Source organism: Cannabis sativa, chromosome 3, assembly GCF_029168945.1.
Source record: "Cannabis sativa cultivar Pink pepper isolate KNU-18-1 chromosome 3, ASM2916894v1, whole genome shotgun sequence".
Taxonomy (NCBI): Eukaryota; Viridiplantae; Streptophyta; class Magnoliopsida; order Rosales; family Cannabaceae; genus Cannabis; species Cannabis sativa.
This window is the reverse complement of record NC_083603.1, coordinates 13,208,813-13,280,901: the sequence shown is the minus strand read 5'-3', so window position 1 is coordinate 13,280,901 and position 72,089 is coordinate 13,208,813. Positions and strand designations below refer to the sequence as shown.

Below are 72,089 nucleotides of genomic sequence, written 5' to 3'. Positions count from 1 at the left end.
TGAACCTGGATCTCTTTCTCTGAATCTTTGATGCTGAAACTCCTTTTGCTGAATGTCTTTCTTCACGATCTTCCTCACTATGATTGAGGTATTGCTTGATGTGTGTGGGCACTACTCTAATCACTAAGGATTTCGAAATTCTAAGGAAGAAGAGAGAGAGTGGTCAGCTAAAGATAGGGAGAGAGAAGGCTCAGTTTTTTCTGATTCAGAAAGTCTGAAGAAAAGTGTTATTTTCCTGAAGCCTTCACTATCTATTTATAGCATTCCACTAGGGTTAGATTTGAATTATATGGCATTAAAATAATGAAAAAATCAACTTAAAATAGCTACATAGGTGGTCGGCCATAGCATTAGTGGATTGGGCCTTGGGCTTTGCAATTTTGCAATTTTAACACCTTTTGTATCTGATTTTCTCAAAAATGTCAATTTCCTAATTCAAACATTTAAATGCCAATTCTAACTATTTAATAACTATAAATAATTATTAAATAATATTGTCATTTATCATATTTATTAATTGAACCATACAAAGTATCATAATTAACAAATATGCTCCTATAAACTCTTTCTTTACAATTTCGCCCTTACTTAGTGAAAAATTCACAAATAGACGTAGTCTAATTTGAGAATTATAATTGATTAATCAAAACCAATTACATGAGTCTTACAAGCAATATTATCTCAACTAGTGGGGGGACCATGGGTCTATATAACCGAGCTTCCAATAAGTAGATCAAGAATTTAGCACTAAAATTCACTAACTTATTAATTCTTCGTTGAATCCACGCATAGAACTTAGAATTGCACTCTCAGTATATAGAATGCTCTATATGTTCCACCATATAGACACATCATTAGTTATCCATTGTTATAATCCTAATGTAATCAATGATCCTCTATATGAATGATCTACACAGTAAAGGGATTAAATTACTGTTACACCCTACAATGTATTTATTCCTTAAAACACTTGACCCCGTATAAATGATATTTCAGCTTATGTGAAATGAGTAATCCACCATTTATGTTCGTTTGGTCAAGCTCGAAGGAGATCATCCTTTGCTTACTATTCGCCAGATAGAAGCTATAGATTCCATGTTTATGATAGCGCTCCCACTCAATTGCACTACCGTGTTCCCAAAATGTACGTATCACCCTGACCTAAAAGTAGGCTTAACTAACAAATCAAAGAACACGAATAGCCTTTCAAGATTGAGCCTAATCATAACAGGATTAAGAACATTTGATCTAGGATCAACTAGGCGATATTGACTTGAATAGATATTACGGTAAGTTTAATAAATCTAAGTCAAAGTTCAATATCGGTCCCTTCCGATGCATACTCCATGCATCCAACCTGAGCTTTACTTTAACCAATGTTCTGGAAAGAACATAGCACTTCTCCAAATGCAAGTAAACTCTGTTGTAGATTATCATATCAGTAAAACCCTATGTCTGATAAATCTAGGAAAACTTTATTCACATAGTCATGTTTACTTTCCAATGTGATGACGGCACAATAAACAGCATCAAGTATGTGAAAAGGGTTTCAGATGAATTTATACATTATGTACATATAATCATGAAATAAATCATGTGAACCATGCAACATTAAATGTTATTTCTGATCTATATTAATAAGTAAATCTGATTATATTGAAATGAGTTTTATTTAGGGCATAAAACCCAACAGTATGCATGTTTGTCGGAAATTCTAAAGAGACTAGGGGTGGACTATTTTATAGTCACAAGGATAATAAAGTGTTTGTTTCTACAAATGCTACTTTCCTTGAAGAGAACTATATTAAAGACTACAAACCGAAAAGTAAAGTTGTTCTAGAGGAATTGCTATCAGATATAAGTCCTTCCAATGTTTCGTCCTCTTCCACTCGTGAAGAAGACGATCCCACTCCCTCAGTTGAACAAACTGAGAAATCTACTACTAAAGTTTCTGTTCAGAAGACAACCGTACCTCGTCGTAGTGGGAGGGTTTCAACAAAACCTGATCGTTATGGCTTGGATGGTGAAATCAATATGGTCGTAGGTGACGGTATTGATGACGATCCATTAACCTATAAACAGGCAATGGCTAGTCCGCAACGGAAACGATGGTCAGCCGGCATGGATTCAGAAATGGATTCCATGAAAAAGAACAAAGTCTGGGAATATGTAGACGCACCTGACGACTATCATCCGATAGGATGCAAGTGGGTTTACAAGAAGAAAAGAGGAGCTGGAGGCAAAGTTGAAACTTTTAAAGCTAGACTTGTAGCCAAGGGTTATACCCAAAGAGAAGGCGTGGACTATGAGGAAACTTTTAGTCCTGTTTCCATGCTCAAATCCATCCGAATCTTCTCTCCATAGCTGCTGCTTTCGATTATGAAATCTGGCAAATGGATGTCAAGACTGCCTTCCTTAATGGGGTACTTGAAGAAACCATCTATATGGAGCAACCAGAAGGTTATGTTCTTCCTGGGCAGGAAAAGAAAGTTTGCAAGTTAAACAGGTCTATCTATGGACTTAAGCAAGCTTCTCGCTCATGGAACAAGAGGTTTGATGAAATCATCAAGACCTACGGCTTTCTTCAGAATGAAGATGAACCTTGTGTTTACCAACTCAAGGAAGACCAAATAGTAGTATTCCTGGTCCTTTATGTTGATGACATTTTGATCATTGGAAACAATATCAAGAAAATGACTCACATTAAGGAATGGCTCAACACTCAATTCGATATGAAAGATTTGGGTGAAGCAGCCTATGTTCTTGGTATTCAGATTGTCAGAAACCGGAAGAATAGATCTCTTGCTCTCTCTCAAACAACCTACATAGACAAAGTCTTAGAGAGATTCTCCATGAACAACACCAATGGGGCAAACATGCCTTCTAGATATGGTATTCGTCTATCTAAGGAACGATCACGGCGATCCTCAAGAGATAGAGGACATGGCGAAAATTCCCTATGCCTCTCGGTTGGAAGTCTAATGTATGCAATGTTATGCACTAGACACGACATCCGTTATGCCGTTGGAATCGTGAGCGTGTATCGATCTAATCCAGGACAAGAACATTGGAATGCAGTTAAGTATATTCTGAAATACTTAAAGAGTACAAGGAATCTTGTGTTAGTCTACAAGGGTGGTGCTTTAAATCCCATAGGCTACACTGATTCAGATTTCCAGGCAAGTCTTGAAGACAGGAAATCTACATCTGGGATGGTGTTTACTCTTGGGGGTGGAGCAGTGGTTTGGAGAAGTGCTAAACAAACCGCGATATCGGACTCACCTATGGAAGCCGAATACATAGCGCAGCGAAGCCGCTAAAGAACTTGTCCGGCTAAGAAAGTTCTTCACCGGCATAGGTGTTGTTCCTGGAATGGAAAAGCCTCTGGTACTACTCTGTGATAACAATGGAGCAATAGCAAACAGTAAAGAACCTCGAAGCCACAAGAGAAGCAAACACATTGAAAGGAAGTATCACATTATCAGAGAATGTGTGGCAAGAGGGGATGTACTAGTTGAGAAAGTTGACACAGAGGACAACCTGGCTGATCCATTTACCAAAGTCTTGGCCGTGACAGCCTTTGAAAAGCACCGTCAGAATTTAGGATTAATTGATATGTACTAATTAGTTTTATATTAGTGCAAGTGGGAGTTTGTTAGGTTTTATGCCCTAAATAAAACTCTATTTCAATGTAATCTATTTTATTCAACATCAATAAAGAAACAGAAGTATTTTTCATTCATTTGTGTATGTTTTGGCTCACTTTATCAATTGCTTGTCTAATTGATTTATAAATTCATCTTAAACCCTTTTCACATACTTGATCATGTTTATTGTGTTGTCATCACATTGGAAAGTAAACATGACTATGTGAATAAAGTTTCCTAGATTTATCAGACACAGGGTTTTACTGATATGATAATCTACAACAAGAGTTTACTTGTATTTGGAGAAATACTATGTTCTTTCCAGAACATTGGTTAAAGTAAAGCTCAGGTTGGATGCATGGAGTATGCATCGGAAGGGACCGATATTGAACTTTGATTTAGATTTAATTAAACTTACCGTAAAATCTATTCAAGTCAATATCGCCAAGTTGATCCTAGATCAAATGATCTTAATCCTGTTATGATTAGGCTCAATCTTGAAAGGCTATTCGTGTTCTTTGATTTGTTAGTTAAGCCTACTTTTAGGTCAGGGTGATACGTACATTTTGGGAACACGGTAGTGCAATTGAGTGGGAGCGCTAGCATAAACATGGAATCTATAGCTTCTACCTGGCGAATAGTAAGCAAAGGATGATTTCCTTCGAGCTTGACCAAACGAAAATAAATGGTGGAGATCTCATTTCACATAAGCTGAAATATCATTTATACGGGGTCAAGTGTTTTAAGGATAAAATACATAGTAGGGTGTCACGGTAATTTAATCCCTTTACTGTGTAGATCATTCATATAGAGGATCATTGATCACATTAGGATTATAACAATGGATAACTAATGATGTGTCTATATGGTGGAACATATAGAGCATTCTATATACTGAGAGTGCAATTCTAAGTTCTATGCGTGGATTCAACGAAGAATTAATAAGTTAGTGAATTTTAGTGCTAAATTCTTGATCTACTTATTGGAAGCTCGGTTATATAGACCCATGGTCCCCCCACTAGTTGAGATAATATTGTTTGTAAGACTCATGTAATTGGTTTTGATTAATCAATTATAATTCACGAATTAGACTATGTCTATTTGTGAAATTTTCACTAAGTAAGGGTGAAATTGTAAAGAAAGAGTTAATAGGGGCATATTTGTTAATTATGATACTTTGTATGGTTCAATTAATAAATATGATAAATGACAATATTATTTAATAATTATTTATAGTTATTAAATAGTTAGAATTGGCATTTAAATGATTGAATTAGGAAATTGGCATTTTTGAGAAAATCAGATACAAAAGGTGTTAAAATTGCAAAATTGCAAAAAGCAAGGCCCAGTCCACTAAAGCCATGGCCGGCCACCTTTATAGGTATTTTAAGTTGATTTTTTCATTATTTTAATGCCATATAATTCAAATCTAACCCTAGTGGAATGCTATAAATAGATAGTGAAGGCTTCAGGAAAATTACACTTTCTGAATCAGAAAAATTTAAGCCTCCACTCTCTCTTCTCTAGCCGCCACTCTCTCTCTTGCTTCTTCCTTTGAATTTCGAAATTACTTTAGTGATTAGAGTAGTGCCCACACACATCAAGCAATACCTCAATCATAGTGAGGAAGATCGTGAAGAAAGATCATCAGCAAAGGAGATTCAGCATCAAGGATTCAGAGAAAGAGATCCAGGTTCAGATCTTGATAATACTCTGCTACAGAAAGGATTCAAGGGTTAGAGATCTGAACGGAAGGAGTCATTTAATTCCGCTGCACCCAATGTAAGGTTTCTTAAACTTTATATGTGTTTAATTTATCGTTTTAGAAAGTTCTTATTTAGGATGTTAATAAACATACTTGTGAGTAGATGTAAGATCCTGGTAAAATAATTTCCAACATCTAGATCCTGGTAAAATATTTCCAATAACTGGTATCAATGCCATGGTAATGATTTACTTTTATGAAATATGAATTAAAACGATGATATGTGTTGATTTGGATGGTTTCATGTTGATATGTGTGTTATATGATGATTGATTGATGCTTGTGAAATTTTATGAAAAATAATTGAATCTTCGTTTCTGAAATTATTTTTATTGGATAGTTTGGAAAAAATTAAGCAATTCTCTTTTTTACAGAACTCAATTTTGATTTTATGTGAATTAGTTATGAATTTTTGAAAATCAAAAAATATCAGGGGTGCATCACACACCCGGACGCGCGCGGAACCTTCTTTTTCCTCGGACGCGTGCGATTTCAGACAGGTTTTGTCCAAGTTTTCTTGGTCTGAGGCGGGTTGTCTGAAGATCACCAAGATGCGCGCGCGGAGAGGATGCATGCAGCCTCCTGCGTCGTGTCTTCTCGGTCAAGCACCCTCATGAGCGCACGCAGACAGTATGCAATGCATACTGTCCGTACCACTTGCAAATTCTTTTCGTTTTCATCAATTTTTCATGCTATTTCATGGAATTAACTTCCGATTTTTTGTGTAGTTTTGTATTTAGATATTTACTATTCCTATTTCAATTCTAATTATCAGAATTAAATTAATTCGATTTTTTAAAATTAATTTATGATATTAGTGTAATTTGAACTTGAAAATAGGTAAATATCTATCTTTTTCAACTTTAATCTATTTTTCAAATAAATTCAAAATTTCTGCATTTAAGAAATACAATTTCGAAATTGTGGGAAAAAGATTAATAAAATAAAATAAAATATATTTTGAAAATTATTCAAATTTAAGTTATTCTGAAATAAGATTTTAAACTTAAAATAATTTTCAATTTTAATTAAATAACATGAAAATAATAATATTTAAGTATCATTATGAAAATCAACTTAGATATTTTAATTTTCAATTTAATTAATGTATTAAGTTCAAGAAATAAATAATTAAGTATAAAGGAGACTTAATTATTAATTCTAGTTTAATACTAGGAAAAATATACTTAACTTAGATTGTACTAAAATTAATTATTAAACAATTAATTTCACAATCTATGATATTTTTCTAATTAAATATTAGAAATATAATTAGTACTAGAAATAACTATCTAGAATATATATCATTAACTAAGTGTTTTTCTAAAATTAACTTTGAAATATTAAATGAAAAATAAATTTCATATATTTTAAAAGTTAATTATGTTGTTAATTCAATTTTAATTAGGTTAGACTAATATAATTAACCTAATACAATTATTTAAATAAGGCAAATGAGCCTTCACAATTGGGGTAGTTCATGTGAAGGGGAGTTGGGTTCCAAATGTCGTACCCACTTCTATTGACCCCCAACTCTCACACAAGGCCCAAAAGAGAGGAATTTAACCTTTCAATAAACAATTGTTATTCATTGAATAAGCCCAAATCTAATTGGGCCTAAATAAATTTACTTATGTCAAAATTTATTTTAGCAACCTAGTCCATTTACTTATTAAAACTTAAATGAGCTTCCTATATGCATCTAAGCCCAATAGCAAACATATAGGCTCACACAGGTCAAAGGATTTGGATGGGGCCTATCATGTTACTAGGTTTATACAGATGAAAGAAATAACAAAAATTACCTGTTACAAATTATTTATAAGATCTACTGACAATTGGACTATGATTAAAATCAGATCATTGGATCTGTCAGAAAGTTAATCATAGCAATTTAGATCAAATAAATAATAAGTTTGTAAAAAAAATTTGTATATTAATATATAAACAAACAATACAAACAAATAACTGATCTGGAATATCTGGAAAGTAAGCTAAAATATCTCAATTTTAAAATTTAAAATAAAATTAAATTTTAAAATAAATATCTTAACTAGAATTCAAATTTAGATTGTTAGAGAATATTTGAAAAAATTCGAAATTCAACAAACTCCTAAATTTCCTAAATTCTAACAAAAAATCAAAAATATCTAACCAATTTTTCAAATATCAAGTTTATTCAAAATTTAAATTTATTTAAAATTTCTAATAAGATAATATAATAAAATATCTTGAATTTTAAATTTAGATATTTCATTATTATATTCTAAGTCTTATAATTTAATAAATTTAAATATTACATAAATAAACTAATTGAAAAAATAAGATATTTTATATGGTTAGAATATTTTTTAAAAAAAATAATAATAAGTTTGAAAAAATTTATGGTTTGAAACCGTAAAATATCTAATCAAACTAAACTAACGAATTTTTCAAATCTTCATGTTATTTTTGCCAAAATATAATTTTAATAAAAAAAAATGTCTAATAAGATAAAATGTTAAACCTAATATATTCCTAATCTTATAATTTTAATTAATAAAATATATTTCAAAAAATAACAAATTTGAAAAAAATAAATATGGTTAGCAAACTTTAAAATTTGAACAAGATTATTTTAAAAGATAATATTTTGACATCAAAGAAAGATCATTCAAAATTAATAAAAAATAATATCTGATCTTATAATTAAAATAAATAAAATAATCTAAAATTTCAAAATTAACTATTAGGCTCCTTTGTGAGAAATTAAATTTTCAAAATTCAAACCCTACTAATATCATAAACTAATTTTAATTAATTAAAAAAATTAATAAAATTAATTTTATTCTGACAATTAGATTTTTGATTGAAAATTCAGATTCTACACAAAATTCTACCAAAAATTGGCTTTTGTTTCAATGAAAAACGATTTTTGAATCAAAAGTTATGACGAAAACAAGTTTGAGGCACAGGGGTATGCATTGCATACCCCTGCGCGCGCAGATTGGGGTGTCTGACCGAGCATCAAGGCTGCATGCAGCCTATCTGACCGAGGGACACAGGCGGGACAAGGGTATGCTTCAGACAAGGCTTTGTTTGAAGGGATTTTGTCCCATGCGCGCGCGCGAGTGTGCTTTCAAATCCTGATATTTTCGTTCAACTTCAAAAAATCATAACTAATTCATAAAAATCCAAATTAGGTTCTGTAAAAGCCTAAATTTATTATTTTTTTTGTCTACTTTCCAGAAAAAATAATTCCAGATCGAAATAAAAAATATTTCAGTAACATATATTGCGATTTCTAAACTATCATCAAATAAGCACATAAACCACATGAAACCATCCAAATCAACACAAATCATCGTTTTAATTCATATTTCATGAAAGTAAATCATTACCGTGGCTCTGGTGCCAATTGTTGGAAATATTTTACCAGGATCTGGATTTACTAACAAGTATGTTTCATTAACATCCTAATATGAATTCTAAAACAATGAAATAAACACATATAAAGTTTAGTAAACCTTACATTGGGTGCAGCGGAATATAATGACTCCTTCCGTTCAGATCTCTAGCCCTTGATTCCTTTCTGTAGCAGAACATAATCAAGATCTGAACCTGGATCTCTTTCTCTCCTTCCTTTGATGCTGATTCTCCTTCTTGCTGTTTGGAATCTCCTACAGTCTTACACACTATGATTGAGATACCACTTGATGTGTGTGGGCACTACTCTATCACTCAAGGATTTCGAAATGAAGAAGAAAAGAAGAGAGAAGGTGGCGGCTAGAAGATTTTCTCTGAAGGAATGAGATGCATCGTCTTTTCCTGAAGCCATCACTACCTATTTATAGGTAACCACCTAGGTTTAGCTTAGATTTATTTGGCATTAAAATAATAGAAAAATCAATGGTAAATGCTTTGTGTGGCCGGCCATAGGATGTTGGATTGGGCCCACTTTGCAATTTTGCCATTTTGTCATTTTTTCCATCCCAATTTCTCAAAAACGCCAATTTTCTAATTTAACCACTTAAATGCCAATTCCTATTATTTAATAACTAAAAATTAATTATTAAATAATATTGTCATTTAATATAATTATTAATTAGACATATAAAGTCTCTTAATTAATAAATAAACCTAGAATCTCTTTTCTTTACAATTTCGCCCTTACTTAGTGAAAATTCACAAAGTAGACATAGTCTGACTTTAGAATTATAATTGATTAATTAAAATCAATTAACTGAGTCTTACAAGCCGTATGGTCTCAACTAGTATGGGGACATTGGGCCTATATAAACCGAGCTTCCAATAAGTCGAACCAAATTTACCAAGTAAATTCCCTAACTTATTAATTCCTTATTGAATCCACACTTAGAACTTGGAATTGCACTCTCAGTCATATAGAACGCTCTATATGTTCCACGATATAGATACGTTATTAATTATCCATTGTTATAATCCTAATTTGATCAATGACCCTCTAATAGATGATCTACATTGAATAGGCACTAAATTACCGTTACACCTTCAATGTATTTTATCCTTAAAACACTTAGCTCCGTATAAATGATATTTCAGTGAAGTGAAATGAGATCTCCACTATTTATCTCTGTTTAGCCAAGCTCGAAGGATATCATCGTTTCAGTTCTAAATTCCTATAGAAGTTATAGACTCCATATTTATGTTAGCGCTCCCACTCAATTATACTATCATGTTCCCAAAATGTACGTATCACCCTGACCCAAAAGTAGGCTTAACTAACAAATCAAAGAACATGTATAATACTCTTGAGATCGAACCTAAACATATCAGGATTAAGATCATTTGATCTAGGATCAACGGGTGATATTGAATTGAATAGATATTACGGTAAATTTTAATATATTTAATCAAAGTTCAATATTGGTCCCTTCCGATGTATACTCCATACATCCGATACTGGTAAACTTTGCCAATGCCCTGGAAAGGACATAACACTTATCCAAGGTGTAAGAATACCTATCGCTGATTATCATGTCAATCTAAATCCAGTGTTTTCTGACAAATCAGGGAATAAACTTTCGAACATATAATTAAGATTATATTTCACTTTGCTGACAACACTATAATCATTAACAAATTCATATGTTCTGGACTTAAATAGAATTCATACATTATATATATATAATCATGAAACAAATCATGTGAACCATGCAACATAAAATGTTATTTCTGATCTTTATTAATAAGTAAATTTGATTATATTGAAATGAGTTTTATTTAGGGCATAAAACCCAACATTTGTACTATGGGAATTTTGATGTTCTTCCCAAGAAACTAAGTCGTCTCTCTAGGTTGAGTATCTTCGTTTTTAGGGGTGTCGCCAGTCATGGATAGAAAGTTTGAATATTTTTCTGGGAATGTATTTTTTTCTGAGTTTTTTTATAAGGTTCTCAATGAAAGCACTAAACTGTTAACATAAATTTTCGTTAACCAATAAATGAGCCTTAATGTAATAAATAAACTCTAGAATAATAAGAAATCATAATAATATACATGAATAACAAGAAGATTTTTAATGTGGTTTTAAAGTTAACTCTTCATACTCCATGAGCCCGTCTTATTTTTGAAATTTCACGTGTTTATAAAATACATATTACAAGATATAACTTTTTGAATTACATTCTCTATTTCTGAAATTGGTCGTCCTCTTCTTTGGAAGATCCTCCCCTATTTATAGGTATTTTAAGGTAACAATTATTCTCTTGAGATCTTATCCATGTAACCGTTCATGAAACGTGAACAATTCTCATGTTTCATATTTACGTCATATGAGATAAAAACAAATAATTGCTATAACTGCTTTTGTCTTTATCTATACGCAGTTACACTGACTACTTCTCTTCTCTTTACGACATAAATGATCATCTTAAGAAGCTGAAGATAACTTTGTGTCTAAGTATAATCTTGGAAAATACTTCTCATGTCCTTCTGTAATATTGAGAGAAGTAAACGCGAGACACTATCATAATGTGATAATTATGAGATGAATTATATTGTGTATATCCTTTAGTCTTTCAACATACTCACGAGTATGTGGATCAATAATTTGCAAGCTCTTAAAGAACTCATTATCTACCCTTTTTCAACTCACTGTTGTTCTGTAGTATACTCTGTGTATCCCGAGATGAACCTTCTACGTTGATTACTTGCCTCGTTGGTGTTATAAAAAGGTAGTTGTTATTCATGGCTTGTCCTTATCTTTAAAATGATGAGTTTGAATATTTCTACCAATTGTATTTTTCGAGACAAGTTTATTGAACGTATTTATTTCTTCATAATTCGAGCTGGTTTGTTTTCCAGCTTCTTATCACAGGTCATAACCATATTGCTTGCTCGAAATATAGGTGTAACATATATATGTATATAAAATATAAATATAATAAGTATGGCCTTTTACATCATTTTTTAACACTTTTTTATTATCGCACAAAATTTTATTTTATTCTTTTTTTTCTTAAAAAATTTACAAGCAATTATTCTATATATTTTTTCCTCTTTTACATTTTCTTACTACTAAAACTCAAACTACTTCATACTATTTTTCTTTAATCAATCACATTTTTTTTTTAAAAAAAAATCTTAATTAATTTCTTTTAATATTTTCTAATTAAGATTCTTTTACTTACACACTTTTTCTCATAATTTTTTTAATACACTTTTTCTCTCTTACAAAAAAAAAATTAGGAACACTCCTCTTATCTTTTTTTTTTCTTACATGATTAATAAAAATAGTATTTTTTTTTTATGTTTGTAGTTTATTCAGAGTTCATTTATAAATGATTTGCTTACTGCAACGAGATTGATGTCTTGTTATTATTTTGTTATTTTTGTAATTGTCTTTTTGTTGTTATATAATTATTTTCATGTTGTTGTTTACGTGTTTTATAATTATTTTATAGTTGTTTTTCTACTGTTTTTATGTATTTTTTATTGTATAGTTATTTTTTAATTTCTGTGTATTTGTTATGGTGTATATTTTTAGTTTTTTCTAGACAATTTTTTTTGTTGTATATATGTGCATTTGTTTTGTTATTTTTATGTTGTGTTTTAGTAGTTTTCAGAATATTTTTTTGTTCTACAGTTATTTTTTAGTTGTTTTTTTATTCATGTGCATTTTTTATGGTGTATATTTTTAGTTTATTCTTAATTTTTTTGTTGTATGTGTTTTGCTTTGTAGATGTAGATACATATATTTAGTTTATTTTTTTGACACATTTTTTTAAAATACAATGTAAGTTTTTTTATTTTTTTAATTGACATAATGTGCACTATTAGATATTGACATATTAAAATTATATTGTTATCTAGTTAATTTTCTTATTATTTTAATTATATATTAAACATTATATTATATACCACATTTTAAAATCATAAGATTTTATTATTTCTATCATTAATGTAATTGTTATTTAACTTCTAAAAAATAAATTGTCATTTTAACTTTCACTAACTCAAAAAGAAAGAGAAAAAAAAGAGTTGAAATTATGAAGTTGTAACAATAAATTTTATCCAAAAAAGTAATGTAGTAGTACAAAAAGATAAATCAAGTGGTTAAAACTAAGTAAAAAAAAAGAATACCGTAATACAAAAACATGCTGAGGAGTTGATATTGTTTTACAAATTACAACGAAATTGATGTCTTGTTACTATTCTATTACTTCATAATTGTCTTTTTGTTGTTTTATAATTATTTTCATGTTGTTGTTAAGATATAATATAGTTATTTTTTTTTTGATGAATCAAATGAGGTTCATTGCACAAAACTTTTATTTACAACCTATAAGCACCATCAATGGCCTTAATAATTTCTATACAATTATTTACAAACTTTCAAACCATTCTCTATCTTTGAGTTTTACTTTTTTTTTGGCATTACAAGCATCACTCTAATTTTAACATTTCTTTTCAGCTGCTGGAATAGTTTGGTTGGCTGCTGAGTTTTCTCATTCCAGATTAAGTCATTCCTTGTTCTCCATATCAGATACACTAGGGCTGCAACACTAGCCGCTTTTACACACTTCTTGAACTTGAACTGCTTGGCTTTCCTTATGCTTTTTAAAATGTTACTCAAACTATCAGCTCGTGTGTACCATTTAAGCCAATCTTTCAGCTTTAGAAAACATTGCTGAGAAAAAACACACTTGAAGAACAGATGGTCTATGGTTTCTTCTGCACTATTGCAGAAGGGGCAAGTAGATGAATCGATCACCTTGTATTTGCATAGCCTATCTTTGGTCTTCAACCTATTTAACATAGCCAACCATGTTAGAAAGTTGTGCTTCGGTATATTTAGTCTAGACCAAACTTCATTGCACCATTCCACTCTCTCATGATCTTGTGCAAGGCTTCTATAACCTGCTGCCACTTTGAATTCACTCTTTGAGAACTCTTCTGGCTGAAACTTCTACTTCACTATGTCTCTAATGGCCACCATTTTTTTTCCAGTACCAACTACTACTGCTTTGGGGAGCTTTATACTCCCACCAGTTGTGATGCTTAATGTATACACAATGAACCTATTTCATCCATAGATTGTCCTTCTTAGGGGTGTTCATCAAACCGCCCAAACCGCTCAAACCGCTCGCACCGCACCACACCGCAAAAAAAATGCGGTTTGAAATTCTTTGCGGTGCGGTCGCGGTTTGAATTTTTCCTAAACCGCGCGGTGCGGTGCGGTTTGCAGTTTTGAATTGTTAATATGCAATTCAAACCGCACCGCACCGCACATTATAAAAATACCAATTTTTATATTTATTTAGGTCCAATATGTGAATGTTCAACTCAATGTCCACTAATTATTATATTGTTGACATTTAATTTTTTTTTCATATTTATATTCAAGCCTTATGGTATTTTGATAAGTTTTGCTCAAAGTTTGTTGTATTTGTAATAGTTTAATTAATTAGTGATAGTCCAAACTGCATAAACCACAAAAACCGCACCGCACCGCACTATTTTTTGCGGTGCGATTTTTGCGGGTTTTTAGTTTCGCGGTGCGGGTGCGGTTTGGGAAATTGGAAAAACCGCATGTGCAGGTTGGTTTGAAAAAATGGTCAAAAACCGCACCACCCGCACCGCGAACACCCCTAGTCCTTCTTGTTTGCCACTGCCCAAACATGCTTAAACATTGTTGCAACATTCCATTTAGCAACATTCAACAAACCTAGTCCTCCTTCTTTTCTCGGGTTGCATAAACTTTCCCAAGCAACTGATCCAACCCCTACCATTACACTCTTCCCTGTCCAAAGAAAGCATCTGCAATCTGCATACTATAGTTATTTTTTAGTTGTCTTAGTTGATTTGAGTTGATTTTTTTGTTTTATTGAAACATAATATTTTGTAATTTTGAAACTTTAAGACAGTATTTTTGAAAATTTAACACAGTAAAGATATAAAAAAAAAAATATAACAGTCAAAATGTAAAAAATAACAAATAAGAAAAAAAAAAAGAATATTTTGTGAAAACTTCGTTAAAACGGGCCATGGAAATAGATTACTTTGGACCGGAAAGGGACAGGAAAGCCCAATTGACGATTGGGGCTCGAATTATGGGGCCGTAAAGCGAGGCCACAACTACTCTACAGCCCTACCCAAAGTGCTGGTATTTTCGTAGTTTCCGAAACTCAGGAGGTCGATTCTATACTTTCTTGTGCTTTATATTTGGGCTTCTAGGGTTTCCGCACCAGAGGCAGAGGACGAGGAGGAGGAGGCAGCGCCATCACTATCATCATCAGCAGCCATGGTTCTCAAGTAAGTCTCTATTTCTCTGTGGCTATTTGGATCTGATATCAGATTATTCAGCTTATATTCTCCGAAATGTCCTAAATTTAAGTTGATGCTTTGCATTTCATAATTTTATCAAGTATTGCTTCTATCGATTTTGCATGGTATTGTGGTGGAGAAATGAAGCTTGGAAGTGAATTAAAATATGGTTAAACATTTGGGATTTTAGGGTTCTGATGGTAGTTTAAATTGTGATGTAGAGTATTAAAGTGAGTACTAAGATTGGGCGTGTGATGTTTATTGGTATTTATTATGTATCTTGTATTAGAACCAGAAAGTATAGAAATTTGTTTTCAAAATTAACAGAATAAAGGTAGCGTGCCTATTAACATTCTGATATATATATATATATATATATATATATATCTATATAGTATATTCATTTAAGTATATATGATGCTTGAGCAATCACAAGAGAAGATTACTTGAATAGAACTTTTGAAATGTGATTATTTGAACTTTATTTCGAGATCTTGGCTTGAAGTTATTTGTTGTTCTACACGAGGGGTTTGTTGATTGTTGAATGGTAGTGCACGTGGTTTGCTCCCTTCAGCCCTGGCGTTCGGCTCTCATGAGTGCCTACTGAGCAATTGCTAGAGTTTTCTAGTTTTCTACCTTCGAAGGCTAGAGTATTCAGTACAAAACTAATATATGAAAAAAATTCTTAGGTTGTTCACTTGTTCTGCACCTAGAATAAAATTGATGGGATATGTTTTTTGTCCTCTTAAGTATTGAATGATCAAGTTTTGTTGTCTTTCAAGACCAACATGTCTGAAAAGATTATTAGGCTGTTTTGCGTCTAGAATATAAAATGATTTCATCTAAATCATATGATTTTTGTTTTCTCAAGAATATTATATTAGGTTGTTTTGTACCTAATACAAAAAATGACCTGATATATCTTTGCTCTCTCAGTTGAGAGTGTCTTGTGTAATTGATTCTCAACGCAGTTTATTAATATTTTGGTTTATGCTTGTAGGACTGAACTTTGTCGGTTTAGCGGTGCCAAGATATACCCAGGGAGAGGCATCAGATTTATTCGTTCTGATTCTCAGGTGAGTTAATCTTATTGTTTCATCTTTCTTCAACTTTGCTGTTTACTAGTTATTCTGCTTTCTTATTTGCATTTTTCTTTAATTTGAGGAAGGAAGCTATACTATTTTTTTTTTTTTGTGATAACGAGCTTACTTTTTCCATTGATCTGCAGGTGTTCTTGTTTGCCAATTCCAAATGCAAGAGGTACTTCCACAATCGCCTGAAGCCATCTAAGCTGACCTGGACAGCCATGTACAGGAAGCAGCATAAGAAGGTAGATTTTGCATCCTTCGTTGTAAATTTGAAACATCAGATACTGTCTTATAAAGAAGAATTTTGTTACGGTCCCATATGAGCTTGTCTAAAAATGACCATTGGGATAATGATGGACCATTGAGGGGCCAGTTATGATTGATGTGATCAGTTGGCAATTGATTATGTTTATGATTGTGGGTTATATTTAGGATATCGCCCAAGAGGCAGTGAGGAAGAGGAGACGTGCCACAAAGAAACCTTATTCTAGGTCTATTGTTGGCGCCACATTGGAGGTTATCCAAAAGAGAAGAGCTGAGAAGCCAGAAGTCCGTGATGCTGCAAGGGAAGCTGCCCTTCGGTATGTGTTCTGATCTTTTCAGCTAATTTTTTACTTTCTGATATTCCCATTTTGTACATATTATAATTGCAAGTTCATGTTCACCTAATAATAAATATAAAAGCAAGGATTGAATCTCTCTTTTAGTAGTTCCATTTTTTTTAAGAACTTGAAGTTTGTGATTTTTATCAAGTTCTTGCCAATTAAATCAATCCAGTCAGCCATATTTTTCATCTCTAAATCTTATCTAATATAACAATTATAAACTATTAATATATTTCTCTAGTGCAATATTCTTATCACACAAGGTCCTATTTGGCTGTGTAAATAGAATGGATTTGATCAAAAGATTTAAGTTTCATTCTATTCTTTTATTTGGTTGTTATCTAACACGTTAGCATAGTCATTCTGAATTATTATTCTTTCTAAAAATGAGATATAAGACTATTTTCAGCAAGGAGTGCTTACTGAATCATTTCATATTTTATGCCTTGTGCTATTTAGTGAGATCAAGGAAAGAATCAAGAAAACCAAAGATGAAAAGAAAGCCAAGAAGGCTGAAGTAGTTGCCAAGTCACAGAAGGGCAAGGGTAACGTTTCAAAGGGAGCTGCACCAAAGGGTCCGAAGCTCGGTGGTGGTGGTGGGAAGCGCTGAACAGTTGTAACTGCTTCATCTTCTATTCATTATAACTCTTTGTATTAGATAGGTGATATTTTGTAGTTTTAAGTCAAAAAAGATTTGTAAGGATTTGGCCAAAGAGTTTTTGTTTTTGTGGTTTTTTAGTTTTGGAATTATTGGTACCTTTGTTATCTTATTATCAGGATATGCGAGATGAGTACATTTATATTTCTTGGCCCTTGATTCTTATTCCATTGAAGAAGCTGCAATTACCATCACCTTCATTCCATATAAAAAGTGGCTTTTATGTTTAAAGGGTTTTTAGTGACTAGTTCCATTCGTAGCGCTGATGACTATTTCAATTCGTCCCATCCTTGCTTGTAAAGATAGAACTTTTTTAGTTTTACTTATACAACACTTGTTGAATGGTAAATATACTATGAGCGTTTTGGTAAGAGAGGATCTAGAGTACGAAGATCTTTTTAGGTGGTTTGGTGTGTCAGAACTTCGAAGTTATTAGTTAACGGAAATTTGATTTGTGTCCATAAATAATTCAATTCAATTAAATTGGTAAAGGGTGGATTTTCTTATTTGTGTAGATTGGATTGAATTGAAAAATTTAAAATTTGTACTTGAATGTTGATTGATATGTAAAGTAACCAGTTTAATTTAATCTACAGTTATACATATTTAATTATTATATATATTTTTTAAAAAATTATATTTACAATTAATATTTTATTGTGAAAAATAAATTTAAAAATTTTATACATATAATATAAATATATTTCAAAACTTAATAGATGAAATATATATTCTAACTTAATAGATGAAATATATATTCTATTCTTATTTATAAAGAAATATAAGGAGGACTTACAAAAATACCTATTTTTTTTTTATTATTTTTACATTTTATTATCGTATGTAAATATTTATTCTATATAAAGTGTGCCTATATAACTGAATTCTTGGTTTATGAGAAATTCATGGGTGATTTTTTATTTATATTTAATAAAATAATAAAATATTATTTATATATATAATAAAATAATAAAATAAAAATAAAACAAATCTCATTTAAACTGATATTTGATATTTGAACTGATATTATTTATATATATAATATTATATATTGTTCTCATGTGATATTATTTAAACCATAAATTTTTGCACTCCCTTCAATTTCAAAAAATTAATAAAGATTAGAAGCTATAAGGAGATAATGTTTCTACCAATGTCGAAAGTGAAGTCAACTAATATTGTTCTATGGCTGTTTACAAGCTTTCTTTCTTGACATTCAGATTGGCATGGCAATTGAACTATTCAAACATATGAAGTCTTGTGGTATGTTGCCCAATGATGCAACTTATAATATAATGATCGATGTGAATAAACTTTTTGTTGCATAAAAATGTTGATTGTCTCGACTCTTGATACACAATATATTTTTTATTAAAAATAAAAACCTAAAAACAAAGAAAGAGGATCAATGTGTGAAAATTTGGATGGATTGCGGCTACTTCTATCATGCCTAAAAAGTTGTTAAAGTATGAATATGAAGTGGAATAAGATCATATGAAATTCATTTTGGGTTCCTTTAATTGAGATAGTTGTTTTTCGTCTACACTCAACTCAATACCAAAAAGTGTTGCTTCCTTTAATGAAAAATGATTTCATCTTCAGATCCGCTTGTGCTCTTGTTTCCATGATGATTCGTGATGGGTTTTAATGGCTTTAGAATATAGATAGATATAAAATGTGCTAATATAATAGAATTTTTGGTTTATGAGAAATTATTGGTGCCCAATAATTTAAAAGCCTAAATTTTCTCTATTACTATCCTATTTTATATTCTTGTATGTATATCTCTCATTTTTTCTAATTTTTTTTATTAAAGTTAATTATTTAAGTAAATAAAATTCCATAATAAAAATCTAATTCCTAAATTTTCTCTATTACTATCTTATTTTGAATTTAATTAAAACCAACAAAATATAGGTACGTAATCTTGTACGTATATCTCTCATTTTAATTTTCTAATTTTTTTTATTAAAGTTAATTATTTTAAATAAATAAAAATCCATAATAAAAATCTAATTCCCAAATTTTCTCTATTACTATCTTATTTTGAATTTAATTAAAACCAACAAAATATATATACCTAATCTTGTACGTATATCTCTCATTTTTTCTAATTTTTTTTATTAAACTTAATTATTTTAAATAAATAAAAATTCATAATAAAAATCTAATTTCTAAATTTTCTCTATTACTATACTATTTTGAATTTAATTAACAACAATAAAATATATGTACGTATATTTTTCATTTTTTTTAATATAAATTTTCTATAAACATATATATTTATACAAAAAAATAGAGATAAAAAATAGTAGTGAAGAGATCCAAAAAATTTCACATAAGCTTCAAACACACTCTAAAAAAAGTATCATTTATAATTCTATGTGTAACTAATTTATTTGTTTATTTGGATGATTTTAGTCTATATGTCTCAAATTATACTTTTTAATTTTTATAATTCGGTTATAGCAAGTAAGAATATTTGTATTGATGTAATCATAACAATATATATAAAGCTTTAGTTGAGCATGAATTGTCCATTTGATTTTGTTTTAAGTTTAGATTTTACAATTGTATTTGAATATATGTGGATCTTGAGTTTATCGGGTTAATTTGTTGAAAATATATGTTTACTGATTTGCTCAAAACAAATATACATAAACACATATATTTTGTTGAGTCTATCATGGAGTGCTATGAGATTGATGAGAGGCTTCAAGAGAAGAATGAGATTACGATGGCTGCAGTTCAAGTTTCAAAAAAAAAAAAAGTCAGAAGTGTCAACTTGCATTGTGAAGAAAGCTGGAAGGCCAACTGAGAAGAAAGTTGGCCCAAATCTAAATATAAGATTATGATGTTATAGATGATATTAAGATAAATTTGGAAAGCATTGCTTTGTTATAATATTATTTGGAAGCTATCATATTTCTTGTTTTTTATATTGTTTCTTTCATATGTCCAGTTATATGCCTGCTACCCCTATTCTTTATAATTTTATTATTACCGGCTCGAGTTAAGTATCCATAGTAAGTGTGTAGCATTATTATTTTTTAAATATATTTCAAGCTAATCTCCATTCTCCTCTTCCCTTTTTGCAAATTTTAAATTTGACTTTTCACTATTTATTTTCAAATAACCCCACACACTAATTAAAATTAGTTTTTAAACCATTTTAAATTATATGATTATTTATTGAATCTTTCTCAATTTAATTATAGAGCACCTAACATAAAACTAAGTATACGTGCCTTGCACGTAACTTTCTTCTAGTATAAATATATATATATACTTTGTGAAGAAACGAGAAAGAGAAAATAACAAACAATGAAATGGAAAGATACTGATTAGAAAAAGAGTTGTTTACAACCTTTTATACACAAAATAGGTACAAAAATGTAAAGGACTAAACTACCTTTGAAAATAAAGTTAGTTATGAATTACTGCTCTTAACACTCTCCTTCAAACTCAGGGTTGAGAGAGACTCAACTCTGGGTTTGGCTCTAAGTAACATGAACCTGGTATTGTACAATGCCTTGGTGAGAATGTCTGCTGTCTGATCATATGCAGGGGTATGCTTCACGATGAGAGTTTTGGCCAGAACTTTTTCTCTCACAAAGTATAAGTCGAGTTCGATATGCTTAGTCCTTGCATGAAGAATAGGATTAGATGCCATTAGAACTGTGTTGAGATTATCACACCAAATTGTTGGAGGTCGAGGAATTGAGACTTTTAGTTTTGAAAGCAGTGACTGAATCTAAGTAATTTCTGCTGTGACACTAGCCAAACTGCTGTACTCGACTTCAGTGCTGGAATGAGTGTACCATCATTCTCGCAAATGAAAGTTTATATTAATGTGTTATGTTCATCTACTTAAAATGTTAAACGTTAGTATGAACAAAGTTGTATACACATATGAATGATTCAATAAGTTGAATAAATATTGATGTTCCATGAACCCCTCATCCATAATTTAGAAGTCCACACATACTCTGGAAGAGATAGAAAATATATGATCATAGATAATATACAGTGATATTTTAAAAGTGATAACAATAATCTTATGAGATATATTATTACCAAAATAATTATGGATCATATGTGCATGAGGGGGAGACATATTCATGTTGCACTCTTTTTCCCTTAGTTCAGGTTTTGTCCCATTGGGTTTTCCTGACAAGGTTTTTAACGAGGCAACTTGCAAATAGTTATGAATATAAAATATATATTGCACTATTTTTCCTTAGCTCATGTTTTGTGCCATTGGGTTTTCCTGACAAGATTTTTAACGAGGCAACTTTAAATCATGTTAACATACTTGAACTTTATGAAGCAAGTAAGAAATGTGTGGGAGTGAAATCATTGACATAACATATTCGGGAAACATATGGATTGCACTCTATAACCAGTATCAACATTAACAATTCTGCATGAAGATAACACGATATGCATTGCTCAACTAAAGGTATAATGAAGAAGATAGAGCTAAAGACATTTTCACCAAATTCTTCTTAACTCTTGATATTAAGGAGAATGGCTATATTAGTGTCCAACATATTCAAACAAGTGTCAATCTTGCAGACTTATTCACAAAGTTATTATTAACATTAACATTTGAGAAGAGGACATACAAGATTGGAATTCGTCGATTAAAAGATCTCCACGAATGCCTAAATAAGGGGGAGTTAATTCACATTGCACTCTTTTTTTTTTACCAAGTTTTTCCAGCAAGGTTTTTAATGAGACAATTTTTATGGACATCTAAGGGGGAGTGTTATGAAATATTATTTATAAATGTCCAAATCACCAAATTAATTATCACCATTAATGCTTGATTGTATTTTTCTTTTATCACATTGATTTAGTTTCCCATTCTTTTAGTCATATTTTGGTATAAATAGGAATTCACCCCATTGGAATAAACAATTGAGAAATTCTCATTCACTTTCTCTTTATGGACATCTAAGGGGGAGTGTTATGAAATATTATTTATAAATGTCCAAATCACCAAATTAATTATCACCATTAATGCTTGATTGTATTTTTCTTTTATCACATTGATTTAGTTTCCCATTCTTTTAGTCATATTTTGGTATAAATAGGAATTCACCCCATTGGAATAAACAATTGAGAAATTCTCATTCACTTTCTCTTTATCTCTTCATCTTCTTCTTCTTATCTATTTTATATTATTCTATATTATTTTATAACAAAAATAACACAAAAATAAATGTAAAATAATGAAGCAGATATAACCCCTTAGAAAAATATAAAAGAACCACAGACCTCAAAATTCTTTTGTCAGTGAACTTGTTAAATGTATTTATAAGAAAATCGTAATCAAAAATCACAAAAAAAAAAAAACCATAGAAAAGGAAGAAGATATGTATTTATAACCTCCATCTTTCACACCCACGGACAGAACCACCATTGCAATACGAGAATATTTAGAAAACAAACATTAATTCTGGCGAGATGGAGCAAGAACAATAAAATTGACGTCAAATAAATAAATCATGGCAAAACAACCATAAAACAACACTAAAACAAAAATAAAAATAAAAAAAAAAAAGAAAAGAAAAAAAAGGATTAAAAAAAAACTAACCATCTTCTACACAACTTAAACACCTGATGCAATAGAGGTTATATTTGTAAGTCTACTTCTGGAAAATTAGAATAAAAAAACCATACTCTTATTTTCCAAAAAACATGACTGAAAACTTCAAAAACTAAAGAAAACAAATAAAAAGAAGATGATGAAGAAGAACTGAACAAGAAATAAAATTGGGCCAAAAAAACGAAGAAGAAGATAAACAGGAGAGAGAGCTCAAAAATAATGAAAAATAAATAATGTGTGTGCGGTTACCTATTAATTCAAGAGGAATATATATATATATATATATATATATATATATATATGGGGTCTTATGTAATTCCTCAGTTCAAAATGAAAGATGTAATCCCTCATTCATTTTTAGCCATCCAAATAAAACTAATAGTTATCTGACCATTGATCAATTTAGAATAGATATATAGGGACATTTACTATTTCAAAACAGGCAACCGAAATCACCAGTACATATTAAATATATATTTTTTATTTCTTTCTTACTTTCTTCCTCTTCTGATTATTCAATAACAATAGTATCTTATAAATTTAGAATAAAATAATGATCATCACTTTCTCATTTTGTTGGTTATATGTTATTACTAACGAATTAATAGTTAAACTCAAAACCAGTCTCGTATATTTTGTTAACATTTTTGAATTTATCAAACCAAACACTAGGATATTATATTTTTTATTTTAAAAATATTTAAGTGGTGTTTGATAACACTTTTTTAATCAATTTTTTATTTTTAAAATTAAAAAAGGAAATATATTTTTTAAACACATGTTCTATAAAACTGCTTTTATTTTTTAATTTTTTAATTAAGAATCAAAATTTTTTTAAAAAAAAAAAAATCATTTTTAAATAGTTTTTTTTTCTTAATTAATATTTTGAACTCCGACCAGACCCGGATCCAAATTCTCCCCACAGCCCTAGCATTGAACCTGACCTCTAACCCGAACCCAAATCCGACTACAAACTTAGAACCGTCTCAAATAAAATAAAAAAAAAATTAACTTTATAGAACACACTTTTATTTTCTGTTTTTAAAATTGAAAAACAAAAGTGGTTACAGATGTCATTTTTATTTTTCAAAAACAAAATTTTTAAAAACAAAAATTTTACTTTCATTTTGTAATTAAAAAATTAAAATGTTACCAAATGCAACCTTAGAAAATCACTTTCACGTTATTTTTAGGGATTTGTAACATGATTGATTATAGAGAAGTTTTTCATCTTTATGACTCTCACCTATTTACAAAAATATGTGAATTATATTTTTTCTTCAATTTTTATGGTAAAAAAAATGAACAATTATAGGGGAAAAATTATAATCAAATCTAAATATTGATGAGAAAAATATGAGCAAATTTAAATATTTGTAAAAATAATTAAATAAATTATATTAATATTCCAAAATTTTATTGAAGCATCCCAATTTTGTTTTTTTTTAACATAATATGTATATATTTTTAGTTTAAAAGAAAAAGTATACTTGCTTTTTTTATTATTTTCTAAAAAATTATATTCAGTTATACTTACACTGACGTGATAATTAGCAATGTGGTTCACTTACACTTACACTTGGCTAAGTGGAATGTTATTTTCAAGGCATTAACAAACTAAACTTGGATCAGATATATAAGATTTACATTGGACTGAACCGATATTGAAAGTAGAAAAAATATCATAAACTTAGCTTCATATCTTTTCCAAATCAATATTTGTAACACCCTACTAGTTTAGGTGTGCTATCGTGATTTTAACATAATTCTGCAGCTCGTTGCTAATCAACGAGTTTATTGAAAATTGTGAATATTTAAAACCTTATTTAAATACTTATAAATACCAAAATAAATAACATATATAACCAAGATCCCGAGTATAAAATATTTACAACCGTTTCTGGTATTTAATACAAAAGTTGCCACATAACGACTATACAAAATATGTCTAGTTGTCCCAAAGATCGTACGCTCCAAGTCTAACTGCCTCGACATGCACAATCTTCATCTGCTCGCTTTCACGACTACTCAACCTTAGCCTTGCCCTTACCTACACATGCAAATAATATCTGTGAGTCGACAGACTGAGTAAGAAAAGCATAATCAATAACATAACTATAACTCAAATTATAAGCAAGCGCCAATACACCCAACCATAATCCTATTCCATTGCCCAACACGGTACTGAGTCTAGCTAAAACGTTCGTACGATAATACTATCAACCTACACTCGGTACGCTAGTCATACTCTAGCCGTACCGATGCGATAGCGTCGATCGGTATCTAAGCCAAACATACATCTATCAGCATCCAATATAAATCTACGTATATTGATACCGCTATCGATGTAATCTAACAGGCTTAATAAACATGTATGCTAAACATGTAAACACACATGCATATCATTACACTAATCTTACCTCGTTTCTGAATTCAAGTCTGTCGTTCAACCTGAGTGGAACTGCTGCTCGACGATTTATAGGCCCCTAAATCACAATATTTGTGAAACTGATGAGTGACACGCTAAATTACTTTTCGGAGACTTAAAATCGAAACTAAAAGTTTCCCTATCGATGGATAACATGGCAATACCATAAATATTACAAAAGGGGGGAAAATTATGGTTCCCTAAACTGCCCCAAACAATGATGGTTCCCCAACTGAAAGTCCAGTTCTGTGAGGTTTCTTGGGGACCAACCAGAATTCCAGTTCCTACAGGTCCCACTGAACTAGTCGACCGGTTCAATGCAGGAAACATAAAACTCCTTGCAAATAATTCAATTCGACCCCAAATTTCACAAGAACCTCCAAAACACCTAATTACGTCATAATAAATAGAAATCATGTAATAAAACCAACGAATAACCCTTGAAGCAAAAATCACCATTAGAGAGCAAAGCTTAAGCTCATCAACTCAAACCTTGCTCAATCACCACACCAAACATCAAACCTATTGTAAATCAACTTAAATAACTTTAATTTAAGTTCTATATACAAAATCAAATATCCTTAAACATCACAAAACCCTACTTCTAAAATCATGCATAACTTAACTTGAAACCTAAGAAATCACAAAAGGGTGAGCATGGGAGCTTACATTGGATTAGAATCACTAAAACCTTGCTATTTTCCCCCTTAAATTGCAGAACAAAACTGATTTCCTCCTTAGTTCCCAGCTAAACAGAAGTAAGAGAGAGAGAGAGAGCTAAAAATCCAATTTTCTGTTTTTCCTCTTTTTGATAAATCTTCTTATTTCCAACTAAAGAAACAAAATTCAATAATGCCGATATCCCTAAGTGGCCAGCAGCCAACATGAGAGGGACCCACCTAACCCTCAACACTTAAATAAAATGACAATAATGCCCCTTACATAAAGCTTAATAACTAAAGTGGCCTAGGGGTAAAATAGTCACTTCACAATACCTCACCTAATCTCGACATTCTCAATGTCTAACTATATTGCCTAACTAAAACTAAAATGCCAAACCATAAGAAAATATGATTCTATTGTCCAAACATCACATTCCAATGTTGTCGGACATAAAATATGAAAAACATAAAATTCCATATATAGAATAAATAACACACCTAGAATTCAAATAAATCTCTATAAATTCATAAATCATAATTAGGAATCTAATTTTATACTTAAGTCCTAATTATCTGCTAAATTTTCATATTAAAATTAAGTGGTCTTTACAATATTACTTAGTTGATCTTAGACCAATTGATCTTAATCCTAAAAAAGATAATTCTGTGTTGTTTATTGCTCTTTCTTATTTTCATTATTCAAACACTTATATTGTCGTTTATTTGACTCCACGTTGTTTACCAAAAATGAGGTCAATATGTATTATTACCGTTAAAAATTAAACTTAGGTATTTATCTGCAACTGAGAGTTAAACTTAGATATTTATGTCACAAATTACTCTAGTTATCATCATAGTCATTATCGTAGTCATCCCTTTCGTCCTCATCATTACCTTCTTGGTCATCTTCTTCAAGAAGGTTTTCGTCATGATTCTCCTCCAGTTTGTGACCATCTCGAGGAGGGTAGTTCCCCACTTTTGATGCCTCACCATCTCCTGCTGAGATCGTCTACATGTCTGTTAGAGGAAGCTAGTTTATCAACTCGCCATAAGAATACCATGTCTCACTTAAGGGCTCACCTAAGAAATCCAAGATTCGCTAAGAGACCCAAGGCTCACCCAAGTAGCCTAAGGCTTGCCTAAGAGCTCCCTCAGCTTACCATGAGTCACCTGCCCAACGACACCACCTAGAGGCATCTCGCTCAAGGCCTCACAAAGAGGTGCCTCACCCAAGGGCTCACGAAGAGGGGCCTCACATAAGGGAACCGCCTAGAGGTGCCTCACTCAAGGGAACCACCTAGGAGTGCCTCACGCGAGAGCCTCACAAAGAGGTGCTTTGCTCAAGGGCACCACCTAGAGGTGCCTCACTTGAGGGCCTCACACAGAGGTGCCTCGCCCAAGGGCTCACAAAGTGGTGCCCATACGACTTGACACCCAACCACCACTACTTCTGTTCTATTGCCACCTGACTCCATTAGAGTAGTACATGGTCTTCCATTGGGAGCACATAGGCTTCTGCTTGTAAGAAAGGCTAATAGAGCTCAACTATAAATGCCTATTCACTCCATTAAAGAGAGGGATGAAAAATTTGTAGCAAGAGAACATCATATTATCAATACAAGCACCATTTTCTCTACAAATCATTTGTCTTCTTTAAGTTCATAAGTTATTTCATACTTTCTATATATTCATTACAAGTTTTTGTTAGAACTTATTTTACCAAGGTCTTAATTTATTAACATGTATGTTTGATTATCACATAAATAATCTAACATCCTAAAATATGAAATTCATAAAACGATTAAATAACAGATAAGATACTAGAAATCCTTATCTTGGTTACAACAAAATTAAATGTCTCCTTCTATTCAATTACTATAACCCTTAATTCTCTTTTGTAGCATGGTTATTGCCAAGTAATAAACTTGAGTCTCTTTCTTGAATTTGCAAACTCATTTTCTACACAGTCTTTCACAAAGATTTGAGTACCATCTTAAATAGAGTGGGTCGGTACTCAACTCAATATAGGGCCGATTTCTAGAGAGATAGTAGAGAGAGAATTCATAAATCTATATATATAGAGAGAGAGAGTTTTTTCTAGTCAGATTTAGGTCAAGTCACTTGAATTAGATTTTCTCACTTATCTGACAAAGCCTCCATCTATTTCCTTATATATGCTCTCTACTAGACTAGGGTTATATTATGTGGGCTAGAAAAAAGATAGTGAGCCCAAAACCATAAGCCTAGCTCGAAATACACTAAGGCCTTAGGGCTTTGATTTTTGTCACTTTATTTCATTAAATGAAAGAAACTTATATTTTTTTTAAAAAAATACCATTCATCTAATGTATTTATTTAAATATTAATTTTATCTATTTAATAATTATAAATATTTATCAAACAAAATTATTATTTTAATATATTTGTTAATTAGATCAATAAAATAATTTCTGATCTTTTATTAATTAGTAAATAAGATTATATTAAAACAAATTTTATTTAGAGCATAAAATTCTAATAATTTCTTCATTTTCCAGCCAATAACTTAGTTCACAAGATTCTACTGTCAACTAATATGTTGATAAAAAATTGCGTCTAAATAACATATAAAGTAGATTAATATTTGAACACTTTATAATAGAAATAAATCCAAATTTAGACTTTTTTGTTTCCATTAAATTAAATTATAAAAATAGTATTTTTATTTATATAAAGTCTTAAATTAAAAAAAAAAATAGTATATTTTATACAATGAATTGTGAATTTTGTAATCTAACTTTAACTTGAAGGAGAAGAAGAAATAAGTAAAGTAATGGTTTCAACTAACTAAATATTTTTTAATTTTTTAAAATAATTCATTAATTACTTAAACATACATTAATCATTTTAATATGTTTTTATAATCGTATTAATAAACATTAAGTTTATTAAAAAATAAATTACAAAAAAAACATTACAATATTATTTACATTTATTGATTTAGTCAATAAATAAAAAAGTTAATTATTTAGGTGGCGTTTGGTAACACTTTTTTAATCAATTTTCTATTTTTAAACTTGGAAAAGTGAAAATATGTTTCAAAAACATGTTCTATAAAATTGTTTTTACTTTTTAATTTTTTAATTGAGAATCAACATTTTAAAAACAAAAAGAAAAAAAATCACTTTCAATATATTTTTAAACAATTTTTTTTTCTTAATCAATATTTTAGACTCCGACCAGATCCGAATCCAAATCCTCGCCACTGCCCTGGCATTGAAGCCGACCTCTGTCTCGAACCCGAATCCGATCCCGAATCTAGACCCAGCTTAAATAAAATCAAAAAATAAAAATAAAAATAAACTTTACAGATCACACTTTTGTTTTGTATTTTTAAAATTGAAAAACAAAAGTAGTTACAGAACGCATTTTTGTTTTTCAAAAACAAAATTTTTAAAAATAAAAATTTTATTTTCATTTTGTGATTAAAAAATTAAAAAAGTAAAGTGTAACCAAACAACACCTTTTATTGTTCTTTTTTGCATTTTTAAAATCTATTTTAAATAAATTTTAATTTTGTTCAAGTAGCATAATCTCTTTTATTGTCACATTTGGCTTCATACAATATTATAGTAATTTTTTTCCTTAGTGAAATGGCTTGATACAATATTTTGTAGTGATTGATACAAAACACTTCTATAAAAATACAAACTACTCTATGCCAAATACACACAATAAAATATTAGAATAGTATACAATTACAATTATACCATTTTCTATAATTCAATATTACTCAAACTTAATTGAAAATGACATGTTTGACCTCAAAAATGTACTTTATTAATTTTTCAATATTTAAATTTTAAATTATCAGCCGGTTTCCTATCTATGTAATTTACTATTATCAACCTATAGTTATTTTGTCTTATTTGAGGGGTGTAATCCTTCAAAAAGTTAGTGAGGGATTACATAATTGGCCTATATATATATACACTAGCAAAAACTTACGTGCGAGACACATATACTAAATTTTATGCTAGGTTTTTTCTATGTTATTTGAAAGTGATACAATTAAAAATTAAAGAAAAAATATTATTAATTATTAGGTGAGATTATTATTATGTGTATCTAAATATTATAGTTTATAATGTTGTCAATCAAAAGTGAATACCGAATGCAATATATTAGTGTTTAAAAAAGCTTGATGATTGAAATATGTTCTTAAGTTATTTCAAAGATAAAATAAAAATTGATGTTCCAATACTTAAAGAAACATTACTTAAATGGGTGTAAGATAAAAAGAAAATTAAAAATCAATCTCTAAATTGTTAATAATTGAAGATAGCATTAGTCTAAAAATTGTAGATAAGAAAACTAATGATAGTCATTGGTGGATTTCAATCTTCATTTGCTTCGATAGAGACAATAGTGTAATTTTTGTATTTTGCACTTTTCATTCTAGTCGGGTCCGCATATATCTGGATTGTCCATTTTTTCTTTGATAAATTGAATATGGTAGTGTCAACAAAGCAGCGGTGTTCCTGCAAACAGTGATGTATTTTTATTTAAGATGATTAGATATGATGTGCATTATTTATTTAATTAAAAAAATCAACTTATGAAAGGCATGTAAAACTATTTTATTTTTTAAAAACTACACCTCTGCAGTATATTTCATTAGTTGGGCAGTAATACACGAAAATATTTTTTCCACAATATCTGCGAACATGACAGCAGATAGGCTCTTTGTATTGTTATCAAGTTCAACATATGCTATAGCACTGTAAAATGCATAATAAGATTGTTAGTATCTTTTTTAATTTTAACTTAATTTTAATAACATCATAAGTTTTTTATAATATACCGTGGTGTAGGAAATCCTTCTTGGCCGCATATTGGCTTGTCACATATGATTCTTTCATCGCGATTGTATAAATTTATTTTTTTATGACATGCGTCACATGACATGTAATAAAAATTCTGGAGAGTATCAGTTATTTTTATTGCCGCCTCAATCCAAAAATATTTTTTCTACATCCAAATCAAATGGTGTTAATAATAGTAAGATATTGAAACAAAAGTTTTATAAAGTAAATATTGTAGTAGTTTTTACCTCATTCAGTTGCAGATTTTTCGTCAACTCTGAAATTTGTATGTTAGTCACTATTTTGTGTAATCCAACAAAAGATTTTGGAGAAGATTCATATGTCAAGTAGTTTGCTATTGCGTTTTTAATTTCCGTTCCGTTACTCTCCGCCCTTAAAATAGAGTAAGTATGATAATTATTATAAATATAGTCTACAAAAATTTAATTTTTTTGTAAAATGTGTAGCTATAATAGTAGCTGCCAAAGGGATGCATATGTCATTGATTGTCTGGTCTACAACTGACTGATCTGTATTGCAGAAAGTAGCATTGAGCATTACTTTAATAAGCCAATGAACATGGATTGGAAGCAGTTTCAACATATTCGAAATAACAATTTCATAAACATCTTGCAAAAAGATAAATTCAGATTTCAGACTTTAAAAATAATGGAATTTGCATCAAATGGGACACAAAGATTATACTTATAACCAACATCTAAATTGAAAATTAAAAACAAAAACAAGTTCACCTGAAAATAAAGTCGGGTGCATGTTGTAAAAGTTTTTGCACAATTAACAGAACCCTTAGCTGAACATATAAAGGAGAGACCAAAAAAATCAGATACAAATCACAAAATATATTATATATGTTCAAATCAACCTTTACCATCGAAGGCATCATACTCATGTAATGGGTCAAGACTCAAGACCAACCTTATTCCTCTGCTCCTTTCCACTATGCCTTACCCTTTCTTAAATTGATTGAGTCAATTGTTTTATTGAAGATGGAAAAAAGAAAGAACACTCACCATTTCCGTATGACATCCATTTAAACATATCAGCATGAGGAAATAGCTTCCTTGGATCAAATAAATTCCCCTTTTCAGCAAAAAAAACAAGCATAATTTCGACCTCGACTAAAATTTGCTAAAATATTGCTTGAAAATTGATTACCGTAATAAACTTTGAGATAATTAGCATTGAATCCCTCAGGAACCGCATTCCCTTCCCTTTGTTCAACTCCATCAATCTCCATTTCGTCCACTACAGCTTTAACTTCTTCCCTCGTCATTGTTTCAGATCAGTGACTCTAAACCTATAAAGAGTGATTCAAATTCCAATAAAGACAATGATAATGATAATCTGCAGCAACGAACACTAAAAGAGTGATTCAATTTATGAAAATGCAGAAACCCTAATCCAAATTGCTCATAGAAAAACAACAAAAATAAAATTAAGGAGAACATTAATTGGAATCGATGAATTCAAAACTTTGAGAAGATACTTAGGCGGTCGCTGCGATATAAATTGGGGATTCCACGAGTTGGGATGCTTTGAGATTTGAAAAAAAGGGACATTATAAATAAAAATAAATTGGAGATTTAACCCCCCTTAACCTCAGCCAAAAAATTGTTATTTTTGAATAATTTTTTTTTAAAAAAAATCACCCAATAATTTCTTATAAACCAAGAATTGAGTTATATAGCCACACTTTATATAGAATAGATATTCTATATAAAATGTGGCTATATAACTGAACTAGTAAACATCCCGCACTTCGCGGCGGATATATAAAATATTTTAAATTATATAAATATTTAAATTGTATATTTTAATTAATAATAATTACTTAGTAAAATTATATTAAAATTTTAACTTTACTAAAAAATTTTGTGACATAAATACTTAAAATACTAAGGTTCCGTTTGGTAGCACTTTTGTTTTCTAATTTTTTAATCACAAAATGAAAGTAAAATTTTGGTTTTTAAAAATTTTATTTTTGAAAAACAAAAATGCGTTCTGTAACCACTTTTGTTTTTCAATTTTAAAAACAGAAAACAAAAGTGTGATTTGTAAAGCTCATTTTTATTTTTATTTTATTATTTTATTTACGTCGGGTCTAGGTACGGAGTCGGATTCGGGTTCAGATCAGAGACCGGGTTCAGGGCCAGGGTCGTGGGGGGATTAGGGTCCAGGTCTGATCGAAGTCCAAAATATTGATTAAAAAAAAACTGTTTAAAAAAAATATTGAAAGTAGTTTTTTCTGTTTTAAAATTTTGATTCTCAATTAAAAAATTGAAAAGTAAAATCAGTTTTATAGAACATGTTGTTAAAAAATATTTTCACTTTTTTAATTTTAAAAATAGAAAACTGATTAAAAAAGGGTTACCAAACGCCACCTAAATTTGTTGCTAATAAATACTGGAATTCGAAAAATAGTAGCATAAATCTTCATTTATGGTTTAATTTTTATTCTGATGTGTGTGTTAAGTTTTGGGTTCGACTTTTATTGTATGTGTTTTTAATGTTTGAGTTTTAGTATTTTACTGGGGTTCTATTGTTTGAGTTTGTGTTTATGAGATCTATTTTTTATTTATTTATTTATTTTTATAGATTTTAAGAACTTGAAATTTGATGTTGTTTCTATTGATTATTGGGATTGAGAGTTTGATTTTTCATACAAAAATTAAAGTTTCCCTTTTCGTTTCATTGATTGAAAAATATTAGTAGAAAGTTTATGGAATCAAAATTTTGAATATATAAAAATAGAATTGAAAAATAGCATTTGAATCGAGAACCAAAATTTATTATTAATCTGTAAAGATAATATGAGTGGAAGAAGATGGAAAAAATTGATTTTGATTTCATTTAATATGTAGATAATATTTTTTCTTTTTTGAATAATACGAATTAATTTTAATTAATTTTTATTTTTTAAAATTATTTTTTCTAAAAGAATTATTAGTTTGGCCAATACTATATTTACATGTAGCACTTTATTGATCAACTAACAGAGCGATGAATTGAGTGTTAAGTTTATAAATTTGAAGATATCAATAGAAGCTTCAATGATGACATCAACTTTATATTTACATGTAGCACTTTTTTTTGTTCAATTCATAATGTTTGATTCATAATAATTTTTTTCTATAAAAAAAAATATTTTTTCTATATTCTGCAAAGTAAAAAAAAAACTTCACACATATATATATAGTTATGAATACATATATATAAATAATTGAATAATTATTTAATTTTATATTATTAATATAGTTTATATTTATTATTATGTGTTTTTAAAAAATAATTAATTTAAGATAGATATTTTATAGAATTTTTTTTTTTTTTTTTGACAAAGTGATTAAAATTACTCATGAATTTACGACGCCCACGTCCGCCACCGGCGCTAGAACCTCCTCAAACCAGGATAGCTCATCGTCTAACCGCAGAGCATGCTTTGCCAACCATTGGCCGCTAAAATCTTAGAGCGAGCCCCATGGGACAAAACTGCCCCCGAAAATTTAGACAATAAAGCTATAACATCTTCCAACAACGCTCCCAACTCAATAAAATACTGAAATTCCACCTGAAAAAATATCAAAAAACAGAATAAAACTTTAATTAGAAAACTATTCAAACTGAATAGAATCAACTAACCACCAAGACTAAGCAACTAGATCTCCCTATAAAATACTAGAACTAGCCAAAGGGTACCCTTTGGCTAGTAACAACTAAATTATAGCATTCTACTTCATAACCTTCATAGGATCCCTATTCCTTACTTTTACCCTTTTAAAAACAAACATAAATAAAATTTTCCTTTTAATATCCATTATTCCTTAAATATTCAAAATATTATATACTAATTCTTTCATTTATTTCTTAAAAGTATTACTTATTTTTAGACTAAAACATGTCAAAATTCTTAATAAGTCAAATTGTATATTATTTTATTTATAGCGTAAAACATGGTATCTATAATCTTTATTCAGCCTAAATTAAACCAAAATTGTATTAATCTCCTTAAAACTTAAGATTGTACTCTTCACATTCAAAAATACCTTTTCCTAATACCTCTTAATCATACATTTAATTATTAATATTAAATTAATATTAATTAATCCAATTCGGTATTATGACATAATGCTTCCTTATTTATTATTTAAAAAGATGACCTCCTAATTATTATACCATTCAAATTATTATAAAAATATTAGATTTTTTTTTCTTATTTACTTTTTTTAATTTAAAAAAATTAAAAATTTAATTTTTTTTTTTACTTTTTTTTTCTTCTTCTTTTTTCTGCAGATCCCTCCCACGCCAAACTAACCCCAGTATACAACCACGCCTCCTCCTCCACCATTGTCTAGCTCTTGCGTGCCTCCACAACCTCTATTCTCCAGCCTAACCCCAAAACCAGCTTACCATATCTCTCTCTCTCTCTCCCTCTCTCTCTTCTATCTCATTACCATCTTGTTTCAAATGCCCATTTCTCTTCTTAATGATCTGAACAACTTGCTCCATCTTCTCCTGTGGCAAACTCTGCAACCCAACTCCCAATCTGTGCTTCTCTTTCATGTTCATCTCCCTCTTGTTAGGATCCTTTGCCTTCGACTTCAGCTGCTTCAAAGGCTTGACTGGAGGTGCCTTCATAGGGGAAGGTGTACGGACTGGTGATTGAACGGAAGGAGGTGGGATAGGAGGAGGAGGAGTCGGGTTTGACGAGCTCGCCGGAGCGGGAACCCGTTCGGGTTCTTGTTTCTTCTCTGCTCTGAACGAAATCTCTTCACGTTTAGGCCTCTCGGGTTCCACATGATCCCAAGAACTCGCCTGTAATCTTTGTAAGGTCGTTCGGGTCCAGGCCCTTCTTCCAATTGCTTTTTCAGAGGCTGATACAGCTCCTCAAACCTAGCCAGAAGCTGTTCAGCCATGGCGTAAATGTCGTGCCCTTTGGGATTATAAGTCATGGCGTTGTGAAACGTTAGCCTCACATCAGATGCAAAATCTACTGGCGATGTGTAGAGGTTCTTGGCGAGGTTCGATTTAACGGTACCCAGATCCATCGGGAGTTTGATTATGTCGTGGTAATCGTGGAGCCCCTCGGCTAGGGCATCAACGGGCTTGTTAAAGACCCATGCGTGCTTATGCTTTATCAGATTAGATAATATCAGATTGCAATTCTTCATCAAAATTGGGTTATCCCAATGCGATCGCTTGAAATTGGAGCTCGATTCTTTAGCGAATTGATTCAAATTCGAGGGTGGGAGGGTTTCTGCAGACAAAAGAAGAAGAAAGAAGAAAGAAGAAGAAGAAAAAGAAAAAAAAAATAAAGTAAAAAAAAAATTAATTTTTTAATGTTTTTAAATTAAAAAAAGTAAATAAGAAAAAAAAAATCTGATATTTTAATTTTTTTTTAATATTTATAATTATTTTTTAAAACTAATATTACGTGGACCACTAAAAATTTGCCACGTGTACAAGTGTGTACACGTGGACAGTCCACCGTGGCACTTAACTTTAATTTTTGGACGGAGGTGTGCAGACCAAAACGGAACCAGGGTTTAGGTAGTTTAGCTGCCAAAAATTCGGTTTTTGTGGTTAAGTGTTACAAATCGTAAAGTTCGGGTGGTTTAGCCGCCAATATCCCTAGAATTTTTGTGCTTTTTTATTTTTAATTTTTAAAAATAGCTTAAACATATGTATATAAAGAAACATGTATATTTTTTGTTTTACAAATTTCTTTGTTAAAAAGACTTTAGAATTGTCTTCATGTATTTTCCTTTATCAGAACTTATCTTTAGAGTATAAAATACATGAATTTTTCATTTTCACTGACTTGTCATTTCCATCAGTTGCACCACAGCGAACTTGCCACCTCCCCTCCAACTGCAACTTCTTTTCAACCTTAGTGACAGTTGATGTGGCTGCAAGAGAAGTTGAGGCACCACCAACCACTCGTATCAATGAAGAACCAGAAGAAAAGAAAGAAGCCAAGAAAATTGGTACATACATATAACAAATCTTTTTGCATTTGTCATTTATTTATTATTGTGATTTCATGCTTCATGTTTGAACCTAATATATCTTGATTGTATGCTCACATCAAGCGTTGACTCACATACCATTTTGATATATTGTATATTTGATTATTATAAAATTGTTAAGTTTGTGCATTGATTTTTGTAGGTATATATTAATTTAATTTAATATAAATAATAATATAAATTGAGTGGTTATTAAATTATTTTAAATTTTTTCAAAATTTACAAACCAACATGCGGACATGAAGTGTAACGCCTGTATTTAAAAATTTACTAAACTCAAAAGATAATTTTAATATATTATAATTATATAAATATATAGGTCGGGATCCCGAGTATCAAAATACGATTTAAGAGTATTTTACTAATACAATATCCACTAGTAATATTTTTTTTTTAAACAACAGGCAACTAAACTATACTTCAAAATATTATAAGACCGAGACCGTCCAGGTTGCACTGCCGCGATATGTACAATCATTGCCAAGCTCCATCTCACTGTTCCTCCAGCTTAGCTTTTCCTTTACCTACACAAGGTAGCAAACTGATGAGTCAACAGACTCAGTAAGATAAGCAAGACATATATATAAGTAATGCGATGTCGGCTTTGTGTTTAAGCCGCTCTGAACTCAATAACTGAGCTCACCAAATGAATAAGAACGTTCTTAAGAGAAGTACGACCACTGTACCAAATACACTAAAGTACCAACTCTGTACTCGTGTTGGTAGAGTCATAACTGTACTTCTGGGAATTACTAAGTGTTGTACCACATGCACGACGTACCCCCTGACACTCGTGTTGGTAACACCGTAACCATAATAATATACAACACTATACTAACACTCTTTAAATTACATAAAAATTATTGCTAGTAGTGTAAACATCCAAAACAAGCATATATTCATATATACATTCTTACGCTATCTTACCTCGTTCCGTGCTCAAGTGTGCCGGTCAGCCTGAGTGGAAACGCAGCTCGACGCTTTACAGGGCCCTAAACCATAACGTTCAAAATTCGATGAGAGACACGCTAAAACTCCTATCGAGGATTTAAAATCAAAACTAAGGATAACCCTATCGATAAATAGGATGCTAACACCTAAAATAACACAAAACAGGGAAAACTAGGGTTCGGGAAAAAGCCCCAACTGGCAGACCGGTTCCCAATCGGAACCCCAGTTCCTGGGTACCAACCGGTCGACCGGTTGCTAGAGGTCTCCTAGAACCGGTCGACCGGTTCTAAGCTGGAAACCCCAAAACCGATCCCTTTAATTCAAATCAACCCCAAAACTTCCAGAATACCTGTATGCACTATAATGAAGCATATTCAAGCAGCAGAATACAATAAACGACACAAAATCTCAAGATACCATTAGAGGTCAAGGTTTGAGTTCATAAACTCAAACCTTGTTACAATCTCACTACCACAACCAAAAACAACTCAAATCCACCTAAATAACCTCAAGCAAACTCCAGAATTCTAATTAAAACAACAATTATAACCACAGCTCCAAAATTCCTACAACTTTTACTTCAAAACCTAGCTTAGACTTAAGAATTACTAAAAAGAGAAAGATTAGAACACAATACCTTAAACACAAGCTTCAACACCCTTGATTACTCCTGAATTCAGCTATGAAAGTCCAAACTTTGGGCTGAGAATGAGTGAGGTTCGAAGGAGAGAGAGAGAGGAGTGAAGAGTAAATGAATTTTCTAGGTTTTCTTTTTATTTCCTTTTAATTTTTAATTTTTTTTTCTTTTCAATCACATATAACCCAATCCAAAATATAATCAGCCCCCCGAATCCACCACAAGACAAATAACCACTTAGGGAAAAAGACTTATTTACCCTTTAGATAAATTAAAATGAGTAAAAACTCCCAAGGGTAAACTAGTCATTTACCAAACCCTAAAAATTCCATCACCTCCAATACCCAACAATGATACCCCGAAAATAATACTCTAAACATATAAACGCAACTCTCTAAAGGCCCAACGTCGCTTTCCACAGCTTCCGAACACAACACAGAAATTGAAATATTTACGTAAATAGCATAATAACATATAAGAACTTAAATATATTTCCACAATATGCATTTTGTAAATATTAATTAAATCTCATACATAACCTTAATTGAATAGTAATTCAAAAGGATAATCTTAGGCATTATTTACAATTATCCCCCCATTAACAGGATTTTGTCCCTGAAATCTAACCTAAACAACTTTGGATGTTGAGTCCTCATATCAGACTCTAATTTCCAAGTGGCTTCCTCCACTTTACTATTCCTCCAGGGCACCTTAACCAAAGCTATGGTTTTACTTCGAAGGACCTTTTCTTTCCTATCCAGAATTTCCACTGGTTGCTCGTCATAAGATAGGCCCAGTTGTAACTCCAATGCCTCATAACTTAGGACATGCATTGGATCAGACACGTACTTTCTCAACATGGAAACATGGAATACATTGTGCACAGCTGACAAGGATGGAGGTAAGGCTAACCGATAAGCCACCTGTCCAACTTTTTCAAGTATTTCAAAAGGTCCTATGAACTTAGGACTTAGCTTACCTTTCTTTCTAAAGCGCCTAGTTCCTTTCATTGGGGACACTTGTAGAAAGACAGGGTCTCCAGGTTGGAATGTAACATCTCGGTGTTTAGGGTCTGCATAACTTTTCTGCCTGCTCTGCGAAGCAAGCATTCGAGCTTTAATCTTATCTATTGCCTCACTTGTCTTCTGGACCAACTCAGGGCCCAAGTATTTTCGTTCTCCTGTTTCGTCCCAATGGATAGGGGATCGACATTTCCTGCCATAGAGCAGCTCATAGGGAGCCATTCCTATGGTACTTTGATAGCTGTTATTATAGGAGAATTCAATCAGAGGCAAATACTTACTCCATGACCCTCCAAAATCCATGACACAAGCTCGTAACAAATCTTCAAGTATCTGAATAGTTTGCTCAGATTGCCCATCTGTTTGAGGATGAAAGGCCGTGCTGAATTTCAAGCTAGTTCCCATGGCTTTCTGCAAACTCACCCAGAATTTTGAGGTAAATTTAGAGTCTCTATCTGAAACGCTAGACTTTGGTACCTCATGAAGACGAACAATCTCTTTCACATACAAGTCAGCATACTGATCCACTGAATAAGTTACCTTGTCTGGCAAGAAATGGGCTGACTTTGTAAAGCGATCCACTACAACCCAAACTGAGTCGTACATTCCTGTGGTTCTGGGTAAACCAACCACAAAGTCCATCGCAATGTCTTCCCACTTCCATTCTGGAAGCGTCAATGGTTGAAGTAATCCTGCAAGTCGCTGATGCTCGGCCTTAATTTGTTGACAAGTTAAGCACTTAGTGACGTATTCCACTACATCCCTCTTCATCCCATACCACCAGAAGTATGACTTTAAATCTTGATACATCTTAGTAGTTCCCGGATGCAATGAGTAAGGGGTAGTATGAGCTTCATCAAAAATTTCTCTCTTAAGCTCGGTGTTATTAGGGACACACACTCGCGCTTTAAACAATATCGTTCCACTGTCAGAGATTGAGAAATCCTTAGTTTTGCCTGCTAAGACATCTTCTCGAATCTTAACCAATTCAGGATCTTCTAATTGAGCCATTTTGATTCTTTCCAACAAGTCTGACTGAAGTGTCAGATTATGCAATTTCTCAGTCACCAACTCAATGTTTGCCCTAGACATATCTGCGGCTAACTGAGGGGAGATCATTACCAAATTAAAATTCTGATCAGGTCCTTTTCGGCTTAAGGCATCTGCCACAACATTTGCTTTTCCAGGATGATATAGGATTTCACAGTCATAGTCCTTCACCAGCTCTAACCACCTCCTTTGTCTCATATTCAGATCCTTCTAAGTGAAAAGTACTTGAGACTCTTGTGATCAGTATAGATTTCACACCTTTCACCATATAAGTAGTGTCGCCAAATTTTCAAGGCAAACACCACTGCTGCAAGTTCCAGGTCATGAGTTGGGTAACGCTGCTCATAATCTTTCAATTGTCGAGAAGCGTAAGCTATGACTTTATCTGCCTGCATCAGTACACAGCCCAAACCCTGCCTTGATGCATCACAATACACCACAAACTTCTCTTGATCAGATGGCAAGGCTAAAACAGGAGCTGTAATTAGTCGATGCTTCAGTTCTTGAAAACTTTTCTCACACTTATCCGACCATATAAACCACTCATTTTTCTTAGTTAACTCGGATAACGGCATTGCAATCTTAGAAAAACCTTCCACAAAACGCCGATAGTAACCCGCTAGACCGAGGAAACTTCGAACTTCAGTGACTGTTTTGGGTCTAGGCCAATTCTTCACTGCTTCAATCTTCCCTGGATCCACCATAATCCCGTCTTTTCCAACTATATGCCCCAGGAAAGACACTTGCAACAGCCAAAACTCACACTTTTTGAACTTCGCATAAAGTTTATGATCTCTGAGTCACTGCAGAACCATTCGGAGATGCTGTTCGTGTTCTGCTTCTGACCGAGAGTACACAAGAATATTGTCGATAAATACAATTACAAAGTTATCGAGGAAATCCTTGAATACCCTATTCATGAGATCCATAAAGGCTGCTGGTGCATTTGTTAACCCAAATGACATGACCGGGAACTCATAATGACCATACCTGGTTCGGAAGGCTGTCTTCGGAATATCCTCTTTCCGAATTCTCAACTGATGATATCCAAATCTCAAGTCAATCTTAGAGAATACCGTCTTGCCCTGAAGTTGATTAAACAGATCGTCAATTCTAGGCAAAGGATATTTATTTCTAATAGTTAACTTATTCAGCTCCCGATAATCAATACACATCCGAAGAGTTCCATCCTTTTTCTTTACAAACAGAACCGGAGCTCCCCAAGGTGACACACTAGGCCGTGTGAACCCTAGATCCAACATCCCTTGGAGTTGTATCTTTAGTTCTTTTAATTCGGCAGCTGCAATTCAGTAGGGTGCTTTTGAAACAGGTTCTGCTCCAAGAATTAGATCAATGATAAAATCTATCTCCCGCTGAGGTGGCAACCCAGGTAATTCCTCTAGAAACACATCCAGGAATTCCTTAACCACTTTAACCTCTTCAGGTCCAGGTAACACAAGTTTACTGGAATCCACTACAACTGCCAAGAATCCAACACATCCACTGCGTAACAAATCCCTAGCTTTCAACGCTGAGATTCTTGGGACACGAGAACCTTGAACCGAAACAACAAAAATAAATGGTTCCTCATTCTCCGGTTGAAAAATCACCATTTTTCCGTTTACAATCGATACTAGCAGAATATTTGGACAAAAAGTCCATTCCGAGTATAATATCGAACTCGGCCAATGGTAACTCCACTAGATTAGCGCTCAATTCTCTGTCTTCAACTCTAATTAGTACTGATCTAACCCACTTTCTTGAAATAATTAATTCCCCATTAGGCAACAGGGTTCCAAATCCCGTCTCGAAAATATCACTAGGTCTATCAAGTTGATTAAGAACTCTCAATGATACATAAGATCAAGTAGCACCCGAATCAAATAAAACAGTAAATACAAGACCGTTGATAAGAAGCTGACCTGTAACCACGGAAGGACTGGCAGCAGCATCAGCCTGAGTGATAGCAAATACACGTGCAGGTGCAGGTGCTGGTTTGGCTTCAGGCTTTGGTTCCTCTTTCTTCAACTGAGGACAGTCTTTCTTAAGATGTCCCACTGAGCCACACTGAAAGCAAGCTCTCCGGTTACAAGTCCTGGGATGATGTTTCTGTTGGGTTTTATGCCCTAAATAAAACTCATTTCAATATAATCAGATTTACTTATTAATATAGATCAGAAATAACATTTAATGTTGCATGGTTCACATGATTTATTTCATGATTATATGTACATAATGTATAAATTCATCTGAAACCCTTTTCACATACATGATCCTGTTTATTGTGCCGTCAACACATTGGAAAGTAAACATGACTATGTGAATAAAGTTTCCTAGATTTATCAGACACAGGGTTTTACTGATATGATAATCTACAACAAGAGTTTACTTGTATTTGGAGAAATACTATGTTCTTTCCAGAACATTGGTTAAAGTAAAGCTCAGGTTGGATGCATGGAGTATGCATCGGAAGGGACCGATATTGAACTTTGACTTAGATTTAATTAAACTTACCGTAGAATCTATTCAAGTCAATATCGCCAAGTTGATCCTAGATTAAATGATCTTAATCCTGTTATGATTAGGCTCAATCTTGAAAGGCTATTCGTGTTCTTTGATTTGTTAGTTAAGCCTACTTTTAGGTCAGGGTGATACGTACATTTTGGGAACACGGTAGTGCAATTGAGTGGGAGCGCTATCATAAACATGGAATCTATAGCTTCTATCTGGCGAATAGTAAGCAAAGGATGATCTCCTTCGAGCTTGACCAAACGAACATAAATGGTGGAGTACTCATTTCACATAAGCTGAAATATCATTTATACGGGGTCAAGTGTTTTAAGGATAAAATACATTGTAGGGTGTAACGGTAATCTAATCCCTTTACAGTGTAGATCATTCATATAGAGGATCATTGATCACATTAGGATTATAACAATGGATAACTAATGATGTGTCTATATGGTGGAACATATAGAGCATTCTATATACTGAGAGTGCAATTCTAAGTTCTATGCGTGGATTCAACGAAGAATTAATAAGTTAGTGAATTTTAGTGCTAAATTCTTGATCTACTTATTGGAAGCTCGGTTATATAGACCCATGGTCCCCCCACTAGTTGAGATAATATTGCTTGTAAGACTCATGTAATTGGTTTTGATTAATCAATTATAATTCTCAAACTAGACTATGTCTATTTGTGAAATTTTCACTAAGTAAGGGCGAAATTGTAAAGAAAGAGTTTATAGGGGCATATTTGTTAATTATGATACTTTGTATGGTTCAATTAATAAATATGATAAATGACAATATTATTTAATAATTATTTATAGTTATTAAATAGTTAGAATTGGCATTTAAATGGTTGAATTAGAAAATTGGCGTTTTTGAGAAAATCAGATGCAGAAAAGGTAAAACTGCAAAATTGCAAAAAGTGAGGCCCAAATCCACTAGTATAGGGCCAGCCACTTTTGTAGGAAATTTAAACTGATATTTTCATTATTTTAATGCCAAATAATTCAAACCTAACCCTAGTGGAATGCTATAAATAGATAGTGAAGGCTTCAGGAAAATTACACTTAAATTTTCTATTTTTCCTTCAGAAAAAAAAAAACTGAGCTTTCTCTCTCCTTATCTTTAGCTGACCACTCTCTCTCTTCTTCCTTAGAATTTCGAAATCCTTAGTGTATGAGTAGTGCCCACACACATCAAGTGATACCTCAATCATAGTGAGGAAGATCGTGAAGAAAGATTATCAGCAAAGGAGTTTCAGCATCAAAGATTCAGAGAAAGAGATCCAGGTTCAGATATTGATAATGCTCTGCTACAGAAAGGAATCAAGGGCTAGATATCTGAACGGAAGGAGTCATTATATTCCGCTGCACCCAATGTAAGGTTTTCTAAACTTTATATGTGTTTAATTTGTCGTTTTAGAAAGTTCTTATTTAGGATGTTAATAAACATACTTGTGAGTAGATCTAAGATCCTAGTAAAATAATTTCCAACAACTGGCCTCAGAGCCATGGTAATTGATTTACTTGCAAGAAATTTGGACTTTAAAACGATTGTTTGTATGTTCTTTGGATGGTATCATGTTGTATTGAGTGTTATTTGATGATTGATTGATGTTTGTGAAATTTTCGTGAAAAATAATTGCGATTTTATCTCTGGAATTATTTTTATTGGATAGTATGGAAAAAATTAAGCAAGTTAGCCTTTTACAGAACTTAATTTGGATTTTATTTGAATTAGTTATGATTTTTTGAAGATTTGACAAAATTGGGGCTGTGCTGATATTTTCCTGCGATCGCAAATCTGTCCGTACAGTTTCGAAATTTTTTGTTTTTCTTCAATTTTTCATGCTTTTTCATGGAATTAACTTCCAATTTTTTGTATAGTTTTGTATTTATACTATTACTATTCCTAATTCAATTCTAATTATCATTTTGAATTAATTTAATATTTTTTAAATTTAATTCAAGATATTAGTGTAATTTGAATTTGAATAGAATTAGTATATATCTTCTTGCTTAAAAATCTATCTTATTTTTAAATTTGATTATATCTTATTTTTTTTAAATTTAAGGTCAGATTTTATAAGATATTTATAAAATTTTTTAAGATATTTTTTAAAATATCTTATCTTTTAAGATATTTTTAATTATATCTTATCTTTTAAGATTTTTTTTTAAAATCTTTTTAGATATTTTGACCTTATTTAAATTTAAAATAAGATATTTATAATCATGTAATTTTAAATAGATGTAAGATATTTTGCTAACTTTTAAATTTTGTTATTTTATTTATTTAAATTAAATTTAAAATCTGAAAAGATATTTCATTTATCTTTTCTAATTTTTTATTTAATTTTTATTTATAAAATAACATTTAAAATTTAAAAGTAGTTAGCAAATTTTGAAATGATATTTAGGTTGGTTCAAACCTAATTTTTCAAAATTGTAGGTTTAATTTTAAATTTAAATATTTAATTAATTTTCGATTTTTTTTTTTTTAAAAAAATCTTTTTTAATAATATTTCGAAATTAATTATTTAATTTAAAATTAAATAAATCCTACATCCAACTATCCAGCTAACCCTGTTGCAGGAGTATGTGTTTTAGCTTGTTTGTAAGTTTTTAAAACCTATTATTACTTGATTGCAAATAGCCATGGTTACTTTTTGCCAGATCTAATGATCTGATGGCTCCCTTGGTCAAGATAATAATTTGTAACAGGTATAATTTACAATCTTCTTTCATCTGTGTATGACCTAGCAACATGATAGGACCCATCCAAAGTGTGCCTGTGTGAGCCTATGTGTTTAATTTTATTATAGATGCATATAGGTTGTTGTTGCTAAAATAAATTATCATAGTTCTTGATAGAATTTATTTAGGTCCATTTAGTTATTGGGCTTATTCAATTAATAACAGTTGTTCTTATTAAGGTTAAATTCCTCTCTTTTGGGCCTTGTGTGAGAGTTGGGAGCCATAGAAGTGGGTACGACATACTGAACCCAGCACCCCCTCACACAAACCACCCCAATTGTGAAGGCCCATTTGCCTGATTTGAACAACTGTACTAGGTTAATTACACTAGTTTAACCTAATAAAATTGATTAGCAACATAATTAATTTCATTTATTTTGAAATTAATTTAGAAAATTATAGTTTAAAGAATTTTATATTCTAAGCTAAACTATATGTATTTTCTTGTATTTAATTAAATATAGAATTATAACCATCTAGATTCTTTCTGGAACTTAATTTAAATTTTTCATTAAATATTCCTATTTAAGTTGATATTTAGTTATCTTCAACTAACCAACTTAAATCTGAATATCTATTGAATTCAAAATTTCAAAATTAAGTTGAGGAATTTTAGGCATTGGTTATTAAGATTCTTTAGATATTTTTTAAGTTAATATCTTTTCGAATATTAACTTAAAATGGAATATTTTCAAATTAAGTGGTTACAACTTAATTTTTGATATTTAATTAAATTTAAATTTGAAAATATTTAAGTTCTAGATTTTTTCTAATACAACTTAAATTAGATATTTTTTCAAATTTTGTGGAAAAGATACTTTGTTAAATAAGATATTTTCTAGATAGTTATTTCTAGACTACTTATTATTTCTAATATTAAATAGGAAAATATTATAAATTGTGAAATTAATTATTTAAATAATTAATTTTGGTACAATTTATTGTAAGTATATTTTTCCTAGTATTAAACTAGAAATTAATAATTAAGCCTTCTCTACACTTAATTATTTATTTCTTGAATTTAATACATTTAATTAATTTGAAAATTAAATATCTAAGTTGATTTTTATCATCATACTTAAATATTTCTTTTTCATGACATTTAATTAAATAGAAAATTATTTTTAGTTGAAATTTATTTTTTCAACTAAATTTAAATAATTTTCAAAATATATTTTTTTTATTTTATTAATCAATTTTTGAAATTGCATTTCTTAAATGCTAGAATTTCGAATTTTATCTTGAAAAATAGATTAAGTTGTAAATTAATTATTTATTTTAATTAATTCTTGGATCAACTTAAATCAATGATTTTTTCATTTATTGATTAATTTAAAATAAATTGAATTAAAGTATATTATTAGAAATTGAATTAATTAGTCAAAGGAAAATCTAGATAGATGATATTTTTGCTTGAAGTATTTTTCTAGTGTATTTAATTAAATAGAAAATTAATATTTAAGTTGATTTTCATCATCATACTTAAATATTTGAAATTTTTCTTATATATTTAATTAAATAGGAAAATTATATTTTTTGTTGTAAATTAATTTTATTAATTAATTTTGGGCCAACATTAAATTAGAATAATTTTTCCAGGATTAATTTTTTATTTTAACATGCATTTTCGAAAATTGTATTCTTAAATACTTTAATTTTTCGAAATGCAATATATATTTATAGAAAATTAAATTTGAGTTGTAAATTAATTTATATTAATTTTGTAACAACTTAAATTGAATATTTTTCTAAATATTTATTGGAAATTATTACTAAGATGGAAGAAATACATGTTATTTTCATATCCATCTAAGTAAAATTTATAAATATTAAATTAAAATTTATATTTAGAATTTTTCATTCTAAATTGGAAATTTTAAATAAATATATATTTAAAATAAATAAATTAAATAAAGAGAATCAAAGAAAATACAACTCACTTTAAATAATGAGCTTGATTATTATTAAGATATTCGATCTCCATTGTTGGTCTTACAAAAGTTAAATGTTTTCAATATAACCTCGAGACGCTAGACTTCGTCCCCCTATGGATGGTTATTCGTTGAACGCATTTAACACCGTAAGATTTCATTTGATAAGTGTTTTGTAAGTTTTCGTCTCTATTAGACTCTCCCCTACGGCGACTACTTAGAGATAAACTTATGAAACATGAAACAATGGTGGAAGCTCATAAAATGAGAATGACCTTGACTCTCGCCTACCGGGACAACGTTGGATTCTTATTTTGATCGAATAAAAGGTTGCTAGAATGGTTTCTATTTTAGATGAGCTGACAACTCTATTCAATAAATGATGCTTTGACTCTCGCCTCTTAGGGACCTTTGTATCAGTTTGTTGAAAACCTTGGAAATTATTTAGGATTGTATGTTTTAGTATTTTCACTAGTCATTCCTACTTGCTATATGTTTATAATTTCTGAATTGTGTATGAATTTATATTGAACCATGTTATTTTCTGTTATTAAGTTGTAGTTTAATTTCGAATCTTCATTGTTGGTCTAACATGTTTGTTTTTCTAATGAGATAAATCCCTACTGGATTTTCACCATTAGACATACATAATAGTGTTAGATCTCGAAAGATAAATATTGTATAAGCGACATCTAGCTGTTCATCAATTGATGACACCTAAGACTAGTATTTTTACGATATGAAACAAGAAGATTACATAAATAAGATTACTTTGTCTTTCGCTAATCGAAGCATCGTTGGATTCTTATTTATAAACGAAATTATCCTAATTCCTCTTAGCTTATTCATTTCGAATTAGCTTTAAAAACATATCATTGGTTGAATGGTCTATAAATCATTTCATGTCATTCTATATTTTCTCTTAAGAAATTTAATGACGAATATGATTATAATCCCGAAATTCTATTCCCAATTGATATAAATCCTCAATCTTAGAAATCTCCTACTTGTATGGGCAAAGCTGACTTAGAGTTTGTATTAGTAGTGGTGGTCCAAGATAGAATTACTCATAATATTTGGTATAAATTTAAGTCTTTGACTTTAAATTTAGAATCCAAAAAGAAATTTTCTTATATTTCTAATTCCAGAATACAATACAGTTACACTTTCTCAAGTGTTTAATATCCATCTTCTATTAATGGATTAAAACTGTATGGAATATGAGTTAGGTATTCTGTGACCAGGATCCACTTGCAGTATTCTAAGAACTCTTTGATGTAACTAAACCTATGTCATCAAAAGACACTACCACATTTTTTTTATCTATGGCATTTGTATCTTGTTCATAGTGGATTTGACAAGATCAATCTCTGCAAAGAGTTAATATGCCTATATCCACTGAAAGTAGTTCATCTCATTCGCAGATGGATGTACATTCAGGGGTGGATAAGAGTTTTTCGTTGTATTCTTCAAACGATAACTCTAGATTATACCTTTTAGCAAGAAATTTGAAATGTTTGAAAAATTTCATTAATTTCTAGCAATGGTTAAAACCATTAAGGTAAGTGGTTAAAGATCTTGCGAACTGATAGGGGTGGAGAAATATTTAGTAGATATGCAGTTCAAAGATCATTAAATTGATTTTTGAATTATATCCAAACTTACCTCCCCAGAAATTTCGAGTTGCATGTTGATGATTAGTTACTAGTCGTTGCCTAATTCCTTCTATGGTAATACAATTTCAGAATGATGTAATGGTTGTATACTTAATGTAAATCATTACTAGATTCATGGATGACCTAATCAAAATCTTAAGAAAAGCTAGAACCATTAACCATGGTTTGTTAGCTATTCTAAGTGATTAGGGGTGGACCATCCCATTGTCAATAGATAAGAAAGTGTTTGTTCAAACAAATACTACTTTTCTAAGATAATGACTAAGTCTGAAAACAAGTAGCAAATAAAGGAGATATTTAATTCTTGATTCCAAAAGTGTTCTATCATCTTATATAACATATGATGATCCCACTGCCTCTGTTGTCTTGTCACAACCAAAGAGGTTAATACCATTTAGTTTTCTTCGACATAATTCACAATACCTCGCCGTAGTGGGAGAGTTTCTAGGAACTCGCCTTCTTATGACTTGGGAGACACTAGTGATTAAAATCCATTGTGAGTTTAAACAAGCAATGGATTGTCAAGATAAGAAACTAAGAAGAAAGCCAATAGAATTATGGTTTAATCCATTCACATGGAGTAACCTAAAGTTTTCTATTACAAGGACATAAAAGGAAATTTTAGTTTATAAGTCTATTCAATGGACTTAACAAAACTTCCTGTTCCTAGTATTATAGGTTTGAGTTTATCTAAACCTATGGCTTGTGGTATACCTGGTAATTACTGACTCTAATGCAAGCAACTTACTTTAGTAAGATGCTGAAGCATTTTCTTTCTAATGGCAATCTATAGAAGCTTCACAACTTCTTAGGTATAGATTTTATTTATCTAAGGAAAAGTCTCAACTATTCCAGAAAAGATAAAGCCATGAAAGAATTTCTTAAATCAACAGTTAGAGGTCTTAGATATGCTTTTGTATGCCTTAGACCAGACACCTGCTGTTGAGTGGGAGTAATGAGTAGGTATCAGATTAATCCAGGAGAAGAACATTGGAAGACAATCAAGTAAATCTTAAGATTAAGAAGAGGAACTATATGTTAGTCTATAAGGGTGTGTTTAAAACTCTTAGACTTCACCATATCAGATTTCGAAATTTTCCTTTGTGCTAGAAAATCTTTCTGATAAGATGGTGTACACTCTGGGGGTGGAATAGTGATTTTGGAGAAGTGTAAAAACCTATCTGAAGTCTCTAGGTCTACCAGAGAGGGACTGAATGTTAAAGCTGCAGGAAAGGTACTTATTCAGTCTAAGGAAAGTTTTATACATCTTTGGCACCATTCCAAATTGCCTTAAACTACTAGTGTTAATTTCCTGATTAACCAAAAGTAGTTGCCAAAGGTATAGAATCCAGTATCCCAAGAGAGTAGACATATAGAGAGGAATTTCACATTATCAATGATTTTGTGATTAAAGGAAGAGTAATGGTGGAGAAAAGGTTGTGGTTAATTCAACCTTTCAGATCCTATTACGAGGAGTTTACTACTACTACACTTGATTTATATATCAAGGTGTTGAGATTATTTGAAACGCACTTTTTGTTTTATATTAGTGCAAGTGGGAGTTTGTTGGGTTTTATGCCCTAAATAAAACTCATTTCAATATAATCAGATTTACTTATTAATATAGATCAGAAATAACATTTAATGTTGCATGGTTCACATGATTTATTTCATGATTATATGTACATAATGTATAAATTCATCTGAAACCCTTTTCACATACATGATCCTGTTTATTGTGCCGTCAACACATTGGAAAGTAAACATGACTATGTGAATAAAGTTTCCTAGATTTATCAGACACAGGGTTTTACTGATATGATAATCTACAACAAGAGTTTACTTGTATTTGGAGAAATACTATGTTCTTTCCAGAACATTGGTTAAAGTAAAGCTCAGGTTGGATGCATGGAGTATGCATCGGAAGGGACCGATATTGAACTTTGACTTAGATTTAATTAAACTTACCGTAGAATCTATTCAAGTCAATATCGCCAAGTTGATCCTAGATTAAATGATCTTAATCCTGTTATGATTAGGCTCAATCTTGAAAGGCTATTCGTGTTCTTTGATTTGTTAGTTAAGCCTACTTTTAGGTCAGGGTGATACGTACATTTTGGGAACACGGTAGTGCAATTGAGTGGGAGCGCTATCATAAACATGGAATCTATAGCTTCTATCTGGCGAATAGTAAGCAAAGGATGATCTCCTTCGAGCTTGACCAAACGAACATAAATGGTGGAGTACTCATTTCACATAAGCTGAAATATCATTTATACGGGGTCAAGTGTTTTAAGGATAAAATACATTGTAGGGTGTAACGGTAATCTAATCCCTTTACAGTGTAGATCATTCATATAGAGGATCATTGATCACATTAGGATTATAACAATGGATAACTAATGATGTGTCTATATGGTGGAACATATAGAGCATTCTATATACTGAGAGTGCAATTCTAAGTTCTATGCGTGGATTCAACGAAGAATTAATAAGTTAGTGAATTTTAGTGCTAAATTCTTGATCTACTTATTGGAAGCTCGGTTATATAGACCCATGGTCCCCCCACTAGTTGAGATAATATTGCTTGTAAGACTCATGTAATTGGTTTTGATTAATCAATTATAATTCTCAAACTAGACTATGTCTATTTGTGAAATTTTCACTAAGTAAGGGCGAAATTGTAAAGAAAGAGTTTATAGGGGCATATTTGTTAATTATGATACTTTGTATGGTTCAATTAATAAATATGATAAATGACAATATTATTTAATAATTATTTATAGTTATTAAATAGTTAGAATTGGCATTTAAATGGTTGAATTAGAAAATTGGCGTTTTTGAGAAAATCAGATGCAGAAAAGGTAAAACTGCAAAATTGCAAAAAGTGAGGCCCAAATCCACTAGTATAGGGCCAGCCACTTTTGTAGGAAATTTAAACTGATATTTTCATTATTTTAATGCCAAATAATTCAAACCTAACCCTAGTGGAATGCTATAAATAGATAGTGAAGGCTTCAGGAAAATTACACTTAAATTTTCTATTTTTCCTTCAGAGAAAAAAAAACTGAGCTTTCTCTCTCCTTATCTTTAGCTGACCACTCTCTCTCTTCTTCCTTAGAATTTTGAAATCCTTAGTGTATGAGTAGTGCCCACACACATCAAGTGATACCTCAATCATAGTGAGGAAGATCGTGAAGAAAGATTATCAGCAAAGGAGTTTCAGCATCAAAGATTCAGAGAAAGAGATCCAGGTTCAGATATTGATAATGCTACGCTACGAGAAAAAGGAATCAAGGGCTAGATATCTGAACGGAAGGAGTCATTATATTCCGCTGCACCCAATGTAAGGTTTTCTAAACTTTATATGTGTTTAATTTGTCGTTTTAGAAAGTTCTTATTTAGGATGTTAATAAACATACTTGTGAGTAGATCTAAGATCCTAGTAAAATAATTTCCAACAGTTTCTTACAGCGTGGGCACTCAGGATAGGAGTAAGTCTGACGCCCCCCTCTATTCTAGTTTCCTCGAAACCTTTTTCCTTGCCCTGAACTCCCCGAAGATGGGAAAGTTCTCTTCTTTTGATCAGGAGTAGAGTCACCACTCTCTTTCCCAGGGCCAGATATAGGGAGAGTAGTGGTCCCACCAACATTAGGAGTCTCTCGGGTTTCTTGCAAAAACTTAACTGCTCCTTCAGCTCGAAGAGCCTTGTCAACCATTTCAGCATAGGTTGTAGTGTCATTTAGTAGTGATAACCAAATCATGCTTAATTTTGGCATTTAACCTTGCCAAATATTCTCCTTCTTACTGAAATCTATGGGTACAATCCCATAGGCTAATTTAGCCAAGCGGTCAAACTTGGTTGTGTATTCAGTCACTCACATACCCTCACCTTGTACCAACTTAACGAATTCTTTCCGCTTTGCACTGTGGACCGCCTCATTATAGTATTTAGCATTGAATAAATCCTGAAATTCCTCCCAAGTTATTCTGGCAACATCCTTGGTGAGGGATACCATTTCTCACCATACCAAGGCATCCTCTTGAAATTGAAACGTGGCACATGCCACCCTATCATTTCCGACCAATCCCATGAAATTCAATATTCTTTCGATAACGGTCAACCACTATTCAGCTTTAAGTACATCAGAACCTCCCAGAAATACTGGAGGTGCTTGCTTCCTGAACCTCTCATATAAAGGCTCCATACGGTTACCAGCAGCATGTTGCTCAGCTGGCACTGCAGGGGCTACAGGAACCGCAGCAGGCGGTTGCGGAGGAAGTTCAACAGGATCATCCCGCTGTCTGAGTCTTCGGATCTCCTCTTCTTGTTGCTCAATTCTAGTTTGCATCTCAACAAACCTTTGCTCCCAATCAACCGGGGCCTGAGGTGGATTCTCCTGACCACCTCTCGGGGCATGACCGCGGCCTCTACCGCGTCCACGGGGGTTTTGGGGATTTCTACAACCCCGACCACCTCCGGTCTCAACCAATTCACCCTGCCTTCTAACGTTTCGCTGGTCATCCATTAATTAGGACTTAGCCTGCGAACCCACAAGGCATGTAGGTTAGACAGTGGCCAAAATTTTCAAGACCGCATTTAGGGTTAAAAGCATTCATTTAATCATATATATGCAATATATCTTAAACAGTTTGCAAAAAGGTAAGCTTACGAAACCGTGAGTTGAGCTCGACACTGGCCTTGATTGTACATATCTTGACGGTCTTCAGTGAACAACCTGGTGGCTCTGATACCAAACTGTAACACCCGTATTTAGAAATTTACTAAACTCAAAAGATAATTTTAATATATTATAATTATATAAATATATAGGTCGGGATCCCAAGTATCAAAATACGATTTAAGAGTATTTTACTAATATAATAACTAGTAATATTTTTCTTAAACAACAGGCAACTAAACTATACTTCAAAATATTATAAGACCGAGACCCTTCAGGTTGCACTGCCGCGATATGTACAATCATTGTCAAGCTCCATCTCACTGTTCCTCCAGCGTAGCTTTTCCTTTACCTACACAAGGTAGCAAACTGATGAGTCAACAAACTCAGTAAGATAAGCAAGACATATATATAAGTAATGCGATGTCGGCTTTGTGTTTAAGCCGCTCTGAACTCAATAACTGAGCTCACCAAATGAATAAGAACGTTCTTAAGGGAAGTACGACCACTGTACCAAATACACTAAAGTACCAACTCTGGACTCGTGTTGGTAGAGTCATAACTGTACTTTCAGGAATTACTAAGTGTTGTACCACATGCACGACGTACCCCTGGCACTCGTGTTGGTAACACCGTAACCATACTAATATACAACACTATACTAACACTCTTTAAATCACATAAAAATTAGTGCTAGTAGTGTAAACATCCAAAACAAGCATATATTCATATATACATTCTTACGCTATCTTACCTCGTTCCGTGCTCAAGTGTGCCGGTCAGCCTGAGTGGAAACGCAGCTCGACGCTTTACAGGGCCCTAAACCATAACGTTCAAAATTCGATGAGAGACACGCTAAAACTCCTATCGAGGATTTAAAATCAAAACTAAGGATAACCCTATCGATAAATAGGATGCTAACACCTAAAATAACACAAAAATAGGGAAAACTAGGGTTTGGGAAAAAGCCCCAACCGACAGACCGGTTCCCAACCGGAACCCCAGTTCCTGGGTACCAACCGGTCGACCGGTTGCTAGAGGTCTCCCAAAACCGGTCGACCGGTTCTAAGCTGGAAATCCCAAAACCGATCCCTTTAATTCAAATCAACCCCAAAACTTCCCAAAACTTCCAGAATACCTGTATGCACTATAATGAAGCATATTCAAGCAGCATAATACAATAAACGAGACAAAATCTCAAGATACCATTAGAGGTCATAAACTCAAACCTTGTTACAATCTCACTACCACAACCAAAAACAACTCAAATCCACCTAAATAACCTCAAGCAAACTCCAGAATTCTAATTAAAACAACAATTATAACCACAACTCCAAAATTCCTACAACCTTTACTTCAAAACCTAGCTTAGACTTAAGAATTACTAAAAAGAGAAAGACTAGAACACAATACCTTAAACACAAGCTTCAACACCCTTGATTATTCCTGAATTTAGCTATGAAAATCTAAACTTTGGGCTGAGAATGAGTGAGGTTCGAAGGAGAGAGAGAGATGAGTGAAGAGTAAATGAATTTTCTAGGTTTTCTTTTTATTTCCTTTTAACTTTTAATTTTTTTTCTTTTCAATCACATATAACCCAATCCAAAATATAATCAGCCCCCCAAATCCACTACAAGACAAATAACCACTTAGGGAAAAAGACCTATTTACCCTTTAGATAAATTAAAATGAGTAAAAACTCCTAAGGGTAAACTAGTCATTTACCAAACCCCGAAAATTCTAACACCTCCAATACCCAACAATGATACCCCAAAAATAATATTCTAAATATATAAACGCAACTCTCTAAAGGCCCAACGTCGCTTTCCACAGCTTTCGAACACAACACATAAATTGAAATATTTACGTAAATAGCATAATAACATATAAGAACTTAAATATATTTCCACAATATGCATTTTGTAAATATTAATTAAATCTCATACATAACCTTAATTGAATAGTAATTTAAAATGATAATCTTAGGCGGTCTTTACATGAAAGATTTTATAGCATATGTTGAACTTAATGACAATTCAAAAAGCCTATCTGCATGTTCGCATATATTGTGGAAAAAAGATTTTCATGTATTGTTGGCCAACTAATAGATTATATTGCAAAGGTGTAGTTTTAAATAAATAAAATAATTTTATACCTTTCACAAGTAGATTTTTTTAATTAAATTAATTATGCACATTATATCTAATCATCTTAAATGAAAATAAATAACTATTTGCAGGAATGTCGCCGCTTTATCGATACTACCATATTTTTATCAATGAAAAAATGGACAATTTAATTATACCCGAGTAAAATAAAAAGTGCAGAATACAAAAGTTACACTATTGTCTTTGTCGAAGTAAAGGAAGATTAAAATCCACCCATGAGTATTATCTTCAATTATCAACAATTTAGAGATTGATTTTTAATTTTATTTTTTATTTTACACACATTTAAATTATATTTTCTTATAAGTATTTGAACATCAATTTTTAGTTTATTTTTGGATTAACTTAAGAACATATTTAAATTATCAAGCTTTCTTAAACTAATAATGTTTTTTCTTTAGACTCACCTAATAACTAATAATATTTTTTCTTTAATTTTTAATTGTATTACTTTCAAATAAAGTAGAAAATACCTAGCATAAAATCTAGTATATGTGCCTCGCACGTAGTTTTTTACTGCATATATATATAAATATATATTTTCTTGAGAATGAGGAGATCACATAGACTGTTGTCTAAACTTAAAAAAAAATGATAAAAAACACAAATAAAAACATGTATTAAAAGGCGATTCAACTTTTCATCATAAATTTTAAGTATAAAAATTGTCACAAAAGTGACATGCCCAATCAAATCAACAAATAAAGTGTTTGTGTTTACTTATTAATTCAAGAGAAATATATATATTAACACACATATTTTTTTTGGGAAGAAGGAGATCACACCAGCTTTGTCTATTTTTTCTTTAAAATAGATGAAAAACACAAATAAGAACATGTATTAGAAAGTATTTTAATTTTTCATCATCAATTTTAAGTAAAAAAAAACTGTTACAAAATGACATGCCGAATCAAATCAACACTTTTCATAAACTTAAAATATAATTAAATTGGTTAGAATAAACCTTGAATTGTCACGTTTTAACAAAATGGAACATTTTTTTTAATAAAAAATGCAGTATACAATATGGCAGTAAAAACATAATTTTATACGTATAACAGTCAAATTATAAAAAACTTGAGAAACACCGTGTAAATTTCCGTAATTTTTTGGGGAACTTACAAAAATACTGAAATTTGGGTTAACTTTTATAAAAATACTGTCACACGAAAATCTTTTCAAAAATACTGTGTTTTTATAAAATACCAGTAAAACACAAAGCAGAACAACTCAAAATAACAGTAGAACACCAGTAAAACACCAGTAGAACACCAGTGAAAACTTAACCCAGTATACTGCAGTATGAAACTTATAAAAAAATACAGTAAAAATGTAAAAAAATATCGCCTGACAGTATTTTTGTAAAAGAATAGCAAAAGTTAGTATAACATGTAAATTTCCCTAATTTTTTTTACTTCAAAAATAAAAAGTTCCTTTTTTGTTTCATTAAAACGGGCCATGGAAATAGATTACTTGGGACCGAAAAGGGACAGGAAAGCCCAATTGACGATTAGGGCTCGAATTATGGGGCCGTAAAGCCCACAACTACTCTACAGCCCTACCCAAAGTGATGGTGGTATCTTCGTAGTTTCCGAAACTCAGGAGGTCGATTCTATACTTCCTTGTGCTTTATATTATATTTGGGCTCCTAGGGTTTCCGCACCAGAGGCAGAGGAGGAGGAGGCAGCGCCATCACTATCAACATCAGCAGCCATGGTTCTCAAGTAAGTCTCTATTTCTATGTGGCTATTTGGATCTGATATCAGACTATTTAGCTTATAGTCTCCGAAATGTCGTAAATTTAAGTTGATGGTTTACATTTCATAATTTGATCAAGTTTCATTTTCATGGTTAAACTTGTATTGCTTCTATCGATTTTACTTGGTATTGTGGTGGAGAAATGAAGTTTGGAAGTGAATTAAAATATGGTTAAACATTTGGGATTTTAGGGTTCTGATGGTAGTTTAAATTGTGATGTAGAGTATTAAAGTAAGATTGGGGGTATGATGTTTATTGGTATTTCTAATGTATCTTGTATTACAACCAGAAAGTATAGAAATTTGTTTTCAAAATTAATAGAATAAAGGCAGCGTCAACAGTAACATTCTGATATATATATATAGTATATTCATTTAAGTATATATGATGCTTGAGCAATAACAAGAGAAGATTACTTGAATAGAGCTTTTGAAATGTGACTTATTTCGAGATCTTGGTTTGAAGTTATTTGTTGTTCTACACGAGGGGTTTGTTTATTGTTGAATGGTAGTGCGCGTGGTTTGCTCCCTTCAGCCCTGGGATTCGACTCTCATGAGTGCCTACTGAGCAATTGCTAGAGTTTTCTAGTTTTCTACCTTCCAAGGCTAGAGTATTCAGCACAAAACCAATATATGAAAAAAAATAATTATAAGGTTCACTTGTTCTGCACCTAGAATAAAATTGATGATGGGATATGTTTTTTGTCCTCTTAATTATTCAATGATCAAGTTTTGTTGGCTTTCAAGACCAACATGTTTGAAAAGATTATTAGGCTGTTTTGCATCTAGAATATAAAATGATTGGATCTAAATCATATAATTTTTGTCTTGCAACTATTATACGGTGATAAATTGTTAGTTCCCAAGACCAATAAACTTGAAAAGAATATTATATTAGGTTGTTTTGCACCTAAAACAAAAAATGACCTGATATTATTTTTGCTCTTTCAGTTGAGAGTGTATTGTAATTTTCAATGCAGTTTATTAATATTTTGGTTTATGCTTGTAGGACTGAACTTTGTCGGTTTAGTGGTGCCAAGATATACCCAGGGAGAGGCATCAGATTTATTCGTTCTGATTCTCAGGTGGGTTAATCCAATTGTTTCATCTTTCTTCAACTTTGTTGTCGACTAGTTACTCTGCTTTCTTATTTCCCTTTTTGTTTTTATTTGAGGAAGGAAGCTATCATTTTTTTTTCGTGTGTGTGATAACGAGCATACTTTTTCCATTGATCTGCAGGTGTTCTTGTTTGCCAATTCCAAATGCAAGAGGTACTTCCACAATCGCCTGAAGCCATCTAAGCTGACCTGGACAGCCATGTACAGGAAGCAGCATAAGAAGGTAGATATTGCATCCTTCGTTGTAAATTTGAAACATCAGATACTGTCTTATAAAGGGGAATTTTGTTATGGTCCCATATAAGCTTGTCTAAAAATGACCATTGGGATAATGATGGATCATTGAGGGACTAGTTGATTGATTTGATCAGTTGGCAATTGATTATGTTTATGATTGTGGGTTATATTTAGGATATTGCCCAAGAGGCAGTGAGGAAGAGGAGACGTGCCACAAAGAAACCTTATTCTAGGTCTATTGTTGGTGCCACCTTGGAGGTTATCCAAAAGAGAAGAGCTGAGAAGCCAGAAGTTCGTGATGCCGCAAGGGAAGCTGCGCTTCGGTGCGTGTTCTGATCTTTTGAGCTAATTTTTTACTTTCTAATATTCCCATTTTGTACATATTATAATTGCAAGTTCATCAAAAAAATAAAAAATTTAAAAGCAAGGATTGAATCTCTCTTTTAATAGTTCCATTTTTTTAAGAACTTGAAGTTTGTTGTTTCAATCAAGTTCTTGCCAATTAAAATCTATCAAAACAGCCATATTTTCATATCTCTAAATCTCATCTTATATAACAATTATAAACTGTTACTACATTTCTCTAGTGCATTATTCTTATCACACAAGGTTCTTGTTAGGCTGTGTAAATAGAATAGATTTGATCAAAAGATTTAAGTTTCGTTCTATTTTTTTATTTGGTTGTTATCTAACACGTTAGCATAGTCATTCTGAATAATTAATTATTCTATCTAAAAATGAGATAAGACTATTCTCATCAAGGAGTGCTTACTGAATCTTTTCATATTTTCTGCCTTGTGCTGTTTAGCGAGATCAAGGAAAGAATCAAGAAAACCAAAGATGAAAAGAAAGCCAAGAAGGCTGAAGTAGTGGCCAAGTCACAGAAGGGCAAGGGTAACGTTTCGAAGGGAGCCGCACCGAAGGGTCCAAAGCTTGGTGGTGGTGGTGGGAAGCGCTGAACATTTGTAACTGCCTCATCGTCTATTCATTACAACTCTTATGTACTAGATAGGTGATATTTTGTAGTTTCACGTCAAAAATGGTTTGTAAGGATTTGATAGGCCTTCTTTTGTAGGTTGGCCAAAGAGATTTTGTTTTTGTGGTTTTTTAGTTTTGGAATTTTTTGTACTTTTGTTATCTTATTTCCAGGATATGCGAGATGAGTACATTTATATTTCTTGGCCCTTGATGAAGAGGCTGCAATTACCATCACCATCCCATATAAAAGGTGGCTTTTATGTTTAAAGTTGTTTTTAGTGACTAGTTCCATTCCTAGTGCTGACAATGTCACCAATTTCAATTTACCCATCCTTGCTTAGTTTTACTTGTACAACAGCTTGTTGAATAGTAATATTGCAGTAATGAATGCTCAGGCCCCAACTACTGGTAGGATAGGAGAGGATCTAGAGTATGAAGACCTTTTTAGGTGGTTTGGTGTGTCAGAACTTTAAGTTATTAGTTAAATCCATGCAAAAGGACAAAAAGGTTGAAATTTAACTGAAAAGATCACTGAAGATGGAGAAAATAAGGGGAAAAATAAACAGTCAGTCAGCATGACCAGTAAATTATTATCAATCCCAATGAAAATGGTGCATGTTTTTGGATACCCGAACAATAATAATTTCATAGTGAGAAAAAGCATTGCCATGTTGGCCAAACGCCTGGAAAATGTTCCATCAATCTGCAGTGAAAACTAGCTTTTCGTCATTGAAATTCTGGACTGAGGCAACAGTTGCAGGCTTGTTCTTTTTTTTTTTTAAGGGCGATTTTTTGTTTTTGTTTTTGATTATATCAATTCAAACATAAAAAACACATACCTGGTCTTTACCCTAAAGTTGAAGAAAACGTTCAAAATAAGACACCCAGAAACGTAAGTTTGAAAATTGCTACAATGGCATCATCCAGCACAAAAAAAGAAAAAGAAAAAAAAAAAAAATGAACTTGACAAGAGTGGTACATCGGTTCTCTGACTCACCAGACAGGTTAAGAAATTGATAATTAAGCAATTCAAATGTTAAACTAGAGGTACTAAAGTTTTGAGTATTTATTTTTTGATGTAAACCATGGCCAAAAACTGGTCTCTTGGGTGAATATGTTATAGGAAGGGGACTGCTACAACCTCTTGTTTGGTACAAATGTACATGCATAAACGCTACATAAGATAAAGGGATTGATGAAGTTTTGACACCAAAGCAATGAAAGTGTGTAAAAAAAAGTTGGATAGGTATCCTAGAATTGGAGTTAGGCAAACTAGGATATAGAAAATCAAACGTGTCTTAGCATAGCATAAACTTATATATAGATCACCCTAATAATTGGTATATAATTGGTATGTGACTTAAAGATCTCAATCATTAAAATACATATAAATAAATGAATATGAAGAAATCGACTATGTTGTTACAAAGCTGAAAATCTGCTTATCTATTTTCTTTTTTTACTTTATTTTGTAGGTTGGTTTTCTCAACTCCAAATTTCAAATAAAATAGTTGACAGGTTAAAGAATGTACACTTTTATCAATTAATTTTTTTTGATTCACTCGTTAAAGTTTTTCAGAGAAAATATTATTATAATCTCTGTTTTGGGAATTTGAAAATATGGATGACTGGAACATGATCTACAATTATGGAATCTTGACCAGCCAGACATGGTTGTTTAGGATCTTAACGACATGTTTAACTCCTTTTACTCATTGATTGACAGTTTTACTTGATTGTTTTAGAACCCTTGACAATGGACATGCCGTGTACGGTGACTTTGTCCTGTTATTGGCAACATGTATTCCATGTGTCCTTAGTCTTGACTATGTGGACATGCCACATCAAGCGAACAAAATTTAGGATAATAGTCACAATCTAATTTAAAAGACTTTTCACACTAAGAAAAGTGAACATATTTTTGAAATTACTTAATGCAAATACATAACCAATTTCGAAACTATCATAAATACTATTTTTGTCTATTTTATCAATTATTCCAATAAAGAATTTTACAATAACTGTGAGAGTATTATTGTTTTATATATATTAACAAGTGGTCCTATTTTATTACAATTATACTCTATTTATTCTAATAGGTATTTCATTATTTAAAAAATTTATTTTATATAATTTTATAATATAAATTAAAAGACCATTTGTAAGTATTATTTCTCAACAAGGATCAAAGTGTGACCTTTGACCATTCAACTTGTGGATATCACATATCTATCACCACTTAGGGCTCAATCATGACATATAAGATACATGTGCTATTTCTTTTATGACCATTTAGTTTTGAGATGTAATCTTATGCATCTTATAATTTTAGTATGGTACCAGAGCTAAAACCAAAAAATATTTAATTTCAATCTAATTTTATCACGTTTGTGTACTTTCTTTATTATTGTAATGTTTATTGTCTATAATGTATGCATCTATACATTGTTTGGGAAAATAGTATATATTAATACTATGCATATATACATGATCGACTAGAGGGTATGGCAGCCGAAACTTAGGTCTCATGTTCCGCTGTTGCCTTCTATTTTGCCCAAAATACGTGGACTAGTGCAACGACGACACGTGGAGCTGAGAAGCTCAACTCTTAAAGAAATCAGCTAAGTCTTTGGCAACAGGAGTGTCAATGAGAAGATAACTCCCGGAGAAGATGGGAGAAGGCTCCGCGTACTCCTGGAGGCCAGGGCCATGCTAAGGCATCTCCGGGAGGTACTGGACTCTATTTGAACAGTCACCTCACATTTAATGCCGCATGGGAGAAAATATATTGGAACTACCATAAGCAATATGACTGACGGCGTAACCCCTCTTTTGCAGCTATTACGCTGTGATTAATAAGGCTAGTGACAGCTACTTTATGAGAGATCACATCAATCAAGAAGGGATAAAAGATTATACCCACCTAACTCCTAAGATACCTACAGTATAGGTCATGTATTTCCTATTTTATATCTGCTGGGATTATGTGCCCTTACTGAACCTGTACAGAAAGACAAGTGATTCCGTTCTAGGGATTCCCCCAGAAAAATACTATAAATATCCCCAAAACACACTGAGACAGGGGTCGAGAATTCTGGGTTCATTAGAATCATAGAGAGTAAATAGGAGTGATATCCACCAAGAACACTCTCTGTAATAAATACTCTCATAAATAAAAAAGACTCGTGGACTAAGGCTCATTAATGCCCAAACCACGTAAAAATCCCACGCATTAAACTTCCTATAGCTTTCATATATATAATATAAAGTTGGTTGCCAAAAACCTCGTTCAACATTTTGGTGCTTTCATTGAGAGCTGAAGGAAGCATTTTCAAACAGACAACAACCTCGTAAGCTAAAGCAACAATGGTGAAAACTCGCAACACAACTGAAGGGTATATGGCGTGTCCCACTTGCAATGAACACAGTCATTCCATTGCCCTAAATAGTAAGATTGGATATGTTGGCCACATACGTTTTCTCGAAATGAGTGATCCCAAAGGAGAAGCAAAAAATACAATGGTAGGCCTGAGAAGAGAGCACCACCTCCTGTATTGACGGGGGATGATGTTTTATCTCAATTAGACTGAATTCCATTGAGTTTTCCTGGAAAACACAAACAGTTCGGGGGTGTGAAACGGAAGCGTTCTAGTGAAGAGTTAAATTGGTCTAAAAAAAGTATTTTTTTGAGCTTGAGTACTGGAAGCATTTGTCCTTACGACATAATCTTGATGTAATGCACATTGAGAAAAATGTGTGTGACAGCTTAGTAGGTACTCTTCTAAGTATCGACGGGAAGTCAAAGGATACCGACAAGGCGAGAATGAATTTGCAAGACTTGCAAATACGATGTGAGTTGTGGTTGTATGAAGACATGGGAAGTGGAAAAAGCCTCCAGCTAGTTACACACTTAGTGTTCAAGAACAGATTGAATTTGCAGACTTCATAAAGTCTGTACGATTTCCGAACGGTTTTGCAGCAAACTTAGACAAAAATATAAATTTGGATACGGGCAAGATTTCCAGGCTCAAATCCCATGATTATTATGTGTTGTTACAGCGTTTACTACCGGGAGCTATCCGTAATTTCTTGAAAAAAGATATCCGAGACACAATCATTGAGCTATGTGTGTATTTCAAACAATTATGCTCAAGAACACTTAATGTTTCGGATTTGGAAAAAATGCAAACAAATATTCTAACTATTTTGTGCAAGTTAGAAACAATTTTTCCACCGACTTTTTTTGACATAATAGTTCACGTAGTTATGCATCTCCCTAAAGAAGCCATACTAGGTGGACCAGTGCAGTACAGGTGGATGTATCCCATTGAGCGGTCAATGTCTGTGTACAAGCAATATGTCAGGAATCGTGCCCGTCCGGAAGGCTCTATTGCTGAATCTTTTGTGGTTAATGAGGCATTAATCTTTTGCTCAATGTACTTTCGAGAAGTGGAAACTCGATTCAACCGACCTGAACAGAACAATGATATTGTCCAAAACATGCCAACTCGACAATTTTCTGTATTCAAGCATGTTGGCCGACCGCTAGGTATGAGGACAATCGACACCTTACCCATGCAAAGCAAGCGTAAGGCGGAGCGGTACATTTTGAACAATTGCATAGAGGTTGAGCCGTATATCAAGTAAGTATAAATTCCATAAATAGTTACTCACAATAGTCGACTTTACCTAAAAAATTCTTAAACTTACTAAGTGCATTATATTAAATAGTGAGCACAAAGAGTTGCTTCAAGCAAGGGGTGTAGGCAATATTGAAAAAGTGCAAGAGACTGAGTTCCCAGAATGGTTTAAAACTCGAGTAAGCATTGTTGCCTCTCAATACTCATAATCTTGTTCTCAATAACTCTTCAACTTTTCTTAATTTAATATTTTTCCTGAAATGTAGATTAATGAACTACGGTTGAGCAACCAGGGTGCACTGTCAGATGAGTTGTATGCTATTGCTAACCCAGTGAATCCAGCAATTTATTTTTATCTAAGGTGCATAGTGAACGGTATTAAATTTTTGGTCAAGGAAAGGGATGATAACCGTAAAACACAAAATAGCGGTGTTATGGTGCCCGGTAAAGATGGACAAAATTTTTACGGCACACTTGAAAAATATTATGGTGTTCACTTATTTAAAAGACTGCAGTGTTCTCTTATTTTTGTGTAAGTTGTTTGACACTAATGGGAGTAGAATGGATAGTGACGGTGTTATTACTAGCATTTGCGTCAATCGAGAGTGGTACCAAAATGAACCGTTCATAGTTGCATTTCAAGCAAAATTGATCTATTACATTCATGATCTGAAGAACGGTAAAGACTGGCTGATTGTAAATGAGTACATACCGCAAAATGTTTGGGACTTCCCAGACACTGATGGAGAGACACCATTTATACAGGAAAACAATTCAGCTGAAACCGAGTTCGTTGTTCAACTTCCACAGTTGGATGATGTTGACTATATTTGCCATGATGTGGACCCAACTGAAGTTGCAAACATCCATCGTGTGCATTCACAGCCTCAACAATTAGATGATTTCATTGTCGATGATGACAACGAGGGTCTAAATACCGAAGAAGACAACTCCTTAGAATTAGAGAGTGACAGTGATGATAATGCTGTATATGTAACTGATGATGAGGATGATGAATTTTAATTGTAATAGTGTTTTAATAGGAATAAAAATTAAAACCCTTCTTGTTTAAGATGTTTCGAATATAGTTGTTTATTTTAAATAAAAAATATGTGTTGTATATGTAGTATGTCTACACCAGGTGGCAGCAGTTCGAAAAAGAAAGGGGTCAGAGGTAAATACAAAAGCAAAAATGTTGAAGAAGAGCTCTCCAAAACACTATCTGCCAAGTTACACATTGAGTTGCATGCATAGACGGGAACCCCCGTTGGCAAAAACGGAAAAAGTTCAACAACATGTGTAAATGGATGGTTCGCATGTCTATCCCCATGAATAAATTCAAATGGGAAGATGTTAGTAGAGCTGAGATCAATGCACTGTGGGACAAACTTGAGGTATGTTGTAATAAATTTTTTAATTTTTAAATTACTATATTCTTATTAAATTGTAATTAATGTATTAATGTGTAACTTTTTTGCAGACCAAGTTTGTCCTCCCACGAGATAACCCTACATTCGTAGACTATGGTGAGTACGAGATGTCAAAGGGTTTACGTGACTGGAGGGTAGATTGAAAGAAAAAGTGGATACAAAACATTGAGGAGCTTGGACAGGAGAGGACCAACATGTTACCTCCTGACGGAGTAACTCAGGAGGTGTGGAGTGACTGCATCGCTTATTGGAGCACAGACAAACAAAAGGTACATTTAATAAAATTTCTAATTTTAGTAATGTTTTATTTATATAGTCAATAATAAATAATTAATTGTTAGAAAAATTATTAATTTCAAGCGAGAGCAGCAAAAAATAAAGAAAGTCGGGGTAAGATGAAACTTCAAGGAGGCTGGGGCTCAAAGCCTATTGTTTCACATGTTGTCGAGGGGGTAAGTTTATACATTACATTATCATTGATTTAATTTTTTGTAGTAAAATAACAATAGTAATATATTTTTTCTTAAAAATAGGCTAACCCCGACACAGGAGAACTGCCAACTGCGGTGGAAACTTTTCAAAAATCTCACTATAAAGGCAAGAATTGGCGCAACGAGTATGCGCAACAAGCTTACGTAAGTTTACATTTTAATTCATTTCTATTTATTTCTTTCAATTTATTTTGTATTAAAATTAACCATGTAATTTATTTGTTTGTTTTAGGAGCAAATAGTTGAAATAACGGCAACTCAACCAGCGCCCACTGAAGATCAGCCTGATGAGCCTGCTGTCAATCCTACACAGTACCCTCGAGACTTACCTGTTATGACGCAAGTACTCAGGGAGCGATCTCGACATCTCAGAGGCTTTGGCCATCTCCCCAGACTGAAGGGAGTTGGGGCCAAAAGAGCACCTACCACGCATTCTCCGGCCTTACCGACTGTTACAATGGAACAATACGAGGCTTGATAAAAATAAGTGGAGGAAGCAGAGCAGAAAACTCAATATACGAGGCAGCAATATGAGACACAACAAATCTACCTCAGACGATTCCAAGATCAGTTTGAGTATCTTTCTCGAGCTGTGCCGGGTTTCAACTTGCCTCCCATGGATCTTCCACCATTGCCCACTCTTGGTGCTGGATCGTCATCGGCTGCTCCTGGTGCTGGATCGTCATCGCATCCTCCCGAGACTCAGAGAAACAACGACGATGACATTACTCGCCTATAGAACTTTATTTTTTTTATTATCCGATTCAAACATCTTTTAATGTTTTGTTTATATACTGATTTTAGTACAACATAATATAATTAATGTTTGTTTATCTTTTAATGTAAATTATGTTGGTTTTTGTTGTTAATATAAAATTTAATATAATTATTTTTGGGTTTATAATATAATTAATTAATTTTTTTAAAAAAATATAGTTTTGCCAGCGCATTACTGCGCTGGAAAAAAGTGGCTCAAAAAGGTTCGCGCCAATCTGGCAATTGGCGCGAATAGTTTTGCCGGCGCATCTATAGCGCCGGTAAAAATTTTGGCGCCAATCCTCAGATTGGCACGAACCTTTTTGCCGGCGTAATATTACGCCGGCAAACGCTTATCAAAGCAGGTTCATAGCGAATAAGGGTATCCTTTAACACCGACATTTCACCTTTGCCGGCACTATTTCTCATCGGTAAAACTTTTTTACCGACGCATTTCGTCTACGCGCCGGTAAAAAGTTCTTTACCGACCAAGATTCTCAAACATGTTTTGCTGGCGCAGTATTACGTCGGCAAAGCTTTTGCGCCGCCTTGAGTGTACTTTTGTTGGCGCAGTTTAGTGGGTTTTTTTGTAGTGAAAAATAATAAAAATTGCGTAATTCATATATAGCGTAAATAATACTTCTAGAGTTTAATAAAATTTCCAGAATCGAGAAATTATAACTCTAGCGCTCATTCCAAATAATGGGACTCACAACATAATAAAATCATTAATAACTATAAAAATATCAATAATTAATGCTAATTGCCTTTACTAATCTGTATTCTAAAATGCGGTCATTACAAATTTAGTATAGCATTCCATCCTCAAACAAATGGACAGTCTGAAAAGACCATTTACATTTTAAAAGACATGTTACGGGCATGTGTGTTAGACTTTGAAGGATCGTGGGTAAAGTACCTTTCCCTCGTATAACAACAAGTATCAGACAACAATCGGGATGGCTCCTTATGAACTACTGTATGAAAGAAAGTGCAGATCATCTATTCACTGGGATGAATTAGGTGAGAGAAAGTTCTTGGGTCTCGAAGCTGTTTAGAGGACAAGTGAGGCAGTTGATAAGATCAGAGCGCGAATGCTCGCTGCTCAGAGTAGACAGAAAAGTGATGCATATCCAAAGCAATGGGATATTGATTTCTAGGTTGGAGATATGGCATTTCTTCTAATATCTCCTATGAAATGTATTAAATACTTTGGTAAGAGAGGAAAGCTTAGCCCGAGGTTCATTGGACCCTTTGAAATCATTGTGAGGATAGGGCAAGTAGCGTACAGATTGGCTATGCCCCCAGCGCTGGCAGCTTTACGTGATGCGTTTTATGTTTCAATGCTTCATAAATACATGTCAGATCAGTACCATGTTCTGAGTTATGAAGCATTGGAACTACAACCAGATCTTTCATACGAGGAACAGCCAGTGCAGATACTAGATAGAAGAGAGAAAGTCTTGAGAAACAAGACAATTGCACTGATCAAAGTATTATGGAGGAATAGTTTAGTTGAAGAGGAAACCTGAGAACTCGAGAAGGATATGCATCCAAAATATCCGGAGTTGTTCAAGTAAATTTTAGGACGAAATTTCTACAAGGACGGGATAATTATAATACCCTAAGGTTAAATAACCAGATTAGCAATTCTAACTAGATTAATTATGTATTAATGAGGAATTATATCATTATATAAATTAATATGTAAAACTATTATGGCGTATTGCATTTTAAGACCTCGTTGGTGTGTCAGGGGCATTTTCGTAATTTTGACTTGAGAAGGGTAAAATCGTAATTTTATGATATAATGTGATTATGGACTATATTATTATATAGTATGATTATTCTGTCTATTTGAAAGTATTGTTTGACAAGTCAATGTAGTATAGTCATAACTGGGTATTTTGGGCCGATTTGGGTTCAGAGCACACAATATATTTTTGGGATTTATTTATAAAATTTATATGATAAATGAAAAATTTGAATTATTGTGATATATAAGTGTGAGTGAACCCTTTTTAATTGCGTATGGATATATATGCCTTGGGGGCATTATGGTCATTTAGTCAATTAAGTTTATTATTCAACAAAATCAATTCTTGGAAAACTAAATACTATTTTTTGGGTTTTGTTATCCCTTAGCTGACCTCCCTCTCTCACCCTCTCCCTTTTGATAATTTCATTTGATTGTTGTGGAAAGGCTTGAATTTTGGTGTAGTTTGGTGTAAATTCTTGTGTTTGAAACTTAAAGATAATAACTTTTGATCTTTTTCTTTTACTATGAATTCTGATTTTCAAGTTTTAACATTGATGTTTTTGGTGTTATTGAGATTGTGGATGCATGTTGTTGAGTTGAGGGGAAATATTAGTAATTATTGTGTGTTTAAGCTTTTTGGGATTATGATTTTGCATATAGGTTGTTTTCGATGATTTTAGGGTTGAGAAATGTGGTTTAAATTCTGGGTTTGTGCTCTGAATTTTTTGGGTATCTCTTGAAGGTTTGAATGCTTTGAAGTTTCAAGCTTGTTAATAATGGTGATTTTGAATGGCTTGTTTAATTTATATATTTTGGTGTTGTTTAGAGCTTTGGTTAAGCTCATTTTCTTGCCAAGTTCTTGATTATATTTGTGAGGTTTAAGATTTGAATTTATGCATGAATTAGATGAATTTTTGAGGTGTTGAAAAAAATGGCATTTTAGGGGAATCTAGGGCCCTTGTCGCGACCACGGCTGGGCTCACCGCGGTGTTGGCAACCTGGTTGGTGCCTCCGTGGCTACGGCTTGCCTCGCCCCGGCGAGGCCCTTTTTTGCCCAAAAATTTTCGTATGCTTGTTTTTACCATAATTTTTGACTTGGGTTTTCGTTTTGGACATTCTTGATATCATTGAAAAGCTCGTTTTGAGCTCTATATGTTAATCTGTAAATAGAATGAAAATTATGTGTATATGTGACATTGAAATTGGGATTAACCCTATTTGTGAAATCCCAATAACGTGTGATGAATTACCGGTGCTTGCTCGAAAACACCCGAGGATTTGGAATATCCACATACATGGATTACCAGGTAAGACAGTAAGCTAACACATAGAGTTAAGGGTTGTGGCGCTCATGTATGTTATTATGCATATGTTAAGTGAGAAACTGGAATTAGAGTTATTACCCTAAAATAAGCGGTTATGTAGTCTAGGGTTATTACTCTAGTATTTAAGTGATTTTGAATGCAATACTATGCTGTGAGATAAAGAGTTATGCGCGTAAGGCATAATTAGGTTAGACTCGGTAATTAGAATCAAGATAAACAGTTCTAATAAGGCCTTATTATAAATAGATGTGTTAGTGTAACACGTAGGTCTATGTCAAATAGACGATAGATGCAGTGGTATCAATAATTATGTGATTTTTGATTATTATGCGTATTATTATTATTATTTATACTGTCTTGCTGGGCTTGGCTCACGGGTGCTCTACTATGCAGGAAAGAGCAAATTTGTTATTGATCAACCATGAGTTTGAGGGCTTGGGGATGTATTGTACATGTTCGGGCCATACTGACCACGAGGGTTGAGTTCTACCAGAAGAAATATTTTGTAATCTCAACTTTTGTCGCTTAGGTCAGCATGAAATGATAACTTGTAATATTTGAAAAGTTTTTACGGGATCCCGATACAAAATGTGACCTTTTAAATGTTTGTAAAGTTAAATAATTACACGTTATAGTTTTACTCTGTATTTGTTTTAAAATTTAAATTTTCGCTCTTAGCTTTATTAATTTTGGTTTAGTGAGATCAACATATGTTTAGTCACTATTTGTGGCGTTTTTATTGTTAGGGGCGTTACAAATAATACAATACGACGTCGTACCAAACAAGCTCTAAACTTATAGTTTTATACCTTAGTTTAAGTTTGGTTATAATTTTTTAACTGAGTTTAATTTTTCAATGGTGAGTTCACATCTAGGCCAAACATTTCAAAGTTGGTAAATTTTGTATTTGATCAAAATTGAGCTGAAAACAGAAAGTATTAACAGTCATTTAATAAAACACATGGCTGTGAGGGCGTAATTGGTATTTTATTAATTTATTTATTTCATAATGAAAAAAGTGATCGAATAATATAATGCATAAATTATATTAACTAATATTCGATAATGTT

General features: G+C 32.1%; 4 protein-coding genes across 6 annotated transcripts; 2 read left to right on the top strand and 2 right to left on the bottom strand.

The window, feature by feature from the left end:
- Window positions 1-14,974: 14,974 nt before the first annotated feature.
- LOC115709214 (large ribosomal subunit protein eL24) lies at window positions 14,975-17,693 on the top strand. The gene is made up of 5 exons (XM_030637271.2): window positions 14,975-15,186; window positions 16,199-16,274; window positions 16,427-16,528; window positions 16,719-16,867; window positions 17,351-17,693. Exons 1-5 carry the CDS (start codon window positions 15,176-15,178, stop codon window positions 17,499-17,501), a joined length of 489 nt encoding a protein of 162 aa, XP_030493131.1. The 5' UTR covers window positions 14,975-15,175; the 3' UTR covers window positions 17,502-17,693.
- A 12,589-nt stretch (window positions 17,694-30,282) lies between these two features.
- On the bottom strand, window positions 30,283-32,671 carry LOC133035637 (uncharacterized). 3 transcript variants are annotated; one of them, XM_061111682.1, is made up of 6 exons: window positions 32,129-32,598; window positions 31,850-31,908; window positions 31,346-31,490; window positions 31,097-31,263; window positions 30,893-31,013; window positions 30,283-30,773 (listed from the first exon to the last, which is right to left on the bottom strand). In XM_061111682.1, exons 1-6 carry the CDS (start codon window positions 32,162-32,164, stop codon window positions 30,630-30,632), a joined length of 672 nt encoding a protein of 223 aa, XP_060967665.1. In that variant the 5' UTR covers window positions 32,165-32,598; the 3' UTR covers window positions 30,283-30,629. The 3 variants fall into 3 exon arrangements, with proteins under 3 accessions (XP_060967665.1, XP_060967664.1, XP_060967666.1); XM_061111681.1 differs by adding an exon at window positions 32,605-32,671 and having other exon boundaries at window positions 30,285-30,773; window positions 31,850-32,415; XM_061111683.1 differs by lacking the exon at window positions 30,893-31,013 and having other exon boundaries at window positions 30,286-30,773; window positions 31,850-32,598.
- Window positions 32,672-35,422: 2,751 nt separating this feature from the next.
- LOC133035638 (transcription factor GTE3, chloroplastic-like) lies at window positions 35,423-36,375 on the bottom strand. Its single transcript, XM_061111684.1, has one exon. It carries the CDS (start codon window positions 36,284-36,286, stop codon window positions 35,750-35,752), a length of 537 nt encoding a protein of 178 aa, XP_060967667.1. The 5' UTR covers window positions 36,287-36,375; the 3' UTR covers window positions 35,423-35,749.
- A 21,710-nt stretch (window positions 36,376-58,085) lies between these two features.
- LOC115709213 (large ribosomal subunit protein eL24) lies at window positions 58,086-60,886 on the top strand. The gene is made up of 5 exons (XM_030637270.2): window positions 58,086-58,252; window positions 59,295-59,370; window positions 59,525-59,626; window positions 59,815-59,963; window positions 60,449-60,886. Exons 1-5 carry the CDS (start codon window positions 58,242-58,244, stop codon window positions 60,597-60,599), a joined length of 489 nt encoding a protein of 162 aa, XP_030493130.1. The 5' UTR covers window positions 58,086-58,241; the 3' UTR covers window positions 60,600-60,886.
- Window positions 60,887-72,089: the final 11,203 nt, after the last annotated feature.

Coding starts and splice junctions, on each gene's coding strand:
- LOC115709214 (XM_030637271.2), top strand. Junction 16,275..16,426: donor TTATTCGTTCTGATTCTCAG/GTGAGTTAATCT, acceptor ATTGATCTGCAG/GTGTTCTTGTTTGCCAATTC. Junction 16,529..16,718: donor ACAGGAAGCAGCATAAGAAG/GTAGATTTTGCA, acceptor GGTTATATTTAG/GATATCGCCCAAGAGGCAGT.
- LOC115709213 (XM_030637270.2), top strand. Junction 59,371..59,524: donor TTATTCGTTCTGATTCTCAG/GTGGGTTAATCC, acceptor ATTGATCTGCAG/GTGTTCTTGTTTGCCAATTC. Junction 59,964..60,448: donor GCAAGGGAAGCTGCGCTTCG/GTGCGTGTTCTG, acceptor TGTGCTGTTTAG/CGAGATCAAGGAAAGAATCA.
- LOC133035638 (XM_061111684.1), bottom strand. CDS start 36,286: ATGAAGAATTGCAATCTGATATTATCTAATCTGATAAAGCATAAGCAC.
- LOC133035637 (XM_061111681.1), bottom strand. CDS start 32,007: ATGAGTATGATGCCTTCGATGGTAAAGGTTGATTTGAACATATATAAT. Junction 31,264..31,345: donor AAAATCTGCAACTGAATGAG/GTAAAAACTACT, acceptor ATTTGGATGTAG/AAAAAATATTTTTGGATTGA. Junction 31,014..31,096: donor GAAGGATTTCCTACACCACG/GTATATTATAAA, acceptor TGCATTTTACAG/TGCTATAGCATATGTTGAAC.